Genomic DNA, 63,968 nt, shown 5'->3' on the forward strand with positions numbered 1-63,968 from the left:
GGGTTGGTGTGGTCTTGCATCTTTAATCAGATCTATATAGTTCTGCGGACAGTAGATTGGTTTGTTTCTAAGTTTTCTTTTTATAGTACTATGGATGCTATCGCACTCCATCTGTGTGTGTCCTTTTTCTAAATATTTTTGAATGATTGTGATCTTTTTTTCAAAGGCTTGGCGAAGAAGTGTATTTGATACCGTTAAATTTCGGTTTTGGTATGTACAACCATCACTGTAGATGACAAGTTCTTTCACACCCTCAAGCTTATCTATAAAATCTTTAAGGCAAGATGCAAAAGAATTTGCTGTGAGTTCTCCTTCACTTTCAGTCCAGAAATAGCATGTTACGTGTGTTGAATCCATTTCATGAACCGTAAAGTTGTGGCACCCTAATTTAGTCTTATAATACAAGGCACTAGCCTTGAGTAATGGGCATAAAAGTACCGCCTGTAGATCTAGAGTCACTACTTTTATGTCATTAGATGTCTGTGCCCTAATTTTATCAGAAGCTTTTTCTGCTCTTGCCTTTTCCTTTCGATCTACATGATTTCTATATTCTTCCTCAGAAACATTGCTCATCTCAAAAGCACAACATATATCATATTGGTCCTTTTTTGGTTGAAATAATGACAAATGTTCGTCCTCAAAAATCCTTCGAAAAACTTTGATACTTATTATGTTTTTTCCTCTATTGGAACAAAAGTTGTTATATTCGCGGTATAGTTCACTAAAGCTGGTGAAAGTTGGTTCTAAGTAAATCTTTGACGTACTTGCTCTGCAATAATGAGAAGGCATTTTAGGCAACAATTCCAAGAATTCTTTGGCACTTGCATTTCCATCTGGATTTCGATGATTAGATGATCTTTGGTTAGGCTTTTCAGGAATACCATTTCCACTTTTCATCAACCAGTCGTAGAGTGTCCGTTCTCCTATGGCTAAGGTAGACAAAAACATTTTCTTGTACACCAACACTCGATGTCCATTTTTCTTCAAAAAGTATTTGAAAGAATATTTCCGTCTACTATTTTCAGCTTTCTTCTGTTTCGCTTCAGTCTTTTCAACCATACTAATGACAAAAACCTTCTTTTGGTCCCAGTTCATGTTATTCCAAAAACTATGAAATATAGCTAGCCTCTCATTTTCATTGAACAATAAACATTTTTTACATCTTTTTGAGCAATTTCTTTCACCAACTGTTCGTTTTTCTTTTTCTACTGAATATGAATACTTTCCATCAGGACCTTTCTTTAATCCGTAATACATTTCACCGTCCATTCGGAGCCTCTTGTTTCTGTTTTCTCCCACTGATCCTTCTCTGCTCTACCTCGTTTGGCTCGCTTTTGCTTAGCTGCAATATTGTGTGTACCATTTTCTCTATTTACTCTTAGTTCTTGTGTGTATCTTTTATAATTTCTTTTAACTATTTCATTTTCGTCCTGCTGGGCATTGTCATTATTTCCATGTTCTTCATCTTGTTTTTGAGGTGCCCAATCAGGGTCTCTTGTAGAGTCATCCAAATCATTGTCCGATTCAGAACATTCTAAATTATCTCTTTCTTAAATAGTTGAACCTTGAATTCGGAAATGGTGAAGACTTAATTGTTGCCTTTGTTCTTTCAACACATTGTCAATGTTTCAATAATTGTTATTTTGATCCATTTTATTAACACTTGTCGCATACATACATGTTCCAACCACAAAATCTAAAGAAACACTCACAAACAGCTTTTGGCAGATTTTTTACACACTTCAAATGAAAGCGTTTGTCACATTTAGCGCAACGAACCCACTCCTCCTGATTTGAATCAAATAAAATTACTGTTTCATTATACAGCACTTGACAATCTAGTTTATATGCATTGCATGGAGCTATCTTGCAAAATTCACAAAACCATTTGGCACGGTAATCTTCAGAATCTGACCCGGAAGATACATCTCGTTCCATCTGAAAAATAATTTAAATGAGTGTGAATAAAATTGAAGTTTAATCATGTTACAAAAAATAACCAACAAAACTTCATAAATTATGATTTTCCTCGATAATTAAATACTTCAGACGTTGTTGTTGAGTTAAATGTTCTATTTCCAGGCATCTATATCAATGCTACCACAATAGAGATACGAACTAAAAAGTTGTACAAGATTATTGCCTATATTACAAAAAGTCGTATGTAATTGAAGGAATACAAACAAATCTTATTTATCACAATGATTTCGTTTGATTTATGTTGATAAATCAGCAGGGGGCGAAATTAATGTTACTGAAAGCAGTGATAAAACACCCTTTGATTTGATAAAGTAATTTGATGATTATCTGAGACCAGAAAATAAATGCATTTTGACATGTTATTAAGTGAATCTAGACACTAACTAGCTATTCAGATATTATATTTATTTACCTTAAATATTGTATTATACTTCTTACCTTGTATCAGTTTATAAAATTCCAAAATCCAGGCGTCCATCACTCAACTAAATTTTTGAATAAAATATACAACATTTTGGAATCACAATATTGAACCAATCAATGTTGGCAGTTTTGTCACATGTCGTTTTAGAATGAATTCGATTGGTTAAGAGATGTGACATTTTGGAAGAACATGTAACAAGACCCGCCAAATCTTTCTATGAGTAAAACACAAAACCGCAAAATTCGCGATATACGACATTTTAGAAGCCCAGCGACGATACATTTTTATTAATGTCATTTTTTCTGTTGAACTAATAGGAGAAATAGCGGTAATATCGAAATAAAAAAAGAACCATTATAACAGAAATCGCTTAAATTTTACAATTATTTAGTTAATGTACAGTTTTTTCGAAAACAACAATAACAAATATAGGTCACCGATGAGTTAAAAAAAAGATATTTCAATTTTAATGCTACAAAAATAGCATTTTTGCACAAAAGGAAGATAATTTGGAGCTTTTCCAATGATATCTACATTTTAAAAGTGACCAGGGGCCAACAAGAATTGATTTTTTGGAATGATTTGTGTACCATATGATAAAATAACAACTACTAAAGGTAATACATAAAATTTGTAATGAAAAATAAATGTTAATTGTTTTTCTGAAATATTATACCCGCGAGCCTCCTTTTGAAGTAGTTTTACTACATTTATTAAGAGAATAAAAATGAAAATGTATAGTGTATAAAATTGCCGACATTTTCAAAGTAGGTGGTACGCAATGCAACATTAAATACGTGCATGTGTTGTGTTTATTTTCTAAACATAGTTATATTTTTATGTATTACATATTTGTTTTTGTTCATTTTTTTTAACATAAATAAGGCCGTTAGTTTTCTCAATTGAATTGTTTTACATTGTCTTATCAGGGCCTTTTATACCTGACTGTGCGGTATGGGCTTTGCTCCTTGTTGAAGGCCGTACGATGACCTATAGTTGTTAATATCTGTGTCATTTTGGTCTTTTGTGGATAGTTGTCTCATTGGCAATCATACCACATCTTCTTTTTTATATAATATTAGTGTGTATGATAAATAACAAACTAAAAGTGATTTTTATGAAATTGAGAAATTATAAATGGGTCGATAGACATAGATCACTTGCTTTTTTATTGTTTTGGTAACAAAAATAAAAATTAAACTGCATATCATCAAAATACTAGTATTATATTGATGATGTGAATTTCTCTTGCTGACCATCTATGGATGAATAGTTTCTGCATATCACAACATTCTATTTTTAGGAAAAGCAATTAAAGGTACATGAAAGGTACAATAAGAACGAATAAACAATAAATATACCATTTTCATAGAGAAATATTCTAAAGGTGTTGTTCAATTGGTTGGTAAATTACCATTATCTGTTATTTTTTAAATACGTGTTTTGTTGCACTGAATATGCTTGAAATATTTCTCAATGGAAGTAACGACACAATTTATGTATTTGAGTAAGATAATTATTCAAGCACAATAATTTCATTTTTCACTTTCAGGTAATATACATATGAATCTTATTGCCGGGAAATAACAAATTGCAGTTTTACGCATCACAAATTTGTAATTTAATTGTCTATTTTGTATCTTTTCGTAATATAGCCTTTTCATTTTAGAACCTCATCTATTCATCGTTTTGTTGATACTTTTGTCCTCATTTTAGACTTTTGCAAAATTTGATTGAACTATGTTTTGATTTTTTCGGAATAGTAATTACCTTTCTAGTCTATTGGTAGACTTTTAATAAACTTTTCCGTTCGGTTGTATAAAAAGCTGTAATTAATGTTTTACTGTTCTACTACCCCCTATTGTATCAAAAAACCTAATATTATGAATTGCATATGTATTTGTACAATATACTTCTCTATTTGCTACTTGACACTTACAAGCTGAAAAGTCAAATAAATATACAATATTAGGTTAATGTCAGGAATTTTTTTTATATGAGGCTGAGAAACTGGGGAACCACGCCCTTCCCCAGTTTTGCGCCGAGTACAAAAAAGTTTATATTTCTATGACATTAACCTAATATTGTTTATATACTGCAACTTATATTAATAATATGATAACTTTTTTAATCGTAACACAAATGTCAAATTTATTTTCATCTCTTAATGGATCTCTAATTGTGGAGAAAGTGTTTCATGATGAAATTGACATTATACAAAATATAGCTATGTTACTTTATTTAAGAAATAAATACAACAACTTGCGGTATAAAAAATCATAGCCTACTGCATACCATTTAACAATGATATAAAAACAATGAAACTAATTCAATCAGTGTAAATTAGTAGTTATAGTTTAGTCTTAGATGCATAATTTGTTTTATTAGTTGTTAGTGGCTTTGAACTAGCAGTCAGATCTGTTCCTAGTGTCTTTTTTGTCGGGATGTACAAGTACCCGGACACGTTCACTTGTATTTTTGTCCATCTGATGAGTAAAGCCTTTTTAAAATGAGTTTCAAAGTTCGTTCTTATGTTGTACTGTTATACCACTGTCCCAGGTTAGGGAGAGGGTTGGGATCCCGCTAACATGTTTAACCCCGCCACATTATTTAAGTATGTGCCTGTCCCAATTCAGTGGTTGCCGTTTGTTACATATTTGTTTTTCGTTCATTTATTATATAAATAAGGCCGTTAATTTTCTCGTTTGAATTGTTTTACATTGTCTTATCGGGGCCTTTTATAGCTGACTATGCGGTATCGCTCATTGTTGGAAGGCCGTACGGTGACCTATAGTTGGTAATGTCTGTGTCATTTTGGTCTCTTGTGGACAGTTGTCTCATTGGAAATCATACCACATCTTTTATTATATAGAACACTTTTGTACATTTATATATACTAGATCACACCCGCAATATCGCGGGTCCGTGACTGAATTTAAGAATCAGATGATATGTGTAAGCCTTATTTTTGCCTGGATTTTTAGTATTTGCATCGTATTATGATAAAGTCATGCTGATTATAAGATGTACAGTTTTCTCTGTTTTCAAAATCATTCTGTTTGAACCTCTCGACTTGAATTCTATCAAATATTGGTAATATTAATTATGTGGGAAAAAACATGAAAAGGAGTAGCAGCATTGTACTACATGAATATTGCATAAAGTTTAGTTCTTTGATTCGCCGTTTTTACGTCATGTCGGCTAACAGTTTTGAAACTGTACCTTATTTTAAGTCTAGATTTTTAGTATTCGTATTGTCATTTTTTTAAGCCATGGCGATTAAAATACATCAATAGAAAACAATGTGATAATAATTGTATAAAGTAGTGTCGACCCTGTGATTATGACCCGTGTATGTAGCAAATCCCTAATATACCATTTAGTGGTGCGCCTGACAGATGCGGAACGTACAGATACTTGGCCTTTTTAATATTATGTTGATTCGAGCGTCACTGATGAGTCTTTTCCCAAGGGTGACTGGGGAAACAAAATATGGTCACTTGGTTCTTTTCCCGACCGGCAGTAAAACGCTTGCCAAAGTGGGGCGTCCGTTTGTCTGTGCTGGATGTATCAAGTTCGCAGTCGCGTCCGGTCAGAATGGGGACGTAAATCCGATGCCTCGTATAAAGAGAATGCCACGCTTTTTGCACGTTAAGAACCCTTGCAACAACTCTTTGAGGGGTACGTAGGTGACCTGTGGCAAGGCAAAACGTCTGTCCCTATCCAATATACATATTTTCCATTGGCAGTCCAAATTTCCCCGACCATCATCCCAAATGGCTTCTATTATAACAAGACCTACCTATCGTATTTATTGTTAACTTGTTCTCGTCCTGAATATGCATGAAAAATTTGCCACTGAACGTAAAGCAACCAACAATCAATCAATCAATTTGATGAGTCTTTTGTAGACGAAACGTGCGTCTGAAGTATATATAAAATTTTAATTCTGGTATCTATAATAGCTAGGTAACATATGACTTAAATGACACGACTGAAAAGAAATCGCATCGGATAGTTCCGGAACTTATTAATTTGTGTAATTGCTTATTGATTGAAACAGTTATCTATGTAAAAAGGTAAAATCTTCAGTATACTGTATCTAGTATAGATACCCTTATATAAGTTTGACTTGTGGCTTTCTTCGGTTATATGTTTATTAGGTGAACAGAAAAACGGTCTTAAGATTTAGTAGTATATATATATCATTATATCAAAAATTGCAGATGTAATTGTAGGCTATACTTATCTGTATGCTACTTGACACTTACCAGCTGAAAAAATCAAATAAATAATTATAAAATACAGTATACAATTCAGCAATACAAAAACGACGTCAATTGAATTAAATAGATCAGATGTAAAGTGTTTGAAGAACATTTTATAAGAGACGAAACATACTTAAGAGTATTTAAGCTTAGAGATTAAAAAATTAACTGACAACGCCATGGCAATAAAAAGTAAAATAAACAGCTGCGACATGAGCGCATGATACGCCCGACGTCTTGTGTGAAAGTTTTATGCAATAATCATAAATAGTTTCTGAGAAAGTTTTAAGCAATAACCATATATTGTTTTTGAGACACGGCGGGACATGTGAAACCCCTAACCCTGTTTTTTTTTCGAAAAACTAAATATAACTAAAATAAAATTTTGAATCATCAACAAAAAGTTTACAGATCTTTAGATTTATATAACAAAGAAGTGTGTAAAGTTTTAAGCAATAATCATAAATTGTTTTTGAGATACGGCACAACATGTAAACCCCCCCCTTTTTTTACAAAATGCTCAATAACTCAAAAATGAAATTTTGAATCATCACCAAAAAGTATACAGATCTTTTGATTAATTACACAAAGACATGTGTAAAGTTTTAAGCAATAATCATAAATCGTTTATGAGATATGGTGCGACATGTAAAAAACGCCTCCCCCTTTTTTACAAAATACTCAATAACTTAAAAATTAAATTTTGAATCATCACCAAAAAGTATACAGATATTAAGATTAATATAACTAAGAAGTGTTTAAAGTTTTGAGCTATAATCAAGAATCGTTTTTGAGATACAGTGCGACATGTGAAAAAAACACACCCCTGTTTTAGTTCCAAAGTGCCGTAACTCAAAAAGTTTAAATCTTATTTTCACCAAAAAGTATACAGATCATTTGACCATCATAAGAAACAACTATGTTAAGTTTCATGAAATTTGGATAAGTCGTTCTCAAGTTACGGTGCGACATGTTTACGCCGGACAGACAGACGGACAGACAGACAGACGGACGGACACCGGACATCTGTATACCATAATACGTCCCGTCAAAATTTTGACGGGCGTATAAAAAGGCAATTCTAAAATGACGACCTTTTATCGTCAACCAGTATTATCACAATATAAACCTTTAACGCAAACGCAGTAACACAAACACCGCGTTACGACCAACTTATTTATGCTGCCAGATAATCTCTATTTTCGACATCAAAATCCCTTGTTTACGTAGGACAAGATTTAGATACTATATATTTTTCTCTATTCTACAGCAAAATAAACAAATCAGTCTTTTTCAATTAATTTTCATGGTAAAATTTCTTAAAACGAAAAATCCGTGAAATAATGGTTTTGCCTTGTCATGGCAACGAAACATGGTGACGTCACAAATATGTTACCGTAAATAATAAAAAAATCTAAATACCGGGCAATTTAAGGCTTCTTGTACGTATCAGGACGAATTTTATTACAATGGAAGAAAATAAGTAAAAACGGTACAGGATAATGTATTAAACAGCGCATACAATCACCCCCGGTTTTTGTGTGGTGTTTTATTGTATACTGTTTGTTTTTGATTGATGTGTTTCAACGTCTCTTTGATATCTTTCGTCAAGTTTGTAGACAGATCGTGCGTCTTGCATTCATCATATTCATGGTATGTTTATTGTTTTACTTTACTACATTAATTACACCTTACACATGTACTTTGATGTAGATTTATGCAGAAAACAGCCCATACAAAAACTATCGTTTTTTACGTATATGTTCATACCACGGCGTTGCATGTTTATACTCGACTAATATGTTTGACTGTCTCTTTTTGGTATCTTGTAGACAAAACATGCGTCTCAACTGCATCATAGTTATGGCGTGTTTATTGATCTACTTTACTACCCTACTAACACCATTGTATAAATATCATTGTGAATATTAAATAGTTGTAAGCAATACTTATCTGTTTGCCACTTGAAACTTACAAGCTGAAAAAAAATTCTATAATACAGCAAACCATTGTTTAATAAAAACGAAAATAGCGTTAACATGTTAACCCTGTCACATTATGTATATATGTGCCTCAAGTCAGGCTTGTAATTTAGAAGTTGTCGTTTTCTTATGCGTTACATATTTGTTTTTGTTCATATTTTGTACATAAATACGGCCGTTATTTTTTCGTTTGAATTTTTTTACAATATCATTTCAGGGCATTTTATAGTTGACTTTGCGGTATGAGCTTTGCTCATAGTTGACGGCCATACGGTGAACTATAATTGTTAATGTCTGTGTCATTTTGGTCTCTGGTGGAGTGTTGTCTCATTAGTAATAATACTAGTACCACATTTTTTTTGTATTAATTGAACAATTAGTGCAATAAGGTAAAACATTTTGAAACAACTAGTTGTTCTGTCAGATTATTGAATAGTAAAGTCATTAATCGTGCCATGCGAGATATTTTGTTTTATCATACTTCATCATAGTCTTTCAGATGTTTTTAATTTTCAATGTATGCCTTAGAAGCTGCTAGTTGGATTACACATGTATAGCAAGAGATACAAATCCTGCGATGTTCATTTGTTTTATACATATGTATGTGACATTTGAACAATACTTCTATATGCTCGAGCACCCTTTAATATACATATAAGGAGATGCCAACTGTTTGTCAAGAGTATTTAATCTATAAAACCAGATAATTATGTATACAACACTTCACAACTTTACTCTTACACATAAACTTTATGATTGCTTTATTTGATATGTATTTTATTTCTTCTTTATGTACCAATTTTGAAGGCGATTGGAAACCTCTTTAAGGGAAGCCACAACATTAGCATTTATCTTCAATCTCTTCTCTACTATCAGTAATCCGCAAAAATGAAACTAATAAAATGTTTAAGTTATCAGGTAGAAATTATGTTATTTAGAAGATGAAAACTAACAAACTTAGTCAAAGACCTCAACAATTTGATTGAATGACAGAAATAAATCGTAAGTATGGTCATCTTTAACCATGTCCAGCTGATATAATGAAGCTCTTTATCTTAACCTATAAACGAATGTTTCCAATCTTAGATACCTACAATTAACGTCGTAATTATACTCACCCTTCAGTTCTGTTTTCATGGCTGAAAGTTGAAAAGATCAATTGTGTCAGTTACACATGCACCGTCGTTGTATACCAATTTTCGTAAATTTCGTATGGGGGTTAACCATGAATTGAAGAAGAGGCGATATATACCAAAGTAACAGTCAAACTAATTCAACAAAAAGCAAATTGGCTATTTTCTTGTATGCAAACTTCGGCAAAACCATAAATTGAATATCACCGAAAGTTTTCCTCCATCCAGGAAAATTTCCCACAATTATTATTACAAAAAACATTCTAATAGATGTGGTGTCCTATACTCAGTAAGCATTTCCTGTCAAAACAAAACGTTTCGAACCAGATGTGGAAAGTTTACTTCCTTTTCTTGTCGAAAATACATTGAGGTAACCACTAAAATTCGTTCTGGACAGACAAAGCATCATTTTGATAATATTATCGACATTTCATTTTCTGCACTTAGTAAATATGATTATTTCTTGTATTTAACATGTTTAATATGTTATTCACACGTTTTATGTCTTAAATTGATAACTAGTTGCTGCAATATGTTTCTATTTAACACTTTGCTATCAAATATGATGCTGTTTAACGTTCAATGTTTTTTTTAGCATTTTTACCGAATCAAAACTATAATGTTCAATCAAGATATGAGTATATGATCTGTATCACCTTTTAAAATTGTCGTCACAGCAATTGCTCCCCAAAAACTCGATTTTGGGAAGTGCGGTATTAAATAGTTAGCATGTGTTCATCATATGACTGATAGCACAATCGAACATATGTTTCTCGTTATCTGTATACACAGGTGTTACGTTCATTTCAAAAGTATTTACAAAGTCTGAGGTAGTTCATTGCTGGAACACTTTTTCTGCTTTTCTTACATTCATGATCTGATTTTTCTAAAAAAATGCAAACATTTGTGTGGTCTTAGCTAACTACTCAAGAGCGACTCTGCATATTTCTAAGTAACCCAATTTTACACAATTCATTAAAACTTATGACACATTTTGTTCTTCGAACATTTGGTACGCCATATACATGATATAACATGTATAACATATTAATAAATCTTTACGTTATGTCAGTAGAAATAAGGCACTTACCCACACTTGCGACATATATACAAGTATTGTCTTTCCTCTTTTGGTGTCAACTCCTCCTGTAAGTACCTTCCATAAGAAAACTTAATTAGATTAAACCCTTCATAAGTTAACGATATCATAACTGAGCTTTAACTTACTAATTGGCACACAAATAAACAGTGTTAGTCATCTCTTATATCAAACTATTTTGACATCACCTGAACAATATCAGAATTTATACGAACTGATTAGCGACAAAGTGGCAATGAATAAACGACTTTCTAACCTTTATCATGTTTATTTCAAATCCTTATAGAGTTATTTCTTCTCAACAAATACTTTTCCCTCCTTTTCTCCGATTTTTATTTACAGCAACAAAACACTGCATGAATTGACGAAGTCGTTTGATATAACAATTTGTAGAACAATTAAGTTCTTCTGCATATGTGTTATTTCACTTGTAGAAGCTATGAATGATTATTCCAAAATAATAAAATTCCTTTGGTGTTGTGTTAAATTTATTTAATGATAATATACAATCAAAACAATTTTACTAACTTGCTTTGCTTTTCGTGAATTTTGACTACTTAAGTAATTGTCCTCTATATCAACAGTCGATTGTAAATGTGACTGATAAAGTCGCTGAGCCTTCATATTTAGTTGATTTTAAATTAGCATTCGACTCTGAGATATTTTAAAATGAGGATAAAAATATCAAAAAGGACATTAAAACTCGTACGTCGAAAACATGTGGGGAAAACTTGAGCAAACAGCGAAATTTGACAAACGGACACACAACAGTTAACAAAAAACTAAATGTACAAATTAAAAGAAGACTGCATAACATGACATTTACATTCACTTATAGTACATAGTATCTAACTCTTTTATCTTGCAAAAATATTAAAACATTTGACTTTTCTACACTTTACACAAGTATTCCCAATTTCGAACTAAGAGACAAATTAAAAAGAGTAGGTATTACTTTGTTTTATAATAAAGAATGACCAACGGAGATAAAAGTTTCTTAGGAAGGGATAAATCTTTCTTTGTAAAAAATAACTCTTATTCAAACAAAAAATTCTCTGAAATTGAAGATGTTTGATTTCTTGATTGACAACATATTTGCTACGTTTGGAGGACGTGTTTTTCAACAGACTGTCGCCATCTACTTGCCAACTTGTTCTTTATGAGGCTGACTGCAAACATGAACTTCTTCGGAAACAAGATAAAAAGCTAGCAATTGTATTACCGTAAGGATCAATATGTTCTTAATCTTTAACTATAAAAGCAGACATGTTTTAGCGAGCAGATGTGTTAACGAAAACTAAATAACATTTAGTGTGAACGCTATGGGATTTTTTTTTAGGCTGTATGCGTTGCCAGTATCTGTATTTGTCTCTTAAGCGTACTTGTACTTTGTTTAGTGATTGCTAACGTGTGCAACATACTACACAACTATGTCGAAGATGTTAACCATAGCAAAACATTTTATTAAAAAAATATGAGGTGGGAAATATGTATCAAGAATAATAAGCATGTACGGCTTTTAAAATTTGCTACTTAAGAACACTGTAGTTGAGAGAAAAGCAGAACTGGGAAAAGTGTCAACAGGTAAAGGGTGTACTGGTTTACGAAATAGGGTACATATTTAATGAGCACTATTGATAGAGGGGCTGCCTTATATATATAAAGGCAACAGAAGTATACCGGTTTTTCACAAGTCATACATCGATAGAGAAAAAACAATTCCGGGTTCAAATCAAAACCGAGGGAAACATATCATCTTTAAAAGGAAAACAGATGAACAACAGGAACGTTGGAGAGCAACAAAAAACAAACAAACGCAAACACACATAATTATAAACGAACCATTTGATAACAACTGTGTTATACCTGACTTGGTACAGGACTTTTTAACAATGGCATACCAAACCTCCAAATGGATGACAATGTTAAAAAAATATCGATTAAACACTACATGACAAAAATACAGCACTAACACCCGCAAGGACATTTATCACAGAGAAACTCAAAAACAAATAATACAATACCCGACACAGCATGCAAACCTTTAAACAACGAACATATTCCGTTTATGAAAAAAACCACAGGATACCAAAAAAAAAACAAAAAAAAAAACAGTGACGCTAGTGATACTTAAAGGTTTACACGAAGGTACTGTACGATTTTTTTAATCATTGGACGAAGTATTTACATTGTCATAATAGTAAATTTAACACATAATGCCCTACCTCCTTGGTTTAGCTGGTTCTTTCTGCCTGTGCCAGGGTAGTGGTGTACGCATTTCTCTATCAAAATAACCGATTGTAATGTTTACATGTGTTTTATTAATATCAAAATATCAAAACAAAACATCTTAATGTGGCTCAGGTGTATTCCTCCATCTTGGAATTTGAAGAGGCAGATAACTTTGGTCTAAATATTTGATAAAATGTGCAAATTTTGAGAGTTGTTTTTAATTTATGTAAAAGACTTTTAATATAAATATACACAAATTGTGTGTTTTATCATAATTACAGCTGTAATTTATCAAAAACACCTTGTTTGTGTTTGATTTGATTTTTTTTTCAATTTTGCCCAAGAAGGGGAGATAACTCTGATAAAGTATTTTTTATAATAGAACGTGTTATGAATAGGTGAATTTACCTATTTTGATATGCAGCAAGAAAACAAGTTCGGTGACCCAAGTTTTTCCTTTTCTAATCTGAAAGTATGTTATAAGAACAATCTTCTCACATTTTATCTTAAGGTTCTAATAATACGTTTTCTTTTTATCACACAACATTTGATTTTCTATGCATAATCTATACAGAATTTGACAATTTTGCACAACCTGTAGCGTGGAAAAAAGTCCAGTGACCCATACTTTTTAATATATTTTTGAAAATAAAACTTCATTTGGACAAGTTATCATAAAATTCTATCAATTTTAATGAACAATCCCTAGCCACCTTATTAATGAGGAATGCAGATTTATATGTACTAGCTAGTCTGAAACAAGTATTCGTGATTTAATTCATAATTTTACGTAGTGTCGATGGCATTGTGAATATAACTGGAGGAGTAAATTGGTATACACAACTTGTTTATTTACTTAAATGAATTTATTGATTGATTGTTGGTTGCTTAACGTCCAGTGGCAAATATTGCATGTATATTCAGGACGAGAACAAGTTAACAATAAATACAATAGGTAGGTCTTGTCATAACAGAGGCCATTCGGGATGATAGTCGGGGAAATTTGGGCTGCCACTGGAAAATGAGGGTATATTGGATAAGGACAGAAATTTTGCCTTGCAACAGGTCACATACGGACCCCTCAAAGAGTTGTTGCAAGGATTTTTAACGTGCAAAGCGTGGAATCTCTTTACACGAGGCATCGTATTTAATGTCCCCAATCTGACCGAACGTGACTGCGAACTTGATACATCCCGCACAGCCAACGGACGCCCCACTTCAGCAAGCGTTTTACTGCCGGTCGAAACAAGAACAAGTGACCATATTTATATTCCCCATCCACCATTGGGGGACTTAAATGAATTGCATTGTTAATGACAACATCGTTCTGTTAAGTGAATTCCATCCCCTGTGTATGTCATGATATTTATTTCAGAAATACAATTAAGTAATATAGTTATATCAATGCATGTGTCACGACTGCGAAATGCAGTCGCTAAAACAATACTCTCCCCATGTATTTTTAAATATTCAAGAATATTAAATAAGAGATTTACCTTATTTTGAAGATGCCAAAAAGTTGTTTGATGTCGTTATCTGTAGTGGGCCTAACAGTATACTGTATGTTCGGAAACTCGGGTAAAGACCCTATGGACAGCTTTGAAATGTCATCAGCAAGCTTCTGTAAAGACTGTAACAATTTTCCATCGTTTCGCGTCTTATTGAGTTCACATATTTTCTTGTCTAAGTCGCTTCCTGCCTTTAAATTCATTTTAGTATCTGCGATAATCTTTGATAATTTGTCCCTTTCCGTTCTTGATTGATTTTTGACCGCTTCAACCATCTGCGTTATACATTTATCAACCATAGCCTTTATCATTGTACCTTCTTCTGTGATATTCTTGACTACTATTTCCACCTTCCTATCAAATGCTTTTATACTTTCTTCCATCTGTTTAATATTTTCGGTTGCCTCATGTACCTTACTACGCAGGTCGATTGTATTCGTGTCCTTCAGCTGTGTTATGCTGTCAAGAAGCTTGGAAAAGGCATGCCCTGTGTGACTGCCAGTCACACAACTACTGCACACTACTAAGTTACAAGTTTTGCATACAAAACTTACGTCTTCATTGTGTTCTCTACATTTCGATTTACCTTCCGGGATAATGTCCGATGAAGACTGAAATTGATGATTTTTTGATAGTTTTTGTCTATCATGGAAGGTTTTACAACTTTCACAATAGTACTGTTCACAATCTAAGCAGTAATGAGATCCAGTGGCACTAACACAAATATCACATGTTTTTGAGGCGAATTGTGCCATTTTGTCCCTTATCGTCGTTAATGTGTAATACACAGGTAGATAAATACCCAATAACAATGTTCTTTATTTAAATCAATAAAAATGTATAAGTATGTCATGTATTTACCTGTAAAACTGCGAAGCTTAAAACTTTAGTTATAATTTGGATATCACATGAACATTTCAAATAAAGACTTCATTGTATTGCCTACTTTATTATTGACCTCTTCATTTCTGACTAACTAACTTAAACATCATTTGAATAAACACTTACAAGTATACTATTATTCTAATAATAACTGGAGTATGTATAGATAGACTTATCACACTGCAAGTCAAATGTGTACAAAATCCTAAAAAGATTTATTTTAAATTCATAAATAACATATCAAAAGTTTAATTTTATTCACGAATGTTCCTGTTTTTTTTCTATAATTTTCATGTGTACAACAAAGTTATAGATTTGAATGAAAATGTTCTAGTCTAATTAAACCGTAACGACTCAATTTATGTTTAAATGTAAATGGATTTGCGAGCAATATAATTCGATTTAAAGGGCTCGACCATTAAATCGCGTTATCAGAGGAAGACCAGCAATAGTTCATTAGCAGGTCAAAGCAGACGCGCATGTCTAAATTTATTACACTACATATAAATTAACTGCTCTTGCACTCTCATTACAAATAATGCAAACGCTATCTTCAAGGATGTATATTGATCTAACGCCAGACTATTGATTTAACTTATTATACACATGATTACTTGATATTAATTTTAATACATTCAATCGATTTTATTTGTTTATGTTTATTATATGTCTATATAACGAATTATGAAATTTAATTTAATTTAATTTTAGTTTCATTCACACTATTGCTTTGTCTTTTATTGAGGCATCTAATGTTGATGCTATTAATTGCATTTTGTTATGCAGATTATTCTGGTAACTTCCTATGAGGTATGCAATTTATATTTAATATTCGATGCACGCCGAGAGTCATCTATATGGCTAGACAATACAATTATACATGGTACATCTAATTGTTATTTGATGTTGCAAATTCTTTAAGAGAATTATACTTAACTAGGCTTCCGTTAAGAAATATTTGGTAAATGCTTTAAATTGACATGTGATTAATTGATTTATCATGAATTCGTTTCCGTCATAGATTTCGCGTTGTTTATTTCATGTTTACTTTTATATTTAGTTAAACATATATTTTAAGATTGGTAACTATTTTTTATTTTACACTGTGTTTATTTATTGGAAGGTTAGTGATGCCTAGGGGAAAAACTGTCGCAAGGGGAAAAGAAGTTTAAAGAAGGAGAACAGCCCGTGTTAATGATAATGACAGGACAGCTGCACTGTCTCAAACAGAACATGATGTAGTGCCGCCACGGACGCAAATTACAACATCTAATGCATCAGGACCATCTACCACGTTAACACTTCAGTGGATTTACCGAATAATGAAGAGTCGTATTCACAAAACATCAATGAACAAGGTACATTTCAAAATTTTGAATCTAATGTTAATTCTGTACATGAAATTGCCAGCATCAGCAATGATTTGGGTAATAATGTTTCTTGCAATATCAGACAAAAAATCTTAAATGGTGAATATATTGATCTGGGTTGTTTATTGTCAAACCCAGTACCTATTGATGATAATTCTAATACTTTAATAATTAAAGATGGTGTTCTACAATCTAAACCAAAAGCATCAATAGTAAAGGTTAATAGTATTAGTCAGTGGACTGATGCATTCCTGATTTTCATTGATATTTACCTGTCAAGTCATTTGGGAGAGGCAAGAGGGCTTCTGAAATACATGAGTAACATACGACTGGGAGCTAGTAGGGTTCCCGGTTTAGGCTGGAAGAGGCATGACGAGCAATTCCGTTTAAAAAAATAAGAATGCCGTCTTGTAACTGGGGAACATTTGATTTAGAGCTTTGGTTACTCTTCATGTATGATGATAACACACAATTTAATCCAAACCCTGTAACTAATGCGTATAAATGTTATGATTATAACAATGGATCCTGTACTAGGCCTAACTGTCATTATTCACATAGTTGTTTACGTTGTTCAGGTATTCACCCATCGGTAAACTGTACACGATTTCATGGTGCTCAGACAAATTTTAATTTTAGGCGTGGTCCTAGATTCGCTGCTGGACAACCAAATAACAGTTCGCAACGAGGCTCGAGTGCTAATCCAAGGGCAGCTGTCAGATTCCAGCGACCAGCTATCCACGGTTCATTCAATCGCTAATACGCCAATTAAATTTGATGTTCTTTGCAAGTTTCTTGAAAATTATAGTAATAAAACAGTTGCTTCAGAATTATATTTGGGATTTTTGGAAGGTTTTCGTCTAAATTATACTGCACCTAGGATGACTACTGATTGTAGAAATCTAGTCTCTGTTTTTGGCAATGAAGTCGAAGTTGCAAAAAAATTATTGAAAGAAATTGATTTGGGAAGAATAGCTGGTCCATTTAAAAATATATCACTTTTTAATCTAAGATTGTCTACGATTGGCTTATGTCCTAAAAAGGATGGTTCTTGGAGGCTTATACAGCATTTATCATACCCACACGGTTTAAGTGTAAATGATTATATCGATAAGGGCTTGTGTTCTGTGACTTATACGCCGTTTGACCATGCACTAGATATGGTGGGTAGCCAAGGAAAGTTCGCCCTAATTGGAAAAAAAGATATCAGCTCGGCATTTAGGCTTTTACCAGTAAACCCGGATGATTTCGAGTTATTGGGTTTCACATTTTTGGACTTTTACTTCGTGGACCGCTGTTTGCCTTAAGGTTGTAGTCTGTCTTGCGCAACGTTTGAGAAATTCTCAACATTTCTAGAATGTATCTTTAAGGACAAAACGGGATCGGAAAGTGTTATACACTACTTAGATGATTTTTTGTTTGCAGGCCCGGGGACTGATTCAACTTGCCTTAACCTGATGAGTGAATTTGATTGTTTATGTGATCACTTAGGAGTTCCTTTGGCACATGACAAGACCGTCGGTCCAACTCATGTTCTTACTTTTTTGGGGCTTGAAATTAATATAATTGAAATGTCTGTAAAAATTCCCAAAGAGAAATTGCTGAAATTGAAAACAATAATTTCAAATTTGATAGGTCATTTGATCAATTTAGATCTTCACACGGACATGCCATTGTTTGGCCACCCTCGCTTAATGTTATCTGTAACTTTATAGCATATTTATCTGTGCGAGGTTATGCTCCGTCTACTGTCAAGTCTTATATTTTTGGTATAGCCTTTAAATGTAAAATGTTAAATATTACTGATAACACTCACAATTTTATAATTAAGAAAATGTTTATTGGAATGGAAAGGCTTGACAAACGAGTGGATTCAAGATTGCCAATTACACCACAGATTTTAGATAAATTGATTTCACTATTACCATCTGTATGTCTCTCACAGTATGAGACCTTATTGTTTTCGGGGTTGTTTAGTTTGGCGTATTTTGGTTTTTTCAGGATAGGGGAATTAGTAGTCAATAAATCACTGGCACATTCTCACACTTTGTCGTTAGATGATTTTAGTTTTTCAGAAAATAACGTTTCTATCAACCTTAAATTTTCAAAAACTGATCAGTTAGGCAAAGGTAGTTTAATAATTATACCTTCAATTAATTCTCATGTATGTCCTGTTCATTTATTAAAGAAATATTTTATTGCCAGACCCAAAATCATTAGTCCTGCATTCATACACTTCGGTGGAAACTATGTTACACGTTATCAGTTTAACGCTTTCTAAAGAAAGCTCTGAATGTGGCGAATATTACATCGGATTATTTTCAAAGTCATAGTTTTAGGATCGGAGCTGCATCTCAGTCTTCGAAAATGGGGTTTTCTGATGATGAAATTCAGGATTTTGGTCGTTGGGAATCAAAAGCTTATAAAAGATATATCCGAATACCAACGCTAAAGTTAGCAAGTCAAATTTAATATATGTCATCATTTATTTGTTTGTATATATTGTACATAATTGATTTGAAATTTGAATACTCGCCTGATCGTCACTTTAAGACTTTCAGGTCAACAAAAGAGTGTTTGGTTGGTGGGTTCTTCAATCATCAAACATGCATTTGTACATGCTAGAAAGTCTGTCGATGGTGTAAATTTAGGTTTGGAACGAATAACATCTACAATATGGTGGCAAGGAAAAAGTGGAATGAGGATTTGTGAGATAATACCCAAAGTCAAACATTTGCTTACATTTGAAGAACCCCCGCAAGTATTAGTATTTCACTGTGGTGGAAATGATATCGGACAAAACGTGTCATGTGTATTAGGACACGATATTTTAAAAGTAATTGATTGCCTTCGGGTCTTACTACCAAAGTCAAAATTTGTTTGGTCTCAAATTTTACCCAGATTGAAATACAGGAATGAGATTGTACATAAATTTTTGAATAGAACTAGAGTTAGATTAAATAGTTTAGTAGCTACATATATCATCAAACATGGCGGTGCTTATATTAGATATCCAGAAATATCTGAAGACAACCCAGATTTATTTTTAGACGGTGTTCATTTATCAGAAATCGGGAATAATTTGTTTTTGTATAGGTTACAGCAAGGTTTATTTGACATTATAAAATTTTCACATACAATTTGCTCACAAAACGGCGAAGTAGGTCCATGGCTTCGGGAATCTGCTAGCTTGTAGTTACGGCGGTCAGATTCTTTAACATACAGGTTTTTTATTTTCAAATAAATCACCTTCATAGTACTGGTTGGCGGTAACAATTTTCGAAACATTCTGTTATGACAGAAAATTTCGAATTTGTTTAGTGGCGGACTTTATAGGCTGCACCAGTACCGATAAACTTGATTTATTATTATTTAATTTAGAACATTAATCCATTTCTTCATTTACACTTCAAACGCCGTTTTTCATGTTGATTTTGGACATCTGTTGCCAGGGTTCAATTCAGCACACTATTGATTCATAATTTCATTACATTTTAGTTTTATTTCAATTTTAATTAGGTCTTTCCACTTTTCCGTGGAAAGACCTATTGGATTTCTTCTGATTATTATTATTTTTTTTTTTTTTCTTCCGCTTAATTTTTTTCCTTCGCTGTTTTTTTGTTTCGCAAGATGTCGCTTAGATTTTTGGAATATGATATCGAACAGTTTATACGCTTTTGAAACCAACTCGTTTTAACCGAATACTTTCCCAAATAAGAGTTATCTCCCCGAACACTGTTTTTCTTGTTATCTCTAAGGCTTCGCAACCGTATAAGAAACCGACAAATTTATTTTTCCAAATTGCTCGTTATATCCTCAGGATGTTCTGTTTTATTTTGACCGAAGCCGTATATAGATTCCATATGAGAGTTATCCCCCCTTTTATGTTTGATATAAGAATTTGCATTTCTAACTGGTAAACCATAAGTGATAGAGACCTAGGGTCTTTTGATTTGAGGTCCTTGGTCCAAAAAAATGAAAATAAGGTCAAGGTCAAAGGTCAAGGTCATATTATAAATTTTGATTTTGGCTTATTTTCACTCATTTTCAAAAGCCGTATAACTTTTCGACAAATTATTTTTACTAAATTGTTAGTTGCGACATGTGGTAACACGTAGATTTTAGTCGAAATAGTACGTAGACATTTGATGCCAGTTTTGCCCCCTTTTATATCTAATATTAGTTGTAAGGTAATACAACTCATTAACTATATATAGTAGAGGCCTAGAGTCTTTTGATTTGAGGTCCTTGGTTGATGACCTCGAAATTGAGCTCAAGGTCATAGGTAAATGTAACGTTCTAGATTTTGACCTTTGCTTTTACCTCATATGTATACATGATCAAGACTTGGGACTTTTTAAATTAGGTTGCAAGCAATGTGATCTAGAAAAAGACAACCGGAAGTGACCTTTTGTAAACCGGAAGTAGCTATATTTTGTACTTCATTAATGAAAAAGTATATAGAACCATATATTTTTGGAATCAGTGTCACTTAAACTATCAAACTATACCGGAAATAACATCGTTTGAACCGGAAGTAAACAATTATCTCCCTTATCTATATCTTTTTCCATAGAAACCATACATTTTTGGAATTAGCGTTCAATAAGCTGTCATTTGACGGTACAATTGACATTTAAAACCAAATTTTAATATTTTCGTATAAAAAATGGTCTTAACTGGTGGAAAGACCATCAATGGTTCTCTGAACAATTGGTTTTTAATTATTATTATTTTTTTTTTTTTTTTCTTCCGCCTAATTTTTTTCCTTCGCTGTTTTTTTGTTTCGCAAGATGTCGTTTAGATTTTTGGAATATGATATCGAACAGTTTATACGCTTTTGAAACCAACTCTGCTTAACCGAATACTTTCCCAAATAAGAGTTATCTCCCCGAACACTGTTTTCCTTGTTATCTCTAAGGCTTCGCAACCGTATAAGAAACCGACAAATTTATTTTTCAAAATTGCTCGTTATATCCTCAGGATGTGCTGTTTTATTTTGACCGAAGCCGTATATAGATTCCATATGAGAGTTATCCCCCCTTTTATGTTTGATATAAGAATATGCATTTCTAACTGGTAAACCATAAGTGATAGAGACCTAGGGTCTTTTGATTTGAGATCCTTGGTCCAAAAAAATGAAAATAAGGTCAAGGTCAAAGGTCAAGGTCATATTATAAATTTTGATTTTGGCTTATTTTCACTTATTTTCAAAAGCCGTATAACTTATCGACAAATTATTTTTACTAAATTGTTAGTTGCGACATGTCGTAACTTATAAATTTTGGTTGAAAGGGTGCGTAGACAATAAATGGGAGTTTTCGCCCCTCTTATGTTTAGAATTATGCGTAAAGTGATATTACTCATGAACCATACATATTAAGGAACTAGTGTCTTTAGGTTTGAGATCCTTAGTCTATGACCTTGAAATTGAGGTCAAGGTCATAGGTTAATTGGACGTTCTAGATTTTGACCTTTGCTCCAAATTCATATTTAGACATCATAAAGTCATAGGAACTGACATATCAATTGAATTTTTAATATTTTCACATCAAAATATGTTCTAAGTAGTGGAAAGACCATCAATGGTTCTCTGAACAATTGGTTTTTAATTTTTTTTTTTTTTCTTCCGACTAATTTTTTTCCTTCGCTGTTTTTTTGTTTCGCAAGATGTCGCTTAGATTTTTGGAATATGATATCGAACGGTTTATACGCTTTTGAAACCAACTCTGCTTAACCGAATACTTTCCCATATAAGAGTTATCTCCCCAAACACTGTTTTTCTTGTTATCTCTAAGGCTTCACAACCGTATAAGAAACCGACAAATTTATTTTTCCAAATTGCTCGTTATATCCTAAGGATGTTCTGTTTTATTTTGACCGAAGCCGTATATAGATTCCATATGAGAGTTTTCCCCCCTTTTATGTTTGATATAAGAATATGCATTTCTAACTGGTAAACCTTAAGTGATAGAGGCCTAGGGTCTTTTGATTTGAGGTCCTTGGTTCAAAAAATTGAAAACTAGGTCAAGGTCAAAGGTCAAGGTCATGTTCAAAATTTTGAATTTGGCTTGTTATCTCTCATTTTTAAAAATCTTATAAGATATCGACAAAATATTTTCACACAATTGTTAGTCGCGACATGTAGTTACACATAAATTTTAGTCGAAAGGATAAGTAGATGTTTGAAGCGAGTTTTCCCCCCTTTTATATCTAATATCAGTTGTATGGTTATATAACTCATTAACAATATAAAGTAAATACCTATAGTCTTTTGATTTGAGGTCCTTGGTTTATGACCTTGAAATTGAGCTCAAGGTCATATGTTAATTTAATGTTCTAGATTTTGACCTTTGCTTTTACCTCATATGTATTCATGTTAAAGCTATCAGACTTTTTGCATAAGGTTGCAAGCAATATGACGTTGAACAAGCTAACCGGAAGTGACCTTTTGTAAACCGGAAGTAGCTAATTTTTGTAATAAATTGTTGTAAAAGTATGTAAAACCATATATTTTTGGAATCAGCGTCAGGTTAACTATAAGACAGTACCGGAGGTAACATATTTTGAACCGGAAGTAGAAAATTATCTCCCTTATTTATATCTTTTTGTGTAGAAACCTTATATTTTTGGAATCAGCGTACAATAAGTTGTCATTTGACGCTGAAATTGACATTTAAAACCAAATTTTAATATTTTCATATAAAAAAATCAGTACTGGTGGAAAGACCATCAATGGTTCTCTGAACAATTGGTTTTTAATTATCTATTATATTTTGAAGATTTGATTTATAATTTTAATTTACGGTTACCCAAAGACCCTTTGTTCATGGGTTGGTAACCGACAGAAGCCGTGATCTAACATGTGATATCTCTTATAACTGATATAAGACGTTACAAAATATAGGTATTTAACTCCAGAAAAAGGTCTACAGGTTATTTGTGCAGTTCACACGTATTTCTTAATAAACAGCAGATAGCTTAGTCTGAAGATATTTAAAACGGAGTCGAAATATCCAAAATAATATTTTGAATATGTCGACAGCAAATTATCATCAAACATTGAAATGTTCCTATACACATATGCACACAAATGTTTATTCGATTGAGATATTTCGGATTCACTTAAATTTACAATAAAAGGTACAATTTTTCGTTTCCTATGGTTAATTTCCCCTTTAACGATAGTGATGTTTCTTTGGCACAATCCTACGGTGTGAATATTTCAGAACTTTATGCTATGCTGTGTCTGTTGTGATGTTTTTGATTTCTATGTTTTACTGTTAAGTTATAAAGCCATTTCGTTGAAGCAAATTACTGTAAACCTTTACTAAATTCTTCCATAGATATATAAACTTGGTTTGAAATTTGTTTTGCACCTGTATAAAACTATTTCCAAACGGGATAGCACATTCTCAGATATTGTTTACAATGTACGGAAATTTAAAAACGAACCTTTAAAATTTCAAAAAGGTTACCAATTCATCACTGTAGGTTGCATTTCTGTAAATATTGACAATGCAATTTCCCATAGGAACGGCTAAAACTGTACCACTTTTACTATTTAGTTTAAAAAAAAATACATAATCCTAGAATTGAAAGTCATATGCACTACAATTTTTTTCAAAGGTAAAAATATAGGGCTGTGCGTTTATATGCCCTGAACGAGTTTAAATTAACACTAATTTTCTCAACTACTCCTACCTCGAATGACGGGTTACCACAGATTTCAATGTAAACAATATGCACATGTATATTCATTACCAAGTTATGTCTCTATGAGATGGAACACAGAGAGCATAACTTTGGAACCTTTATGTAAACACAATTAATTTTCTATGAATATTCCTAATCTCTCCAAAAGAGGCGTGGTTTGAGAAACAGCTGAATTTACAAAGTGCAACCTGTAATTATATCATAAAAGTATTGATTATATTCGTATTAATATAGATTTTGATATCAGAAAATTAAAAGCAAACTAAAAATTATTGTTCAATGTATTTTTATTTATACCCATCTTTTTTCAAGTAATTTTTTGTTTTCTTATGTTAAGCTTTGATGTTTTGCTTCATTTAACGTCCGTAGTCGTCCGTTCGGTGTAAACAATTGAAACATCTTCTCTGCAACTACTGAACCAGTGCAAACTAAACTTTTGCTAACTGATCCTTATGGTATCTTAAATGAACTTTGTTTTATTTTCTGTGTTGTCAGAAAACATTCCCGCCATTGCTTAAAATTAGTATAGGGGTAAATTGCAGTTTTGGCTCATATCTTGAAAACCAAAGCATTTAGAAAAAATGTTCATTACGTGAAGTGCTATCAGCCTTACCCTATTCAGATGAATCTAATTACCCATTGTTTGGTTGCTGCCACTAAATGGTACATGTAATTGGCACATGTGGGACAGGATCTGCTAATTCTTCCGGAGCACCTGAGATCATCCCCAGTTTTTGGTGAAGTTCGTGTTGCTTAATCTTTAGTTTTCTATGTTGTGTCTTCTTTACTATTTTTTGTCTGTTTGCCTTTTTATTTTTAGCAATGCCGTTGTCAGTATATTTTCAATCTATGAGTTTGACTGCCCCTCTGGTAGTTTTCGTTTCTCTATGGTAACTTTAAAGATGTTTTGCAGTTTTTGGTTATTATCTTTAATATTAATAATGATAAAGATAAACTCTAAACAACCAAAATATTCATCAAAGTAAGATCTACAACAAGTTAATATGACAAAAATTGACAATTGACCTCAGAAAGAGTTATTGTGTTTTAAGACAATTTTACACATTTTTTTTCATGTTTTCTAACCGTTAAGCATCTTCTCCTTTGAAACTACTGAAACAATTCCACCCAAATTTGATCCGAATGATTCTAGGATATCTAAAATAGAGTTAGTGTTGTTTTTTTTCTGTTTTCTCAGAAAACATAGATGTCATAGCTAAAATGGGACAAAGGGTAACATGCAGCTTCAGACTTATTTCTCAATAACTTAAGCCGTTGAGGGATTCAGATAATGAGTTAGAATATTCATTAGGTCAAGATATGCCTTCTCTGATATTTTCAGCCAGATCAGGTATCTGATGTTTAGGTTGTCCCCGAATTGTTCAGTTATTTTGAAGTTTTCAGTTACTAACTTTGATTTGATAATAGATAAAGGTAATCTGTTAACCTAAAAAATATCCAGCAGAGTAAGATATACAAATACACTGTTTTATTTCCAAAATTGTCAATTGCTCCTTAAGCTGAGGTCACAGTTTTTCTATTTTTACTGCCGTCCTTGAAACGGCCATACCAATTTGTCAAAAGTCGGATCAAGATCCTATAAATAGTCGATATTCAACCCTATTTCCAACCAAATTTGTTCGAGTTACCCCCGTTCTCAATCCCATTCTAAGACGATTTGTATTTTTCGAATGGTAAACAACGACCAAATCCGACAGAGGTCAGACACGGACAAGACAATGAACCGACGCTGACCGATGATATCTATTTGAAAACTGTCGGCATATTTGGAAGGACCAGGTACTGTCGATATGTAACCATCCCACGGTCCGCTGTACCGTGTTGCAAACAACCTTTTCTGGACTCATTCATAGTGTGTTCTGTAATTGTCGGGCTTATGACGAAGTTATCATCGATGAATTTCGTATTAATAACGGGAATGTTAAGGAACGGTTTCGGCAATGACGGTTCGCATTCGAAAAAATCTGGATGCAATGAGAAATTCCTCGTTCCATAGGACACCGTCCAAAAACTATAGAAAATTGTTAAAATTTTGATCCGATACATCAGAACCTGTAATGACAGTCATGATTGTAATTCGACTAGACGAAATCGACGAGTTTCCCCGAATGATACCTGACGCACCTAACTGTCGGAGCGCTTGGCCGACCTCCCCGGACCATTCCCGATACGTAGGAATCTGTTATCAACTTATATTACTGCGTTCAGGCAATAATATGATATTCCAGATAATAATACGACTTTTCACTTTTCATGTCTCATCGCTGTCTGGTCTCAAACGGGAGCCATAATCGGCAATGTGTGAACGCCGCAATATGGAGTTATTAACCTTGCTAATCAATTTTTCACAATTTGTTCAACTTATTTGCTTACTTTGAAAAAATCTCCTTCGAAATTGCTGAATCAATTGCAGCCAAATGTGGTATAAATGGATTTAAAGTATCTTGTATAAATGTTGTATTTCATTTGCTTGTTTGTCAAGGAACACAGCCACTATCGTTAAAATGGAATAAAGAGGTAAAATGCAGTTTTTGCTTTACAAAAAAAGTAAAACAGATACAAAAAAAACATTTCAATCAAAGAACATTTAAATGGAATTTTTAAGAAATGTATTTATATTGAACTGCAAAAATAATCATTTATAAAAGATTTAGGAAAAAATTACATGTGAGCGATTCAGGACTTGAGGGCCTCTTGTTTATATAGACAATGGAAATTGTGTAACTGTATACTGAGAAATAGTTAACGGTATAACAGGGTATGGGTAATAGGTATTGATATACTAGATAATGGATAATAAGTTACAGACAAGGTAATGGACAATGGTTTCCTAGATAATTGGTAATTGTTAACGGTATAATAGGTTATCGGTAATGGGTAGTGATATAATAGGTAATAAATAATAAGGAAAGGTATTTTGGATAATGATTATGGGTAATGGGTACTAGTTAACTAGGTAATTGTCAAATCAAAGTTAATTATATGTTCCTTAATTACCAAAAACATTTTGTGAATTCGGAGCAGCCATTCAAGAGGTTGTACCGCATCAAACATGACAGATGATGGAGAGATTTAAAGCTGCAAGTAAGACAGATTGAAGGATATTCATTAATTCTTGACCAAAAATACCAAATCACAAATGAGATGAATTGTTTGCAACTTGATATAAAATACAAAATCAGTCCAAAATAACTTGCATACAAATACAGTGTCAGAAGCAGAATAAAAAGGAAGTCCATGAACACATACAAGAATTACAGGAGTGCTATCAAACCATCGAAGTAAGACAAGAAAAAATAGAGGTCATGTAACCATGTCAGCAACTGACAGTTTATCAAAACCAATGTCTTCAACACCAAATTTGTCTACAGTAAACTATAACCTGCCTCCTGAAGTACATGAATAGGTTACCATGAAACATTCCATCTATCAAATTGCTACTACATCAACTAAACAAATATCTAGAATTTTATCCAAATAAGTACTTATTATTTAATTCAGATCTGTATTTCAGTTTACAATTTCATTATTTAATATAGGTCTGTACTTCAATTTATAATTTGATTATTTAATTCAGATCTGTTTTTCAGTTTACAATTTATATTTAATTCAGATCTGTATTTTAGTTTACAATTTAAATAATTATGGCAGTCAGATATTGAATTTAATTGTTTTCTTGGGTAAAGATAAACTGCAAGTTTAAGTACCAAAACAAACGACAATTAACCATTTTCTTGTCACTACGAAATAGTTGAACCACAAAATAATGTATCCTCAAAATCACTTACTTTACTGCAAACACAAAAATTGGCACCCCTGCAGATAAATGCACCCACATATTTTTCTATCATGCTTTTTATGTCATTTTTGATCATGACTTGGTGTAATTTTGTTGCCTGAAGCCAAAAGGCCAACTTCAATCAATATATGTTAGAATTCCTTGACAAATACATTTACATAACTGTATCGCACAAGATTGCCTGCTAACAAAAACTAGACAAATCTCCTATGTTTGTTTTGTTCATGCATCGTTATCAATGTAATGGAATTTGATGCGACTGTCATACAAGTGAGAGGTTTAGCTAGCTATAAAACCAGGTTCAATCCACCATTTTCTACATTAGAAAATGCCTGTACCAAGTCAGGAATATGACAGTTGTTATCCATTCGTTTGATGTGCTTGGACTTTTGATTTTGCCTTTTGATTTTTGATTTTCCTTTTTGAATTTTCCTCGGAGTTCAGTATTTTTGTGTTTTTATTTTTTTCTCCTCTTTACCAAAAAAATAATTATTATCTTTATTTTTTTACAGGGAAATAACTATATCTGAAGATCTGAGATAAAAACTGGAACCATTTGTCGGTCTTCCAACTACGAACGACAAATGAAATCCATTTTAAAGAGCATTAAATACTTTTAACACAAACATCAATGTGCACGACTAAATGAAGTCATAATTCAACAACAGTCTTCGAGATGGCAATGACGGTAACGTGTGACCGAACAATTTCAGCTAGCAGTCTCCGAAATATCAAGCTACACTTTGGTGTATATTTAAATTGATTGATTGTTGGTTACTTAACGTCCAGTGGCAAATATTTCATGCATATTCAGGACGAGAACTAGTTCACAATAAATACAATAGGTAGGTCTTGTCATAAAAGAGGCCATTTGGGATGATGGTCGGGGAAATTTGGACGACCACTGGAAAATGAGGATACATTGGATAGGGACAGAAATTTTGTTTAAGTACCAAGCGTGGCACTCTCTTTACACGAGACATCGGATTTAACGTCCCCATTCTGATCGGACGTGACTGCGAACTCAATACATCCCAAACAGCCAAACGGACGCCCCACTTCGGCAAGCGTTTTACTGCCGGTCGGGAGAAGACCAAGTGACCATATTTCTTTTCCCTAGTCACCCTTGGGGAGGATGTATATTTAAGCTAACTTACCAATTATGCTGTGATCGGCAAGGCTTAGGTCCTAGGTTTAAGCATTAGCACATTCTTAGATTCTCTAAGTCTCTGCAATATATTTTATGGCACTCGTCTACAACTGTCTTTCACACGAGGACGATGCACACACACTTGCTTCCAGTTCACCTCTCAGGTTCAGTTGTCATTGTTGGAGCTGCTGTGATGACTTGTTGTGCATTGTAACAGTAAGTACCTGTTGCTGCTCGTCTCTGAGTACTACATACTGTGCTTGGCATTCCTGCCATATTTGGTGCTGAAAACACATTACTCCCTGCTGAAACTGAACCTGGCAATATAGTTTGTATTTGTGGTTATAAACTGTGGGGGTGGGACAGTGCGACAGGGCGCATTACTGACTGTCCCACTTTACGCTTTCTCTATGCAATGCATGTGCTTACTGCTTTTGGACGGACTGATACTGGTGGTTTAATTTCATGCATGTCTACCGGACTTGAATAGCTTCTAGGAACCACTTGTTCAGATTTTGGTACACTATCCAGAACTTTCCCCGCTGTCACGGGATTTTGCACAATATCAAATTTTATCTTCTCTTGAGATTCTTGACCCAGCTGCATTTTTGGATATTGAAAACTAAATGCCTTTGGTGGTATCAAGGACTCGCTTTTTCCAATAATTGTCTGCAAATTAGGACATTTTGTCTCCTCCTCTTCACCATATTTATTTTGCTCCTCCTCCGAAAAGATGGAACACTTGTCAGCAAAATCCTCCAAATCATCCTCGACATGGTACAAAATCACAAAGAGTGGTGTAGTCAATGAATTGGTGGACAACATCCATTCATATATGCGGGATAGTCATTAACATTTCTGGTGTTATACCCCCTTGTTTACGCAATTCCCAAATACGGTCTACGATAATCTAACCCACAGACGGTATCAACAACAATTCATCATAACCACAAAAATTAACTCACACTTTGTCCATATTGATGTCACATTCTAAATAAGACAAATTTTTGTCGTAGTCTTTTTTTTTGTTGGTTTAATGTAGATCTTACTTTGCTGAAAACTTTTGTTGTTTACAGTTTATCTCAAAGATTTTATTAACAATATTCAAGATGATAACTGCAAAATTTCCTTAATATTACCAATTTAGGGGCAGCAACCCAACAATGGGTTGTTTGATTCATATGAAAATTTCAGGGCTGATAGAACTTGTCATAATAAACACTTTTATTCATGTCAGATTTGCTCTAAATGCTTTGGTTTTTGAAATATAAGCCGAAAACTGCATTTTACCCCCATGTTCTATTTGTAGCCATGGCGGCCATGGTTTTTTGAAGAAACAGAAAATAAAAGACAACCTTTATTCTAGATACCCTAAGGATCATGCAGCTTACATTCGATTGGGAATGGTTCAGTTTTTTTAGAGAAGAAGATTTTTTAAAGATAGATAACACGATAAGCAAATTGTGGAAAATTGTCCTTAAAGGACAATAACTTTTAAAGGGGTCAATTGACAATTTTGGTCATGTTAAACTTATTTGTAGATGTTACTTTGCTGAACATATTTGCTGTTTACAGTTTATTTTTATCATTGTTTATCATTAATACTATTCAAGATAACCAAAAACTGCAAAAGTTCCTTAAATTTACCAATTTTGTGGCAGCAACACAATAATTGGTTATTAGATTCATCTGAAAATTTCAGGGCTGATAGAACTTCACCTTATGAACACTTTTACCCATTTCAGACTTGCTCTAACTGCTTTGGTTTTTGAGATATAAGCCAAAAACTGCATTTTACCCCTATGTTCTATTTTTTGCCATGGCGGCCATGTTTTTTGACGAAACAGAAAATAAAACACAAACTTCATTCTAGATACTTTAAGGATCATTCAGCTACAATTTGGTTGGAATTAGTTCAGTAGTTTCAGAAAAGATGATGTTTGAAATAGTTTACACCAGACGGATGACGACGACGGACGCCAAGTGATGACTAAAGCTCACAGTTCCTTCGGAAGGGTGAGCTAAAAATCTAATTTTCCGGCTAACGGCCAAAAAAAAAATACTCATTGTTGTTGCAAAATCATACAATTAATCACGTTTATCCTTTATTCATGAATTCCACACAGTTATATCCCGTTAAACTATAGATACCATGTGTTCACGCCTGTTTTTTTCTGCACTTTCCCTTTGAAAAGCTTTTCACAACACTTAAACCCAGCTCGCAGTCGCCATTTGAAAAACAGACTTAGTAACGTTATACCTGAAAGTATGGACAGACAACATGAAACCCCGAGTCAACACAGGCAGGAGGAGAATACGGATGAGTATGAATCTACTTTTAGAAGTATACACGGAAACAAACGATTATGCTTTAAACTATAATTGTTGTTGTCATCACGGAAAATTCCGCTAAGTGAAAATCTCTCGTCCGGAATGACTTATTTAGAAACAACCTGTATTGATGGTTAAATGATTTATTCATTATCGTATACACTTTGCATGTTATGTCAAACGTCATAAAAAAAAAATTACTTGAAAAAAGGAATTTACATCCGACCAATGCATGTCAGTCATATAAATTTTTCAGAAGATCCTTTGATCTCTCTCAGTTAATATTTAGTATCAACTATGTTTTCATATTGTCATCACAGTTCACATTATTATCATATTGTACTTTTTTTTTCAAAAGCAATAAACTTAAGTTAACAAAGAGCAATCATGTGCTCTATATTTAAAGACAAAAAGATATAAAATCTTGCAGGGTATTGTTTGTTAATCTTAATCATTGTAAGAACATGATATAAACTTCATGTACAGAAGTAGGCAGCAAAAGTTTGTTAGTGGCATGTCTAATGTTCTACAAGGAACTATTCATTAAATGCTAATGTTCTTCCTTCGAATTACTTCTTCTCATGTTTTTTTTTTTTTTTTTTTTTTTTTTTTTTTTTTTTTTTTAATATTAAACATATTTTATTAACAATCACCTGTTACATCAACCCTCAGTTGCCCAGGGAAGCAACTAAGGGGGCCCCAATGTTTACAGTCTCATTTGTCGGGGAAAAGCAAATGAGAAAAAAAACTCCCACTATAAATTATTAACATCAACCTTTATAAATATTATCTATCCTTGTACAAATGTACATGTACCTGCAATCAATATCGATCTATATATCTATACATCTCACCATATATAATTATTTGAATAAAGTTTGTTTTTTATCTTCATTTATTTCTCACAAAGGCTACCTGTATTTATTAAGCAGTTTCAATTTTATCGTACATCAAGTCTTTTGTTATGTTAATTTCGATTACATTAAATTTCTGGTCGAGTAATCATTTACCACGTGGGATTTGTTAAAGGGATGTGTAGTTCATTCATAAAAAAAAATGGATTAATGATTTTGATTCCCAATAAGGATTAATATCAAAGATATGGTGAGTAAATATTTGTTTATAATATGAACCTGTTGATACAACATGTCTTGTTACAATTAGATGATATACATGAATAAATACACAACAGAAATTACATGAAGGGAGTTGCGAGCAGTGTACATATTATTATTCAATCAGTATCAAAGAGGTCATTGAACTGACCTGACCATGCAAAATATATATTTATATACAAAAAATGTCACACATAGTAGAAAAGGCTTCGATTTTCGTATTCGGTTTAAAATATTTGAGCAGAAATTGCATTTCATGTTTTATCATATTTAAAATCACCAATTTACTTATCCCTTTCTTTTGATATTTTGCGATATTTCTAGTTTTCCAGATAACCCATTTCGTGATTAAAAGCACCGTATCTAAAATTTGGGTATAAGATGCATCTGCATTAATGACCCCAAAAATTATACTTGTTTCCGATTTTTGTAATTTTTGGATATTTAATTTTGAACAAAATTCCCTTATTTTCTCAAAAATTTCCCGCCAAACGTCTTCCACCAGTTTACAATAAATAAAAAGATGAAATAGTGATGTTTTTTTTCACTGTCCTCTCAATATTCAGATATTAAATGTCGATCATATAATTTAAACTATTTCTGTTATTGTTTCTAATGTAACACATTTTTTCTCACTAAGAGCTTATTTTGAAGTCTTCAATTGCTTTTAATATTATAGATATGTATATTCATATTCTGTACTTATTCTTGATAATTTCAACAAAATGCAAAAAAAATCTAGGTAAATTAATTGCTTAAGACAAATAACCTTTAAAATTAAGATACTTGAACATTATATGATATGACATATCTGTACACTGCAAAGCTGTACACTTTTTTAGCTCACCTGACCTGAAAGGTCAAGTGAGCTTTTCTCATCACTTGGCGTCCGTCGTCCGTAAACTTTTACAAAAATCTTCTCATCTGAAACTACTGGGCCAAATTTAACCAAACTTGACCACAATCATCCTTGGGGTATCTAGTTTAAAAAATGTGTTCGGTGACCTGGCCATCCAATCAAGATGGCCGCCATGGCTAAAAATAGAACACAGGGGTAAAATGTATATTTTGGCTTATATCTTTGAAACCAACGCATTTAGAGCAAATCTGACGTGGGGTAGAATTGTTGATCAGGTCAAGATCTATCTGCCCTGAAATTTTCAGACGAATCAGACAACCTGTTGTTGGGTTGCTGCCCCTGAATTTGTTATTTTAAGGAAATTTTGCAGTTTTTGGTTATAATCTTGAATACTATTATAGATTAGAGATAAACTGTAAACAGCAATACTGTTCAGCAAAGTAAGATCTACAAATAAATCAACATGATCAAAATTAAGGACCCCTTAAGGAGTTATTGCCCTTTATAGTCAATATTGAACAACTTTTCGTCATTTTTGTTACTTGTACAAAAATCTTCTTTTCTATAACTATGGGCCAAATTTAACCAAACTTGGCCACAATCATTACTAGGGTATCTATTTAAAAAAAAGTGTCTAATGATCCCGCCTACCACCCAAGATGGCTGACATCAGTAAATACAGTAACAGGTGAGCGACACAGGCTCTTGAGAGCCCCTAGTTTTTATTCTTCCGATTTGTTTTTGAATGTTTTTATACAGGTAACTGTGAACATTTAATTCTTATTTCAGTTGGGCAAACTAGATAATATATTAATAATGACCAGAAGTAAAACAGTGATGATTAAGGTATTAAACAATCAGATGTTTTGTAATTTTTGATAAATTTGGTCTCTGTTGCTAAATATTTAAGAGATAACTGTTTTGTATTTGAAGCTTTGCGGACGTCCATCGGTAGTTTTACTGTCGCAAATTTAGTTTACCTAAAAAATTTGATAAAAGAAGATTTTTAGGTGCAACATGTGAGTTTTTTGGCTTAATATTGTAGAAATTACATGTAAATAAATTCAGCGATTCAAAATGTCGTCTTTCTTAGTTACAGACAAGGAGATAGAGAATTTTACGCTAACTGTCATCCAATCAGAACCATTGATACACATTAATTGCATTAGAAATAACATTAATTTCAGCTGAGGCAACTAGAGAAATAATAACTAGCAGCAGACCAATGATGATAAAGATATTACACTACCACATTTTTGTACTTTTTGATAAATTTGGTCACTTTTGTTAAATATATACAGTAACATTTGTTTCTATTCAGGCAACTAGAGAAGTAATGACAACGATGATTAAGGCATTAGACAATCACATTTTTAGTATGTTTTGATTAATGTGATCATTCTTGCTAAATACATTACATTTATTTCAGTTGATATAAACGAAGATGTGGTATGATTGCCAAATGAGACAACTGTCCACAAGAGACAAAAATGACACAGACAACAACTATAGGTCACCGTACGGCCTTCAACAATTAGCAAAGCCCATACCGCATAGTCAGCTATAAAAGGTCCCGATAAAACAATGTAAAACAATTCAAACGAGAAAACTAACGGCCTTAATTATATAAAAAAAATGAACGAAAAACAAATATGTAACACACAAACAAACGAAAACTACTGAATTACAGGCTCCTGACTTTATTTCTTTATTCACTACAAACTTCCCAGGAGAAGGTAAAAAGCTACAACAAAAATAAACAATCATAAGTGATTTTTCCTGAGTGATTTCTAAACATAAATTGTATTAAACATCATACAAGTAAAGCAAAACAATGAATAAATCCCTTATTATGCTATAAATGTTCAAAACAAACAAGAAAAATATATTTCTCAAATTATCGATTTGCTCCTAAATGAACCTTTGTGACCAGGTGAGCAGAATTTGTAGTTGCAACATGTTCGGTTCACAACAAGGCCAAAGTAAAAGATAACATCAACAATAATAAAGTTATTCACACTAATAATAAGTCCTAAGCGGGTTGTCAGTTGACATAGACTAATTTATACTATATCCTAGGCCTAGATAATAATAAATGTACTATTCCAAGTCTCAAAATACTAAAATGTGCACGGATGCATGAAAGTTACGAGAAGAATTTTCTCGGTTCAATTAGCCATTTCTTTACTAAGAAAAGTTCCAAATACACAGTATCGAAAAATGTACATGATATGTGCCTAATCCTAATATCTTAACCAATATGAAAAATATCTAACAATACACAAATGTACGAAAAAATAGCAAATTATTTTAGCAAAATGCATATCAAAAATGCAGATGACCAAGTGGCTTATAAATTGTCACAAAACCTTTATAATAATAAAAATTCATAACACAAAACATATCTACAAACAAATAAATGATTTTATCAAGCAGGTAATAAACTTACTCTGTGGGGGACCACTAGATTCCAAATATTGAATAAAAATACCAAAATGCGTTTGCGGCCATGTGCCATTTTTCTTTCTATCTCTCTCGGCCCTTATCGATACATGTAATCTAGGGAAGTGAAACATACCGAAAATTAACCAAAAATGAAATGTGGGTAAAGGAAGATAACTCTATAAATAAATGTGACAGAACATTCCCCGCCTGATTTTACCTACAAGTAAAATCACTTCTTTCAAACAATAATCCTTAAAAATTTGAAAAATTAATCAATAAGGCATGTTTTAACAAACTTTAAGACGAATAAATCAAAGTACTCAAATTAACCCTTATAATGCAATTGTCATATCTAAATGTAAATTTAATCTGACATCAAATGTACAAGCTGTGTTACTGGACGGCTATAAGTTACTGGTTCCCCGTTCTTTATCACACGCACTGATACTTTGCGCACTAATCCATCTTTACTACTAGGAAATACTTCATCAATAATTCCGGTTGGCCATTGATTGCGTGGTAAACTAACGTCAATCATGAGCACAAAATCACCAATTTGTAAGTTGCGATTTTCACTTGGCCATTTTGATCGAGTTTGAAGGTTATGTAAGTATTGTAGGTTCCATTGCTTCCAAAATTGATTTGCTAAAACTTGTACATGCTTCCACTGTGATTTGTACATATCCTTCACAGAAAAATTGAAATGATACGGTTCTATGTCACTATTAAATTTTTGTGTCAATAGAGTGTTTGGTGACAAAATAGAAGGTGATTCAGGATCATTTGACACAGAAATTATCGGTCTACTATTGACGATACAACAAACTTCTGTCATTAATGTGCATAAAACTTCATGAGTGAGTTGCTTTCCTTGAATATCTGTTAGCATTGAATCGAGAATTCTTCTTGCTAGTCCAATCATGCGTTCCCATGCACCGTTCATGTGTGAGGCATGGGGTGGATTGAATGTCCATACAATTTGTTTTTTAGACAGATATCCCTGAATATTTTCATCATTATATAGTAGTGACAATTCATTTACTGCTCCTACAAAGTTGGTACCTTGATCAGATCTAAATTCTCTTACGGGTCCTCTTATTCCTGTAAATCAACGCAAAGCATTAATGAATGAGGATGAAGTCATTTCCTCTATGACCTCAATGTGGATGGCACGAGTAACAAGGCATGAAAACATTATTGCCCATCGTTTAGAATTAGCGGCACCTCCACGTGTTCGCCTTGTGGCTACAGACCATGGTCCAAATGTATCAACACCTACGTATGAAAACGGAGGACTTGGTGTAAGACGATCTGATGGCAGATCTGCCATTTTCTGGTGTTCTACTTTTCCTCTTAGTTTCCTACATTGTACGCACTTGTGCAAAATAGAATTAATAAGGCGTTTTCCTCCAGTTATCCAGAAACCATTTGAGCGTACAGCACCTTCTGTGTAATGGCGTCCCTGATGGTGCACTGACTCATGAAAGTGTGTTATTAACAATGAAGCAATATGGCTTCTACCTGGTATGATTAGAGGCATCTTTTCTCCAGTTTCTAATTTATAATGTTTTAGTCTTCCGCCTAATCTTAACAGTCCTTCTGAATCAAGTATTGGAGAAAGTGCAAAAATATTGCGGTTTTTAGGCAATTGTTTACCACTCTTTAAACAATCTGTTTCATTAGAATAATACTGTAACTGAGTTTCTCTCAAAACAAGTGTTTCAGCCTCTTTTCTGATATCTACACAAGTCCTTGTATCCTTAGTATCTACTTTACTCCTATAACTAGACACAATCTTTCTTTTCAACAAAGATATAGCTCTTACTAAACTTGACCATTTTGAGAATCTCTCAAACCGATCAACTCCTAAGGTTTGAATAGGTGATATCAATGTTTTCATAGACTCTACTGCTATAGGACAAACTTCCTGGTCTTCATCAGGTGACACAATATCAAATGAAGTGCATTCGGATTTGTGAAAAGTATCTATATATGATTTTGGTCCTAATAACCACTTTGAGTCTCCTACATGTTTTGCTTCTAACGGCCGTGTGCCATGATCAGCAGGATTTAACTCTGTTGGTACATAGCTCCATTGTGATTTCACAGAACCTTTCAAAATTTTGCTAACACGGTTGCTGACATACACATAAAACCTTCTTTTCTCATTGTATATATACCCTAGTACTACCTGACTATTGGTATAAAAGTGTGTGGAACTTAATGGCAATTTCAGTTCATTCTGGATGAATGTAGCTAACTCAGTTGACAGAACAGCTCCACATAATTCCAGCCTCGGTATGGTATGTCCATGACACGGAGCCAGTTTGGACTTTCCTACTAAAAAACCTAGTTCTGAATCTCCTTTCTTGTCAAATGTACGGATATAGGCAACAGACGAAATCGCCTTCTTTGATGCGTCCGAGAAGATGTGTAATTCACATTCAGTACTGTCGTTCAATGATTGACTAGTGAAAGGCCTCCCTATCTCTAATGTTTCAAGATCCTGTAAGGACTGTTTCCATCTCTGCCAGTCAGAGAGTAAATCATCAGGCAACGGATCATCCCAATCTAATGAATTGTTTTGTACTGCTTCTCTCATAATTAACCTTCCGCCAAGGATTACAGGAGCTATGAACCCTAACGGATCAAATATTCCATTAATTACTGATAGCAGCCCTCTTTTTGTAAAGGGTTTATCCTCTTTAGATAACTGATAGGTGAAAATGTCTTTTACAACATTCCAACATAAACCTAAACTTCTCTGTAGACATGTAGACTCTGAATTAAAGTCAATCTTGGTAATGCTTTCAGCTAAATCCTTTGTTTCAAAACTCTTGACTACCTCACTATTATTCGATTCTATCTTATGCAGTCTAATTTTACCTCCTGTTATTAATCTTTCTTGAGTCCTTTTGATGAGACTTACAATTTCTTCAAGGCTGTCGCCTGACACTAAACCATCATCTACATAAAAATTGTTGTTTACATAATGACATACATCATCACATGTGTCTAAATCTGTGTGATCGCAAACAGCTTTGCGTAAACCACAATTAGCTACAGCTGGGGAAGGTGAATTCCCAAACACGTGAACTTTCATTCGATATTCAGTCAGTGGTTCTGTTACAGTGTTGTCCTTAAACAATACAAATCTTAAGTAGTTCCTGTGTTCTTCATTAACCTCAAAATTGAAAAACATTTGTTCAACATCTGCAATTGCGGCAACTTTACCCTTCCTAAACTTCAATAGTACACCAACCAAGTTGTTTGTTAAGTCTGGTCCCTTCATAAGAATATCATTCAGACAAAGTCCATTATATTTAGCTGCTGAGTCGAATACTACTCTGATTTTTGATTGCTTCTTTGCGTGATAAACTCCAAAGATTGGGAGATACCAAACTTCCTCTCCCTTTCTAGCCGGAGTGACTGCTTCTGCGTGATTATTTACAAATATCTTTTTCATAAATTCTACAAAATGCTGTTGTTTAGTGGAGTCTCGTTTGAAGCTTCTACTAAGATTCTCTGCTCTTTGTCTTGCCTGATGATAGTTGTTTTGAAGTTTTGGTCTATCTCTCCGAAACGGTAAAGGTGCCGATAAACGACCATTTTCTGACGTGTGAAATTCTTTATCCATAACGATTAGAAATTCTTTGTCCTCTTGAGATAATCCTAAAGTATCATCTTCTCTAGTTTGTTTAAAAACAGTACTATCAATATCTGGTTCCTTGTCTTTCACTCTGAAACCATATTCACATGGTTTGAGATTTGTCTCTCTGCCGTTTGGAAGTACTGTTGTTTTGTTAACTGTGATTGTATCTGATGTGTGCACTAAACCTAAGCATGTTTCGCCAATTATTGCCCATCCTAGACGAAGACGTTGTGCATACGGTTCGTTGTCCTTGCCAATTCTTTGATCTAAAATGTGATGAGCGGCGGTCACATCCCGTCCTATAAGAAGCATAACTTCGGCATTCCTATCAAGTTCTGGTATGAACTGTTCTATATCCTGTAGATGAGTGTAGTGCCTAGCTATGGCAGGAGTAGCTATTTCTCGCTTAAAGATCGGAATTTCGTTGCATTCAATCAGAGATGGACACTTCAGTTGTGTAGTGCCATCCAAAGATTCTAGTATGTACCCTGTAGTACGACGACCATGTTGAACAGTTTTTCCCGAGCAAGATGCTAGTGTGTATTCAACTGGCTCTGTGGTTTCATTGAAATAATCTATAAATGTTGAACAGGCTAAAGACCTATTACTCTGATCATCAATGATCGCATAAGTAGTAACACTGACTTCTGGTTTGCCTTCCGGATACACCTTGACTAGTAATGTCTTTGCACAAGACTTTCCTTGGAAAGTAGTTTCTCCCGAGTCCTTACAAATTTCAGTACATTTTGTACTTACTAGGTCTTGCGGTATATTGTCAACTTGTCTTTCCCCGCCATTATTTTGTAGGGTTTCACGTTCAAAGTGAAAGGCTGTACAGTGTGCCGTTTTTCCACATTTCTCACACTTTATGTTAGCTTTGCAATCTTTAGCTAGATGCTTCCCATTTAGGCATTTGAAACAAATCCCATTTTTCCGTATTATTTGTCTTTTTTCTTCTAACGGTTTCTCAACAAATACTTTACAGTCAGCAAGGTTGTGTTTGCCATTTTCCTGAATAATACATTTTAAGTTCAGATTAACCGAAGTGTTTTGTTTTTCAATAGCTGTTTCAAAACAGTCTGACCAGGAGTCCTTTTTCCAGCATATTTCCGTTCCACTTTTTTGTCTCGTCCACTATCTGATTGTTGGATTTTGAGGCTAGGGTCATTCATTCGCACTGCCATGCTGTGGAAGAATTCTACAATTGTTGAAAAAGACGGATACATCACAGAATGTTGTGTTTTGTAACTACTAGCACGATCCATCCATTTTGTTTGAATAAAGTTTGGCAATTTCCCTACGATTGCATTCACCCCATACGATGAATCATAGAATGATAGGACTGTCCTGTATATATCATTTTCTTTAATTGATTCTACCTCAGCCAATAAGTCATATAATTCATAAAGTTTGTCATATTCTGTATTGTTGATTTTATTGAATTTATCCAGTCGATCTTTAAGTGCTGCTGCTATACTTTCTGGCGCCCCATATCTTTCATCCAACCTTTGCCAAATCTTAACAACAGCTTGATTGTCGTTGTGGGAGTTAGCAACTCTCAGACTTGCTGCATGTCGTTTTGACTGTGGGCCTAAGTATCTGTTTAAAAGATCTAACTGTTCTGAATCTGTTGCATCCAGTTCTCTTAGTATGTTGTTAAAGCTATTTTTCCAACTGCAATATCGTTCAGGTTTGTCATCGAAAGTCGATAATCTTGAAATTAAAAGATCTTTCTTCATAATATTTTGTGAGGTCAATTATTCCAGGTGATTCAGACACGTGCATAGTCTGTTGTGGTTGAAATGTTTTGATTTCTTTTTGCAGTATTGTTGAAGGCACAAATTCTGGTACACGAGGGTTTAATTTTGTTTCCTCAACTGGAACTTAAACTTTCGGTCTCTGATTGGTAACATAAGATTTTACTATTTCAGAAGGACTTGATTCAGGAAGGTTCAGACCTCTGTCCTTCCAATTGCTATCTATTGCATTTTCCTCATCTAAAATTTCTGCTGTTAATTCTGCCTCGGCTTCTGCAATCTCTCTATTATGTTTCAAAATGTTTAAGTTTGATTTCTAATTTATACTCATTTTGTTTTCTTACTAATTTCTCTTCCTCTTCTATGAATTTAAGTTTTGCCTTAGCAGCTTCAGCTCTAGCTGTTTTGTCTAGAAGAATTGACTTGCTCGAGCGACTTCCCTGACTAGAATGACTGTGAGTGTAATTTGAAGAACGACCTCCCTCACTACCTTTAGCTTTATGACTAGAACTAGAATGTGACTTATGTCCTTGGATCTTATGACTAGAATTGCCTTGATCATGTAAAGAACCATGAAGACTAAAATGATGAACTGGACTCTCTTTCCTAATTGTTAATTGAGGCTCATCATCTTTGACTAGATGTGCTGTTGAGCTATTCTCTGTTTCGATCTTGGTACTATGACTTGTTTGCTCATCAATGAATTTAATTGCTAGATCTACTTCTTTAGCTATTGTTTGAAACACAGATTTTTGTACTAATAGTTCACTATTACTTTGTTCCGTATTTTGAGGTGACAAGTATTCACAGAATTCTTTGCAAAGTTCATAATAATGGTTGAGTACTTCCACAAGAGTTTCTCTAACCTGTCCTAGAATTTGTATATCTCCTGTTTGTTCCTCCAGATAGGCTAATGATGCCTCAACTGCTTGTCTCTTTTCTAATAGTTTAGCATGATATGCTTTAACCTTTTCTTTATAGTTTTCCATTGCCCTAACTGTAAGTGTTTTCAGCCGTTTTGTTTCTACTTCATCTGGCGTGTCCATAATGAGTTGGTCCAATCGTCAGACTTTTTACTGTAATGCCTAATAACTAACTAATGTTTCTTGTATTTCTTTATTCACTACAAACTTCCCAGGAGAAGGTAAAAAGCTACAACAAAAATAAACAATCATAAGTAATTGTTCCTGAGTGATTTCTAAACATAAATTGTATTAAACATCATACAAGTAAAGCAAAACAATGAATAAATCCCTTATTATGCTATAAATGTTCAAAACAAACAAGAAAAATATATTTCTCAAATTATCGATTTGCTCCTAAATGAACCTTTGTGACCAGGTGAGCAGAATTTGTAGTTGCAACATGTTCGGTTCACAACAAGGCCAAAGTAAAAGATAACATCAACAATAACAAAGTTATTCACACTAATAATAATTCCTAAGCGGGTTGTCAGTTGACATAGACTAATTTATACTATATCCTAGGCCTAGATAATAATAAATGTACTATTCCAAGTCTCAAAATACTATTAAAATGTGCACGGATGCATGAAAGTTACGAGAAGAATTTTCTCGGTTCAATTAGCCATTTCTTTACTAAGAAAAGTTCCAAATACACAGTATCGAAAAATGTACATGATATGTGCCTAATCCTAATATCTTAACCAATATGAAAAATATCTAACAATACACAAATGTACGAAAAAATAGCAAATTATTTTAGCAAAATGCATATCAAAAATGCAGATGACCAAGTGGCTTATAAATTGTCACAAAACCTTTATAATAATAAAAATTCATAACACAAAACATATCTACATACAAATAAATGATTTTATCAAGCAGGTAATAAACTTACTCTGTGGGGGACCACTAGATTCCAAATATTGAATAAAAATACCAAAATGCGTTTGCGGCCATGTGCCATTTTTCTTTCTATCTCTCTCGGCCCTTATCGATACATGTAATCTAGGGAAGTGAAACATACCGAAAATTAACCAAAAATGAAATGTGGGTAAAGGAAGATAACTCTATAAATAAATGTGACAGAACAACAAGGGTAACTTATAGAGGCTCCGAGAAGCCTGTGTCGCTCAAATGATATTTTTACAATTGATGCATGAAATAATGCAACAGTTATACTTTTGCTATAGTGTTAGAGATACAATTCAACAACTGCAATTTTCCCCGATGTTCTATGTTTAGCCATATCGGTTCAAAATATTAACCAAAAAACAACATAAGGTCCTTAAATTAACAATTCAGGGGCAGCAACCTAATAACAGTTTGTCTGATATGTCTGAAATTTTCACGACAAATATAGCTTAACCTAATGAACATTTTCATCTCTGTCAATATAGCTTTAAATGCTTCAGAGATATAAGCCAAACATTGCATTTTACCCCTATGTTTTATGTTTAGCTATGTCGTTCATGTTGATTGGCAGGTAGGTGGGTTCATCGGACACATTTTTAAAACTGGATACCATAATAATCTTTGTGAGAAAATTTGATAAATTTGTCACAGTTGTCCAGAGAAGATATTTTGTAAGATTACAATTTTTTTTCCCCTTAAATTTACTATAAAGGGCAATAGTTATTTAAGGGGTTAATTGACCGTTTACGACACGTAACTTATTTAAAGATCTTATTTTGCTGTACAATTCATAGATCGTGTCTTTCCGTCTGTTTGTATGATTGAGGTTAACATGGTTAAGAGGGTTGAGAGAATTTTGTGCTCTAGATATACTCAATTCCGAACCCCAACATTCCATACACGCTTTCGCATACTCAATACTCTTAAAAAATAACGATATTGTGTACAAAAAAGGGTTATGCCGCAGTGATGTATACTTATATACACCCTCATATGTGTAATTTGATTTTTTATTAAATATATCATTTACCTTTCAGGAAATGCAAAGTCCTTATCGAACACTGTATTTATAATCAACAGCATGATTTTAGGGATGAGATCTCGTACAGAGCATGAACATATAAGGAGGGATGATGTGGAGCCCAAGACAACTTCGTCAGGTGAAAGATATTTTGAACACTTAAAGAGGGCTTCTAAAACAAGAGGCTCTCAAGAGCCTGAATCGCTCACCTTAAATTTTTTGCTTAAATCTTCCATCAATGATTATTTTGGGTTTTCAATTTATATAAATGGTTCTTCGATTCTGTCATATCTTCTTCAAAAGCAAAAACAAGAGTGGACACACTGAAATGTCTCGTTTGTCTCGTGTTCATAATATAATTTATGATGAAAGTAAAAAAAAAACCATTGTATACCACAAGCATTACATTATTGCTGTTTACAGTTTATCTACATCTATAATAATATTCAAGAAAACAAAAACATAAAAATTTCCTTAAAATTACCAAATTCAGGGGCGGCAACCCAACAACGGGTTGTCCGATTCATCTGAAAATTTCAGGGCAGATAGATCGTGACCTGATAAACAATTTTACCCAATGTCAGATTTGCTCTAAATGCTTTGGTTTTTGAGTTATAAGCTAAAAACTGCATTATACCCCTATGTTCTATTTTTAGCCATGGCGGCCATGTTTTTTTTTGATGAAATGGGAATTAAAACACAAACTCTCTCCTAGATACCCTAGGAATCAATCAGACGAAGTTTGGTTTGAAATGGTTCAGTAGTTTCCGAGGAGAAGATCTGTGAAATAGTTTACGACGGACGCCAAGTGATGGCAAAAGCTCACATTTCCTTTTGGAAAGGTGAGCTAACAAGGGCGGGAGTTAACAGTGAACAAGAGCATTCCCCCTAAAGACATTTGAGGATAAAGGCAAATTATAGCACTACTGCTGATTTTGACACTTTTCCTAATATAAATATTGCTTAGGGTTATAGACAGTAATGTTCTCTTCCATCTAATTTGAGTAATGCAAATATCAAAAATGACGTTATTATAAATTACACGCATCAAAATGAGGGCCAGAAAGAAAATAAGAAAACAAATACTTGCAAAAGAAAATGGGCGATTATCGACACAGATTCAGACTAGAATTTCCATTACAAAATCATCAAAAGACCCATTTTCTCAGACTCTTTCTGGTATTTGGTTTAACACTACATGAACATGTATTTGCTTTCACTTATTTGTTATATGATCCTTGATGTGATATTGTTTTGTTTTTAACCTCGCCCATCTCCATATTATCAGCCTCAAACAAAGAGTTTATATTTTTTTGACAAAGACCTTTTATTGATATAAAAAAATTTAATTCCTGATATAAAAAAATTAAATTTTTGATATCAGAAAATATTTGTTCATATCAAAAATATTTCTTGATATCAGGAATTCATTTTTTTATAATTAAGAAATACACACATGACTCTGATAAATATTCTCTACTGACATTTAGCCTACTTTAGATCATACACACTAACGAATAATAGGTGTGTTTTATTTATATAAATTTTATATGACTGGATCATATGTATTATGGCGGTCTCTTTCACAGACGTGACAATGTCCCATGTGGGGCTTCTAAAAATTACAATTCACATGAGGAACTCTATGTAAAAATTACTAACTATGTGAAAAATACATTCTAACATTTGAGATCACTTCATGTTTCAGAGCAAATAGAAGTATCACAATCAGCTTTAATATTATTACGATCAGGTCTATTTGTATCATCTGAATCTGTAAATAAAAGCCATTGTGATTGATATGGAATTTACTGGAAGAGAGGAAACACCAACCAAAGCAAACATCCCCTGCATGGAGAGGCCAAGCAGAAAACAGATCGTGGAATTAATTTCAACAAAGCGTAGGAGATATATTTTGTGTGTGTGTGTGTGGGGGGCGGGACAGTTGTAGTTTGAGATGTTAAGATACATTGTTTCTCTTGTTTCAAAGAAATTAAATGAAGGATATTTTTTTAAGGAAGTAGAGGTTACATGATATGGTGTCACTTTAATTCAAAGTAAACCCATAAATGTCTGACCCCACATTCCCCGACTGTAACAAGGGTGTTACCATAAAGTTTAATAATACGTTTTTCTTACAGTCCATAGAATAACAAAAACGATTGTTTTTGGCAGAAGGTAGATTTTTGGGCATCTGCAAACACTTCAAATGAGGGTTACTCTATAAACATCAATTAATAATTGCATCTTAAAATTAAAGAACCAATATTTCTTGACCTAAAAAATATACATTTTTCTTTTTTTTGCATACACATATCGATCCCCAAAGATATATTTTTCTTGACCTAAAAAATATACATTTTTCTTTTTTTTTGCATACACATATCGATCCCCAAAGATATATTTTTTTAACATTTGTTAGGTTTGTGTCCGGAGCCTGGTTTCAGGGGTTGTCGTTTGTTGCGTAACATATTTGTTTTTTTTACGTTCATTATTTTGTACATGAATTAGGCCGTTATTTTTCTTGTTTGAATTGTTTTACATTTTTTTTCATTTTTGAGGCCTTTTAAAGCTGACTTTGTGGAATAGGATTTGCTCATTGTTGAAGGTCGTACGGTGACCTATATGTGTTTTTGTCTGTGTCATTTGGTCTCTTGTGGAGAGTTGTCTCGTTGGCAATCGTACCACATTTAAAAAAAAATAGACAATGGGAAATGGGTAGCGATATACTAGATAATAAGTAACAGTATACCGGGTAACAAAAAAAAAAAGAATACTAGATAATGGGTTATTATTGTCAACAGTATAACTGAGTATGGGAAATAGGTATTGCTGTACTAGGTAATGAGTAATAAGAAACGGTTAACTGGAAAATGGGTACTAGTTAATGACCAATGCAAAGCTAATTATATGTTCCTTGATTACAGAAAACAACCAGTGAATTCGGAGCAGCAATAGAAGAGGCTGTGTCAGACGTCGAACATGTTGTGGCTGATGAGATAGCAAAGATAATGGTGGATGCTGAAAAAATGCATCCAACACGAAAGAAATGATTGGGAAATTTAAAGCTGCAATGCAAGCGAAATTGATTGATTGGTTGTTGGTTGCTTAACGTCCAGTGGCAAATATGTCATGCATATTCAAGAGGAGAACAATTTCACAATAAATACAATAGGTAGGTCTTGTCATAATAGAGGCCATTTGGGATGATGGTGGCGGAAATCTGGACTGCCACTGGTAAATGAGGGTATATTGGATAAAGCAGAAAGTTTGCCTTGCAACAGGACACCTACGGGCCCTAAAAGCGTTGTTGCAAGGGTTCTTAACGTTCAAGGAGCGTGGCACTCTCTTTACACGAGACATCGGATTTAATGTCCCCATTATGACCGGACGCGACTGCGAAATTTTTACATCCCGCACAGTCAAACGAACGCCCCACTTTGGCAAGCGTGTTACTGGTGGCCGGGAGAAGACCAAGTGACCATATTTCTATTCCTCAGTCACCCTTTGGGGCAAACCAAATTTAAGAATTTACAAAGTGGAACATATAGCACAAAAAACAACACCAAACAAATCATAAATGTTATGAGTTGTTTGCAATACATAATATCGATAAAAAAAAACAAAAGAGGGGGGCAATAGTACACGGATGCCCCACTGGCACTTTCATTTTCTATGTTTAGTGGACCGTGAAATTCGGGTAAAAACTCTCTTGGCATTTAAATTAGAAATTTCATATCATATGAAAAATGTAACTATACTAAAGTTCAAGTTCATTGGACTTCAACTTCATCACAAACTACCTTGACAAAAAAACTTTAACCTGACATTTGCACTATCATTTGTTTATGTTCAGGGAACCATGAAATTGGAGTAAAAACATCAAATTTGGAATTACGATTAGAAATATCATTTCATAGGGAACATGTGTATTAAGGTTCATGTGGACCCTATGGCTAAAATGGCCGTATTTTCACCTCAAAATTTACTCTTAGTACAGGCAAACCTGTGCATCTGGACACGTTTTAAGGCATAGCATGCCCTAGATAAATAGAATTCAAATGCATTGTATGATTTAGAAAATTCATAACTTAACTGGATTTTTCCGTACACTTCTTTTCGTCCCTGCAGAAGATGATAAAATTAACAAACAGTTGAGTTTACCTTGATATGGTCCACTCAGGTACACAGTTTAAATAACCAATTATTGTCAGGTATCTATTGTCCATCTCATGTCCGTGTCATGCAATACAGCTCACTTCAATTATTACCTGTGGGGAAGTTCTCAAACCTGTTTCCCAACTTAGTCTATTTTGGCACCTTCTGGAGGAATGAAAAAAAGTGCACGGCAAAATCCTGGTAAGTTTTTATTCTTCTAAAACATAAAACATATTTGAAATTTATTTATCTAGGGCATGCTATGCCTGAATTTTTTTTTTTACAAATGCGCAGGTTTGTCTGTACTCAGAGTAAATTTTGAGGTGCAAATACGGCAATTTTAGCCATAGGGTCCACATGAACCTTAAGTATCAAGTCGATTAGACTTACTTCATTAAAAACTACCTTGACCAAAAACTTTAACCTGAAGCGGGACAGACCAGAAAACATAATGCCCCTCTACTATCGTAGGTGGGGCAGTGGGGTCTACAAATTACATACAGATACAAGGCTGAAAAAAGGAAGTCTATGAACACATACAAGAGTTGCAGGAGCGCTATCAACCATCTAAGTAAGACAAGAAAAATTGGAGGCCAAAATAAATGATCTGGGGAAATTTTGACAAATGATCGAGGAATTAAATCATTTAACCATGTCAGATCCAGCTGCTATTTTTCAAAGGTAATTAGAGACAGCAACAGACAGTTATCAAAATAAAGCAAAATAATGTCATCAACGCCAAATACGTCTACATTAAACCTTAACCCGCCTCCTGAAATACACGAAAAGGTTAAATCAAAGCATCTAACCTTACAAATGGCTTTACCATCAACTTCACAAACACCTATATGATAGGTTGATGGTTGGTTGCTTAATGTCCAATGGCAAATATTTCATCTATGTTCAGACGAGAACAAATTAACAAAAGTACAATAGGTAGGACTTGTCATAATAGAGGCCATTCGGGATGATGGTCGGGGAAAGTTTGACTGCCATTGGAAAAAGATCTTTGATAGGGAAATAAATTTTGCCTTGCAACATGCCACCTACGGACTACACCTACATGAAAAGGTTACATCATGTGCATATCTAAAAGAACACATACGGATTGATGACAAAATTGTGTTTTGGTGATGGTGATGTGTTTGGTAAATCTTACTTTACTGACCATTTATGCTGATGAAAATTATCTCGATCTATACAACAGTTTGTTTGTGGAGTAAGGTAGGATTGTGTTTACACAAGGCATACTTTCTTTAATTTTATATTTGTTATACCTCGTATTGCTAAATATGAAGATCGTTCCAATTTCATTGTGGTTGACCATTTCCGATCTACTGTGGATGCATTCGTTTTTCATGGGTACTAGTTCGTGGATAAGGAAAACTTTCATGTTCAAGGATATTTCATTCCAAGTCTGAATACAAGCCTATACAAAATTGTACGTTCCTTGCAGATTAATTTCGTAATTCTTCTTCCCAATAAAATTGGTATCCACCAAATATTAGTGAATTCGTTGTAAATATATATTTTTTAATAAATATTTAGTTAATAAATTTATAAGATTTTAAAGTATCGATTTTTTTTTTTTTTTTTTTTAACATTCATAAATTCTTTATTGCACTTTTTGCTGTTTTAACAAATTACTTAATGTACAGCATTCCATCAAGTATCCCTGTTACATACAATTATAACTGATATCCAGGGAGAATATACAGTAAAACTTATCTTATTTTATACATAGCCATTTAATACATTTCTATTTTCTATAATTACATAAATAATACATAATATCATATAAAATCTTATCGAAGTTTTTAATGATGTTACAGACATTGTGTCGTGAAGTCTACGGAGAAAAATACGTATCGTTTTTTTTAATAGAATTTTGAAACATGAAAATATGAATGAGATACAGCGTGGTTAGAATCTGGTTACTGTTTCTGTTAATTTTTGTTAATTCATACCGTTGGATTTATAAAATTCTTAGGAAGTGTTTGTTAATACTAAAGAATGGTAAGTAAAATATGATTTTTGTTTATTTCTTATAAGCTCTCGTCATAAATTTTGCTTTTACAAATTTGACCCCAATTTTATTACCTGTGAACAGTCTGTGACCTGTCTGTGACCTTTATATTGTAAACATTAGAATTAACTCTTTATTATTCTTATATATATATATAATATGTTCCTACAGTTTGACATAAAAAAAGAAAAACATCATTAAACATATATATGAAAATGAACAAAATCTTTGTTGTACAGATATGATAGGATACTAGTTGAACATTGTCATAAAACTTTTTACTTTTATCCCCCCTTTTCTTTCCAAATTATTTTTATTCTTTACTTTTATGCATACAGATATATAACTTACATACCTACATACCTGCATTCACACTTACATCTATATTCGTTCACACATATGCTATAGTTACATACATACATACATGTTCATACATAAACCTTTACAGAAAGATGCATTAATCACATACATTGTACATGTATCTACATGTGTTTTCATACATATTTTGTACACAGACACATATACTTATATTATAGTAACATTACTGGTCCACTTTAAATATTGAAAACAAGTACACAATATTAACATTCTAGAACATACATTCTGTTTTTTTCCAAAAGTTAATGTTGTTTATTTCAAGATTTGCAACACTTTTTTTTACATTTTGTTTATTTCTATATTGGCCGTACAATATAATTCAACTGTACTTGAAATTTCATGTTTAAAAATTTTCACTATGTCTATTTTTTTGGTCTTATTATTGGATTTATAATGTGATTTATAGACTGAAATAAACATTAAGCTCAGCAAGTGATTGAGTCCAAAATAAGCATCATCATGAATCTTGTATCCTATTACTAGAGAGTGTAGGCTTATAACATGTTTGTCAATACCTAGTTTGTTAAATATATCTCTCATTGATTTCCAGAAGTTTGTGTTATATGCACATGTAATGAAAAAGTGTTTGTAGTTATCTTGTTCATTACAATATGAACAAAGGCTGTTTTCGGAAATTTTCCATTGACATAACAACTCTTTATTTGCCAAGATGAAGTGCATTAATTTCCACCTAAACATCTTAATCTTATTATCTTTTAAATATTCTAAAGTGAATTTTATAGTGTCTTTGAATTCACTATTTATATTTCCTGTATGTAATATCTTTTCCCATTTCAAAAAACCATTGGGTGTTTCAGTTTTTATTCGACTTTGCACTATCTTATAAATATCTTTATTATTGATGTCCAGTATATCCTCATAGTCTCTTAGTCTAATTTTTTCTCTGTTAATATTTACTATAGTTTTGAATGATCTCTCAGTTTTAAGCTTATCTGCCCAGTGAATTGGTAGACTGTTCTGGATTGTAATCTGTCCCACGTTGTTTGATTTGATTGTGTTTTTCTTTTGATGTTGGTTTGTTTAGATTGTGGCTCAGTTTTTTGTTTGAATAGGTTTATTTATGAGTTTGCTCATTTGTTTGGATTTTAAACCTTTCTGAACAAGTTTTATTGTTTTAAATTTGTTTAGTTTGGTTATGGTTTTCCTTTTGTGACTTTTATAAGTCATGGCAGAAATCTATTGAGTGGCAGAAAGTTTATGTGTGAAGACAACCAGCTAATAAAGTAAGCAGTTCTTGTAATCAAGAAAACCTTTCTTACTTTTTGTACAACGTTTGAACTTTGATCATCTTGAACCCGGAATCACATGTTATACGTGATTCCGTGAGATCTACAATGGTGGACTAAACCTGGTACAACGATGGACTTTTTAGAACCCGAAAACACACGTTTAAAGTGTTTTCGTGAGAACAACAATTGGTGGACTATACCTGGTACAACTTGGACCATGCAGATTATCCGTATCAACATTTCTGTTTCCGTTTGAATCTAGAACTGTGTTTTATTGAAAGCTGTATAACTGTCCGTTTACATTTATATTCTATGGACCATACTTTATAATTTGTGCCGTTTACCGCCTATTCCTGGACGTTTATTTCTGTGTGGAACTTTTCCTATGGTTGGACCGTGTGATTATTTGACATTTTTGTGACATTTTATTTGCATTGATTTATATTTTTGTTAATTGTTTTGAACACATCTATTTTACATAGTTCTTTTCCCAAATATTAATTTCTTTAATATTTGTCCTAAGGGGGGAGGATTGTAATAGATGTGCTTTGATGTGCCTGTTTAATTCCCCTTAATTTGGACAGATTAATTATTTAGTATTTAAATGTTTATTTTAGGTTTGATTTGATTTAAATATAGTAGGATAAAAGTAAAGAATGTTAATTTAACTGTTTTAGTATTTAACTTTTGATGCTTTCATCATGTTTTAAGAATATTCATTTATTTAACTTTTCTTCAGTACCTTTTATGTTAAAGTTCTCCTGATTAATGACAAGTTTAGGATAGCATTTTATATTCAGTCGGAGTCTGCCTTGCACAGGCCTCCAAATACTCGCCGGAACTAATATTAGTACTACTCGAGTCTAGAGTTAGCCACCACTTCGGTGCAGTTCGCCAGAGTTAGTCACCCCTTTTTGGTGCAATTTTACTACTTTAAAACACAACGCGAAGCAAATTTACTTTATTTTATTTAAAAGACTAACTCTGGGAACACTCTAATTTTGAAATTACTTTATTTTTGAACTTCAGTTTAGAAAGTCTTTTGACTGATGTTTATTTCCGACTTTGTTTAATATTCATGCAATTACTGTACATTTGTGAATAAAATATAGTTTTCATTTGATTTATTGTCTGTTATTCAGCCATAATCTGACATCAGGTATCCCGAAGGTCGAATAGGGGCGAAGTACTGGCCACTACACGTCCCGGGAGGTGTCGTCACCGACCCCCTCCGTTACAATTGTGACAATTACAGAGGCAGATAATTTCCCATTACTTCATCGCCATATGCATAGCAATGCAAAATTCGTTGCTAAATAAAGTTTATATGGTCATTTTTATAAATTTTTTGTTTACAAAACCTTGAATTTTTCGAAAAATTAAGGATTTTCTACCCCAGGAGTAGATTACCTTAGCCGTATTTGGCACAACTTTTTGGAATTTTGGATCCTCAATGCTCTTCAACTTTGTATTGATTTGGCTTTTTAACTATTTTGATCTAAGCGTCACTGATGAGTCTTATGTAGACGAAACGCGCGTCTGGCGTATAAAATTATAATCCTGGTACTTTTGATAACTATTTACACCACTGGGTCGATGCCACTGCTGGTGGACGTTTCGTCCCCGAGGGTATCACCAGGCCAGTAGTCAGCACTTCGGTGTTGACATGAATATCAATTATATGGTCATTTTTATAAATTTTCTGTTTACAAAACCTTGAATTTTTCGAAAAATTAAGGATTTTCTTACCCCAGGAGTAGATTACCTTAGCCGTATTTGGCACAACTTTTTGGAATTTTGAATCCTCAATGCTCTTCAACTTTGTATTGATTTGGCTTTTTAACTTTTTTGATCTGAGCGTCACTGATGAGTCTTATGTAGACGAAACGCGCGTCTGGCGTATAAAATTATAATCCTGGTACTTTTGACTGGGTAACTATTTAAAACTATTACGGGTCTATCTAAATTGGTAAAAGGTGTGCAACAAGGTGATAGCTTAAGCCCTCTCTTATTTGATATATAACCAGTGAATACTTTTTAATTTGCAAAACACTCATTTGCATGATATATGTAAATGACATTGATTAAACTTTTCTCTAATAATCATGTGTTCTGGTGCAGCATATAGATTGATATTATATGCTTATGATTTACTACTACCGTCTGAAAGCAAAGGAGGTCTTCTATCCTTTTTTAAATCTTACTAGAACACACCCGCGAAATCGCGGGCATTCAGAGCGTAGTTTAAAGTATGTAAAGTGTTGTTGGAAGAATTTTGTAAAATACAGAATGACTGGAGAATTTCAGCAAAAGTCATAGGTTATTGGGGACAGGAAATATTTTTTTTACCCTCCACCTTTATTTCCAAAGTTCCCAATTTTTGGTTTTCTATCAATTTCAATATGAACATACATTTAGCATGTTATGAACATTTATTTAAGTAAGGAGCCTGTAATTCAGTGGTTGTCATTTGTTTATGTGTTACATATTTGTTTTTCGTTCATTTTTTGTACATAAATAAGGCCGCTAGTTTTCTCGTTAGCATTGTTTTACATTGTCATTTCGGGCCTTTTGAAGCTGAGTATGCGGTATGGGCTTTGCTCTCTTTGTTAAAGGCCGTACGGTGACCTATAGTTGTTAATATCTGTGTCATTTTGGTCTCTTGTGGAGAGTTGTCTTAACATGGCAATCATACCACATCTTCTTTTTTTTAGCGCTTATCTGTATATTATGAACATTCATTACTATATAAATAAAACGTATTTACTTTCAATTCTAAGTTTACTAATCGATCCATGGTGATCATTGATATAGTATACAGACCCTCTCTATTTAATAAACTCTGTGACCGCCGTGGATAGTAAACTTGAAAATGATAGCAGATAAAATTCTGAAAATACACTTTATTCATAGTATATGTATGTTCAAAGTATACAGAAAAACGCAAAAACTAGAAAATGATAGCAGATAGAATTCTTAAAATACAGTATACAGAAAAACGCAAACCGGAAGTCTAATCAGACTTAAAATTTCGTCCAATGACGGGACAATATCCGGATGCCCTTTTTCTCGTTTTTCTCCCAAAAGAACTCAATCTGAATAATCATATGAATGGATGACAAATGCGACTATGCACTGTACCTATAGAACACAGAGGCGTGTTGATTAATTTATTGTGGAAAGAAGAGAAGCGACACCAAAAATGAGGTCTTCTCGTTTAATAGTATATAGATAGATACTGGGATTACTAGAAGCTAAATGTCAAATTTAAGTTATTTTTTATAACAAAGAAATTGAAATTGTTGAGAAATATAAATATCTGGGTATTATCATTTATATTCAAATGTACATTTTAAATATGCTGCAGAACACTTATAACAACAAATCGTAAAACCACTGATTTCTCTGCATTCCAAGACATTAATCTATGAAAATGTTCGAGATAAATAAAATTAATTTTGAATACAATTGCATTTGTAAATATGTTTACATCTTGTGCTTTTTATAAAGAACATTTGACTTCAAATTATTCTATCTGCGATATGTACTACACTCCACATTCAAGATTTAAATCATATGTCACGTTCTTCACACGCTAAGAACCCTTGCAAAGTGTAAAATCACAAAAATACTGAACTTAGAGGAAAATCTAATCGGAAAGTCCATAATCACATGTCAAAATCAAAAAAATCAAAACACTTCAAAATCGAATGGACAAGAACCGTCATATTACTGACTTGGTATAGACTTTTCAAATGTAGAAAATGGGGGATTAAACCTGGTTTTATAGCGTTAACCCTCTGATTTTATCAACTTTTGAGGGGTACGAGGTGGCCTGTTGGAAAGCGAAATTTCTTTCCCTATCTAATATATCCTCATTTTCAAGTGGCAGTCCAAATTTCCCCGACGTAAATCCCGTATTGCTTCTATTACTACTATGATTATTGTTAACCTATTTCCGTCCTTAACATGCATGCAACATTTGCCACTGGACTTTAAGCAACCAACAATCAACTAATCATTATTACACTATATCGGTAAAACAATAAGTTAGAATGACTTTTATAAATAGGAAATCTATCTAACCAGTATTTTCTTTATCTGTGGCTTGTGTTTGGTGTTAATCGAAAATATCTTTTGTCAGGAAACGTGTATATAAGTATTTATGCAAAAAATCAAACATCAACCGACCCTCTGAGTTTTTCCACCGCTGCATTTAAGTTTACAATGTGTAGGTTTTGTCACGACTTATATAGAAAGTTTCAAGTTGTTCTCTTTTCTCACTTATCCTAATTTGAATTTTTCTCTCAATCCGATGTTTCTAATTGAAGAACTGGATGTACAATGCTCACTAAGAAACATGTATTTGAGATTTTTCTGACCTCTATATATCATCTTTATCACTGGAAATACGATTTCTTCACTTTGTAAAAATCCTTATTGCCTTTTAACAGAACAACACCATACATGGTACAAAATGTGCTAGGATTTGATACTTCGCCCGTTCACTGAGATTGTATATCATGTAGCATGACTGCTGCATCAATTGTTGTAGTCTACAAAGCAAAAAGTAGCGTTTGGTATATTTCGCTAAAAAGTATTGAAGATTAAACATTTGTGTTCCAAGAAAATTATATTGTAGGTTTCAAACACATGCGATAGTATTGGTAAATAAAGGCAACAGTAGTATACTTCTGTTCGAAAGTCATAAATCGATACGAAGAAAACAATCAGTTTTCAAGAATAGTCATATTCCTGACTTGGTACAGGCATTTTCAAATGTAGAAAATGGTTGATTAAACCTGGTTTTATAGCGCTAAACCTCTAACTTTGTATGACAGACTCATTAAATTCGGTTGTATTTACAACGATGCGTGAACTAAATATAATAAATAAAATAGTCAAAAATATTGCACACAACGCGTTTGATAATTTCTTGCGTCTGAAGCGCTTTTCTGCATTTACCTTCATAATATGGGTACAGCTACCATCACCGCGTTACAATTTTAAAAGAAACAATTTAACAGAAGAACACAAAAGCATCTGTCAAAGTAAAACACATTCACTGCTTCGCGTGTCTGACATCAGAAAATGTATACGTCACATAGTGAGAAATTTTGATTGATTGATTGATTGATTGTTGGTTGCTTTACGCCGCATTAGCACAAAAAGGCTATATCGCGGCGAGAGCTAATTCGAATATTTTTACAATTTACAGCATATTTTTAAAATAAGACAAAAGGTCCTTCAATACACTAAAATTCTTGACTAAAGCAAATTGATTATATACAAATAAAAGTCAACAGTAAAATAACGTGATAAAAATTAAAATCGATTTAAATATAATAACATTTTTATATTTTATAATAAATTCCAATTTCTTTTAAAAAAGCAACAATATTTGTAAATGGAACATTATTAAATAAATCATACATATTATTGACATTGAAATGCTTCTTACGAATATCAGCAAAGTCAATACAATTAATTAAAACATGTTTAATAGTATACTTGCAGTTGCAAGGAACACATTGTGGTTCATCTTCATTTTTTAAAAGATACTCGTGTGTTATTCTAGTATGACCAATACGACATCTAGTAATAACACACTGATCTTTTCTGCACATAATATTATCAAAAGGTTTGCCTAAATTAGGTTTAATTTCATGCAATTTATTATCGTCTTTTTTACTCCATTTATTTTTCAATATATTAAAAACATATTCTCTAATATTAGATTTAAAATCAGTATATGGTATATCACAGTTAGATAGAGGGTCACCCAGGGCATTCTTTGCCTCAAGGTCTACAGCTGTGTTTCCAAGGATTCCAACATGACTCGGAACCCATAGAAATATTATTTCTTTCAGAAGAATTTTTAAATTCATCATTACATATAAAATTTAACAGAAGAACACAAAAGCATCTGTCAAAGTAAAACACATTCACTGCTTCGCGTGTCTGACATCAGAAAATGTATACGTCACATAGTGAGAAATTTTGTCATTCAGTATTAATACAAGAAAATTTTTAAATTTCACATGGGCTATATTGGTATACAGAGTTAAAAATCAAAAGTATGTTAGAATTAATTTAAGAAATAGACCGAGATTTAAAATAGTTAAAAAGTTCTATAGAATGTACAAGACTCTACAAACGGTTAATTCCAATACCCGATTAATAGTTTTGACGTTTGTGGTTCAAGGTATTTTCTATTCTATGAAAGAAATATAACACAATGCCATATTTAAGAACATTAACGTACTGACGAGATGTCAAGTACAGAGTCACGTGATAAGAACCAAAGAAACACAAAATGTCGCATATACAAAACACACCAGCTAAAATGAAAGATGATACTAACACATTGACGGGATGTATAATGTATAATTTAAGGCAAACAATATCACTGGTTTGAATTTTAAATGCAGTTACCAACCTGTTTTTGGGATACGATTGCTTTTAAGCAATCTGTAGACTTTTACCGTTGACTCAGGGCTCATTCCCTCACGTCAACCGTTTTATTCTAAACATTCAGCAACATCTCAGATTCTTATGATTGTCTTGCTTTAAAAGGTAAAAACAAGCAAAAGGATTGAACATAAACAACTTTCCTGTAATGTTCTTCTCATAATCTTCATGTTTGATTTTTCCCTTGACTTATATGCGTGTTTTTATCAACACGGAAAATCAGAATTAAGCAGTATTTATATTTAGTGTTTTTATAAATTTAGAAACACGTCAGAGGGAATTCCCCAGTTTTGATAAATGCGAGAGTTCTTTGAATTCCGATAATTCTATTTCTGTCATATAAGAACTGAAGTGGAGTTTCTAAATTTTACCGTTATGAAACTGATACTGTACTCTCATAAAGAAATTGAGACTCATTCATCATATCATAAATTAAATAAACGTTCTTGTTCCAAACCGCAAGTCGCGGGTTTGTTTATGTATTAATGCGCATGCGTATAGTTTTCTTGATTTCAAGGGGTATCAGATTGAGTGGTTGTTCTGGATTCCCCGCTTATTAATTAATTTGAAACTCATTGGATTCTTTCTATGTCTGCTTGAGGGTTTAATAATGTTGTTGCATAATTTAAAATCATATGCATCATTTAAACAGCCAACGGTTAAATTAAAATCAATGAAGTTTTACCTATAACACCCCTTTAGCCGAAATGGAGTCTTCCATATTATCGTTTCGAGTTGTCTTCCTTTCCGAAGTATTTCCCGTCAAAATCGTCAAGAAAAAATTAACTCGTTAGATGTCGATAAACGTCGTATTATATAAAGAACGATCTCAATTTAAACAGAAGAGTGTGTACGGAAGGATTCATGCCCACTGACCCAAAGGAAATTATTATTTAAAGATTTAGAAATGGGGTTCCTCCTAGAATTAACGGTGATAAGATACGAAGTGAATAGTCCGAGATTACTGGGTACAAGTCAAATCGGCACCTGGTTAAATCGGCACCTATTTAAAAATCAATTCGGCATCCAATAATATTTGATATGATATACGGGACTGGGAAATGGGGTTCCTCCTAGAATTAACGGTGATAAGATCCGAAGTGATTAGTCCCGAGATTACTGGGTACAAGTCAAATCGGCACCCATAGAAAAAGTCAAATCGGCACCTGGTTAAATCGGCATCTAGTCAAATCGGCACCTATATATTTAAAATTCAATTCGGCATCCAATAATACTTGATATAATATATGGGACTGGGACAATTTAAGTTTGTAATTTTTAAGTATACTAGCATAAAAGTCCCCCACTGTCCCAGCTTGTATGGCAAATCAGCCGTCGGACATCAGAGTAATCTCGAACTATGAAGTGAAATACCTTCTCTCTCTCTCAGTGACTGCTGTGGAAAGTAAACTTGGAATTGATAGCACACAAATAAAACACAATAAGGACATTGCTCGTACACTTGTATCCGGGATTAGCTATTTTTAAAGTTGAGTGACTATTCAGATGTATATTACCTTTGCATGTGCAGTTGAATTAGTTTTGAAAATAATACTATCCAGCTGTACCATGCCTTGCGGTCATAAAACTTGCGAGTCAGTTTTTTTGTACTCATACTCGAAAATCAACCAATGAAATTGCTTGATTTCTTGTTTCGAGCATGATTTTTGTGCTCCAAGCACTGAGCAAAGTTTTATGCCTTCAAGGCCAGGGCTGCCAAAAATGCGTGAGACTCACGCATGTTCATGCTTTTTTGCAGCAGTATCCTTGGATCAATTTTTTCCTCTTTGATCTTTTCTATTTTGGCCAAATCTCACGAATTTGCTTAATGAAAAGTTGGCAGAACTGCTATACATGTGTCAATGAAAACTATATGGCAATCGTATCCCTCAGAGCATTCTGCTCTTTGATTTGACTATTCTATTAAAAACTTCAAATACATAAAATCTACAAGAAAGAAAAAAAAAGAAAATTAAAATGAAATAACAACTAATATGTTGTTATTGGTTAAGAGACAATACGATTTCTATAGAATTCCAACAAAATCAATGATCAAATAAATTTGAACTTACGATTTTGATACACATATGGTCGGATATTAATAATATAACAGTCATAGCCTTTGTATGAGGTCAATATAGGATATAACGACCTGAGAAGTATACCGATCTCAGACATTGTCCTCAGTCAATATACGTACAGCTAATAGGTCAATATATCCTTGTATAGACCTCATACAAATATATAAAAAAGATGATGTGGTATGATTGCCAATGAGACAACTATCCACAAAAGACCAAAATGACACACACATTAATAACTATAGGTCACCGTACGGCCTTCACCAATGAGCAAAGCCCATACCGCATAGTCAGCTATAAAAGGCCCCGGTAAGACAATGTAAAACATTTCAAACGAGAAAACTAACGGCCTTATTTATGTAAAAAAAAAAATGAACGAAAAACATATATGTAGCACATAAACAAAAGACTAAATTTGTATAATATACTAGAAAGCGTGTGTGATAAAAGACTATTGGGTTTAGTTTAAACATATTTTATTGTTCAAAATGACAAAAGGATCAGACACAAGTTTTACAACTTAGTAACGTCTTCTCCAAAACTAAAACAAAATATACACATTAATTAATGAACACACCAAATATGTCATACTAACAAATAATTTTAGAATAAAGACATGAAAACAAAAGGAAACTTTTTGAAGCGAATCAATGGATTTTAATCGAGTGCATCTTTTTACAGTGAACCCCAAGGGTGACTGGGGTATAGAAATATGGTCACTTGGTCTTCTCCCGACCGGCAGTAAAACGCTTGCTGAAGTGGGGCGTCCGTTTGGCTGTGCGGGATGTATCAAGTTCGCAGTCACGTCCGTGGGGACGTTAAATCCGATGCCTCGTGTAAAGAGAGTGCCACGCTCTTTGCACGTTAAGAACCCTTGCAACAACTCTTTGAGGGGTCCGTAGGTGACCTGTTGCAAGGCAAAATTTCTGTCCCTATCCAATATACCCTCATTTTCCAGTGGCAGTCCAAATTTCCCCGACCATCATCCTAGATGGCCTCTATTACAACAACCTACCTATTGTATTTATTGTGAACTTGTTCTCGTCCTGAATATGCATGGAATATTTGCCACTGGACGTTAAGCAACCAACAATCAATCAATCTTTTTACAGTATAAATACGACACAAACACACCGAATAGTGAGTGGAATTACCTATGCGCATTTTTTTCTTGTGGACATAACTTCAATAAGTGTGTGTGTTTTTCTCATAATAAAGCGTGGGATCTTAATATAGTATGCAAGTTCACGAAAAGGATGTCAGCTGCACAATGGTAAGTATGTATAGATCTGCTTACCCTTCCGGAGCACCTGAGATCAACCCTAGTTTTTGGTGGGGTTCGTGTTGTTTATTCTTTAGTTTTCTATGTTGTGTCGTGTGTACTATAGTTTTTCTGTTTGTCTTTTTCATTTTTAGCCATGGCGTTGTCAGTTTGTTTTGGATTTATGAGTTTGACTGTCCCTTTGGTATCTTTCGTTCTTCGTTTGAAACTTATTCTTATATTCTTTTGTTAAAATCCATTGAATCGTTATTGATAACAAAACATAACAGTAAATATTCATCAAGATCATTCGATTATTGTCATTACATGTATATAGAGCTATTTTTAATCACATGTGTTGTAAACATAATTAAAGTTGTCAATGCAGAGAAAAACGTTTGGTATTTTTTATATACCTTTGAACAGATAAACAATCTATTGGGTATCTGATAGGGCCGATGAAACATTGTAACTTAATATGCAAGGAATTAAATGCTTTATATCTATTTTTTTTTTCACAAAACAACCAATTACAAGATTGACAATTACTTATATCCCCATAGGAATAAGGTATAGGACCATTTCAATGAAAATGACAGTGATTCTTCTTTAAAACATTTGTAAAATAAGTTTCAGTTATGCATTTAAAGGTAATCTATAGTTTTTCTCATTAAATTACTATTTCAGGTTGATCCAGATACATGCTCTTATGTATGTATGGATCCCAACATTAACATCTCTGGACTACAAAAAAAAGAGCTCTTCAGGTCCACCTGCACTACAGCAACACACTTGCAACCCCTGAGGAATTTTGTTTGATGTTGCGGACACCATTTGGGGGTCCAACATTGGTCCAGCACTGTTGGCCTGGGCTTCCTTTTATGGCCTGCACCAGTACCAATGGCTTAGTGCTAATACCAGGCACTTCAACATTCATATACTGGATGGAGAGCCGATGGTGGGGAAAACTCTTATTGTTATGTGTGCTGCCTGGCTTACTGGGTGTAAAGAGACTCGCATAGCCTCCAGGTAAACATTATTTTATTTTTAAAATGAGGATGTACTTAGGTGAGGTTTTGATTGATTGATTGTTGGTTGCTTAACGGCCAGTGGCAAATATTTCATGCATATTCAGGACGAGAACAAGTTCACAATAAATACAATAGGTACGTTGATACAATAGAGGCCATCTGGGATGATGGTCGGGGAAATTTGGACTGCCACTGGAAAATGAGGGTATATTGGATAGGGACAGGCCACTTACGGACCCCTCAAAGAGTTGGTGCAAGGGTTCTTAACGTGCAAAGAGAGTGGCTCTCTCTTTACACGAGGCATCGGATTTAACGTCCCCCTTCTGACCGGACGTGACTGCGAACTTGATACATCCCGCACAGCCAAACGGACGCCCCACTTCGGCAAGCGTTTTACTGCCGGTCGGGAGAAAACCAAGTGACCATATTTCTATTCCCCAGTCACCATTGGGGGAAGGTGAGGTTTTGGAATAAGTGTCAAATGTTCAGACTCCTTTGTGTTTTTCCATAGGATACAAGGTACTTTGTCCCATAACACCTACTTATCTTATTAACATAAGTCTTAATAGCTGACAGAAGGTCATTTCACAAAATTTAAGCAGGTTCTTGATTTTCTTTCGCATGATTTGAGACCCAAAAATATCAATGCAAATATATGGTAAAAGTTCGAGTCAGCCTTTTCTCGTCATAT

The 63,968-nt window shown here is 33.4% G+C and overlaps 2 protein-coding genes across 2 annotated transcripts; one reads left to right on the forward strand and one right to left on the reverse strand.

Moving 5' to 3' along the window:
* Positions 1-19,402: 19,402 nt before the first annotated feature.
* On the forward strand, positions 19,403-20,074 carry LOC139494619 (uncharacterized; the record flags this gene model as incomplete). The annotated part of the gene is made up of 1 exon (XM_071282778.1): positions 19,403-20,074. A coding segment is annotated over one exon (672 nt), but the record flags the coding sequence as incomplete, so codon positions are not given.
* A 16,604-nt stretch (positions 20,075-36,678) lies between these two features.
* On the reverse strand, positions 36,679-41,705 carry LOC139494620 (uncharacterized). Its single transcript, XM_071282779.1, has 3 exons — positions 41,043-41,705; positions 37,539-40,977; positions 36,679-37,415 (listed from the first exon to the last, which is right to left on the reverse strand). Exons 1-3 carry the CDS (start codon positions 41,703-41,705, stop codon positions 36,679-36,681), a joined length of 4,839 nt encoding a protein of 1,612 aa, XP_071138880.1.
* Between the last annotated feature and the right edge of the window lie 22,263 nt (positions 41,706-63,968).

The sequence above is a fragment of the Mytilus edulis genome, chromosome 11, assembly GCF_963676685.1.
Source record: "Mytilus edulis chromosome 11, xbMytEdul2.2, whole genome shotgun sequence".
Classification (NCBI taxonomy): Eukaryota; Metazoa; Mollusca; class Bivalvia; order Mytilida; family Mytilidae; genus Mytilus; species Mytilus edulis.

Bases quoted from the DNA above. Each gene is read 5' to 3' on its own strand.
- LOC139494620 (XM_071282779.1), bottom strand. From the start codon at position 41,705: ATGAAGAAAGATCTTTTAATTTCAAGATTATCGACTTTCGATGACAAA. The intron at 40,978-41,042 runs GTTTTGAAACAG...TGTATTATTCAG, and splicing joins AAAGGACTCCTGGTCAGACT to GAAAATGGCAAACACAACCT. The intron at 37,416-37,538 runs GTGCCGCTAATT...GTTGATTTACAG, and splicing joins CACAAGGCGAACACGTGGAG to GAATAAGAGGACCCGTAAGA.